This window comes from Triticum aestivum, chromosome 6B (genome assembly GCF_018294505.1).
Source record: "Triticum aestivum cultivar Chinese Spring chromosome 6B, IWGSC CS RefSeq v2.1, whole genome shotgun sequence".
Taxonomy (NCBI): domain Eukaryota; kingdom Viridiplantae; phylum Streptophyta; class Magnoliopsida; order Poales; family Poaceae; genus Triticum; species Triticum aestivum.
The window spans coordinates 665505949-665577537 of NC_057810.1; the positions used below are offsets into that span (position 1 = coordinate 665505949).

Consider the following 71589-nt stretch of genomic DNA (forward strand, 5'->3'; position numbering starts at 1 on the left):
AGCAGGAGGCACTACAGAAACCCTCGGCGCAGAGGATCCCGCACCTGGATCAGGCTGATCCTCTGCCGATCCCGAGGAGGATCCGAATGCAGCTCTAGACCGGTGTTGTCGGTAGCAGCAGCCGGGTCTGGATCTTCTGTGGTCGCCAGCTATGATGCACGCGGCGAATCAGCCACAGAAAATCTAGGCCGAGCAGCGTCATCATCTCCTCGTGATTGCCTGGGCCCCGCTTCGACAGGATCTGTCCCCGCGCTCATCAGGCGAGTCGCAGCCTGCCGCTTGTAAACAAGTTGTTGGGCCCGAGGCCGTGTGCTACGTCTTGAGCTTGCTTTGGTTTTCCTTGAAGAGGAAAGGGTGATGCAGCACAGTAGCATACGTATTTCCCTCAGTTTTTGAGAACCAAGGTATCAATCCAGTAGGAGGCTCCTCACAAGTCCCACGAACCTACACAAACAAACAAAGAACTCGTAACCAACGCGATAAAGGGGTTGTCAATCCCTTCACGGCCACTTGCGAAAGTGAGATCTGATAGAGATAATATGATAAGATAAATATATTTTTGGTATTTTGTGATATAGATGTAGAAAGTAAAGATGCAAATAAAAGTAGATTGAAAGCTTATATGATAAAGAATAGACCCAGGGGCCATAGATTTCACTAGAGGCTTCTCTCAAGATAGCATAAGTATTACGGTGGGTGAACAAATTACTGTCGAGCAATTGATAGAAAAGCGAATAATTATCATGTTATCTAGGCATGATCATGCATATAGGCATCACGTCCATGACAAGTAGACCGACTCCTCCCTGCATCTACTACTATTACTCCATACATCGACCGCTATCCAGCATGCATCTAGAGTATTAAGTTCATAAGAACAGAGTAACACATTAAGAAAGATGACATGATGTAGAGGGATAAACTCAAGCAATATGATATAATCCCCATCTTTTTATCCTCGATGGCAACAATACAATACGTGTATTGCAACCCTTTCTGTCACTGGGTAAGAACACCGCAAGATTGAACACAAAGCTAAGCACTTCCCCCATGGCAAGAAAGATCAATCTAGTAGGCCAAACCAAACCGATAATTCGAAGAGACTTGCAAAGATAACTCAATCATACATAAAAGAATTCAGAGAAGATTCAATTATTATTCATAGATAAACTTGATCATAAACCCACAATTCATTGGATCTCGACAAACACACCGCAAAAAGAGATTACATCGAATAGATCTCCACAAGAGAGGGGGAGAACATTGTATTGTTGGAAATATGCCCTAGAGGCAATAATAAAAGGATTATTATTACATTTCCTTGTTCATGATAATTGTCTTTTATTCATGCTATAATTGTATTATCCGGAAATCGTAATACACGTGTGAATACATAGACCACAATACGTCCCTAGTAAGCCTCTAGTTGACTAGCTCGTTGGTCAACAGATAGTCATGGTTTCCTGACTATGGACATTAGATGTCGTTGACAACGGGATCACATCATTAGGAGAATGATGTGATGGACAAGACCCATTCCTAAGCATAGCACAAGATCGTGTAGTTCGTTTTGCTAGAGCTTTTCCAATGTCAAGTATCTCTTCCTTAGACCATGAGATCATGTAACTCCCGGATACCGTAGGAGTGCTTTGGGTGTACCAAACGTCACAACGTAACTGGGTGACTATAAAGGTGCACTACAGGTATCTCCGAAAGTGTCTGTTGGGTTGACACGGATCGAGACTGGGATTTGTCACTCCGTGTTATGGAGAGGTATCACTGGGCCCACTCAGTAGTGCATCATCATAATGAGCTCAAAGTGACCAAGTGTCTGGTCACATGATCATGCATTACGGTACAAGTAAAGTGACTTGCCGGTAACGAGACTGAACGAGGTATTGGGATACCGACGATCGAGTCTCGGGCAAGTAACATACCGTCTGACAAAGGGAATAGTATACGGGGTTGCTTGAACCCTCGACGTCGTGGTTCATCCGATGAGATCATCGAGGAGTATGTGGGAGCCAACATGGGTATCCAGATCCCGCTGTTGGTTATTGGCCGGAGAGCTGTCTCGGTCATGTCTGCATGTCTTCCGAACCCGTAGGGTCTACACACTTAAGGTTCGGTGACGCTAGGGTTGTATGAATATGAGTATGCAGCAAACGGAATGTTGTTCGGAGTCCCGAATGAGATCCCGGACGTCACGAGGAGTTCCGGAATGGTTCGTAGGTAAATAAAACTATATAGGAAGTGTTGTTTTGGCTATCAGGAAAGTTTCGGGGGCACCCGGTATTGTACCGGGACCACCGGAAAGGTCCCGGGGGTCCACCAGGTGGGGCCACCTATCCTGGAGGGCCCCGTGGGCTGAAGTGGGAGGGGAACCAGCCCCTAGTGGGCTGGTGCGCCCCCCTTGGCCCCCCCTACGCCTAGGGTTGGAAACCCTAGGTGGGGGGCGCACCACTTGCCTTGGGGGCACTCCACCCCCCTGGCCGCCGCCCCCTTGGGAGATTGCATCTCCCAGGGCCGGTGCCTCCCCTTGGGGGACTATATAAAGGAGGGCAGGGGGAGGACAGCCGCACCCAAGTCTTGGCCCCTCCCTCCCCCTGCTACACCTCGTCCTCCTCCCGCAGCAGCTTGGCGAAGCCCTGCCGGAGTTCTGCTGCATCCACCACCACACTGTCGTGCTGCTGGATCATCATCAACCTCTCCTTCCCCCTTGCTGGATCAAGACGGAGGAGACGTCACGCTGACCGTACGTGTGTTGAATGTGGAGGTGCCGTCTGTTCGGCGCTAGGATCTCCGGTGATAGGATCACGACGAGAATGACTACTTCAACCCCGTTCTTTTGAACGCTTCCACTCGCGATCTACAAAGTGGTATGTAGATGCATCTCCCCTTTCACTCGTTGCTTAGATGAACTCATAGATGGATCTTGGTGAAACCGTAGGAAAAAATTTATTTTCTGCAACGTTCCCCGACAGTGGCATCATGAGCTAGGTCTATGTGTAGTTCTCTATTGCACGAGTAGAACACAATTTTGTTGTGGGCGTAGATCTTGTCAACTTTCTTGCCGCTACTAGTCTTTTCTTGCTTCAGCGGTATTGTGGGATGAAGCGGCCCGGACCGACCTTACACGTACGCTTACGTGAGACAGGTTCCACCGACTGACATGCACTAGTTGCATAAGGTGGCTAGCGGGTGTCTGTCTCTCCTACTTTAGTTGGAGCGAATTCGATGAAAAGGGTCCTTATGAAGGGTAAATAGAAGTTGACAAAATCACGTTGTGGTTATTCGTAGGTAAGAAAATGTTCTTGCTAGAACCCAATTGCAGCCACGTAAAAGATGCAACAACAATTAGAGGACGTCTAACTTGTTTTCGCAGCAATTGTCATGTGATGTGATACGGCCAGAAGTTGTGATGAATGATGAATGATATATTGTGATGTATGAGATCATGTTCTTGTAATAGGAATCACGACTTGCATGTCGATGAGTATGACAACCGGCAGAAGCCATAGGAGTTGTCTTTATTTTTGTATGACCTGCGTGTCATTGAAGAACGCCATGTAAATTACTTTACTTTATTGCTAAACGTGTTAGCCATAGAAGTAGAAGTAGTCGTTGGCGTGACAACTTCATGAAGACACAATGATGGAGATCATGATGATGGAGATCATGGTGTCATGCCGGTGACGAAGATGATCATGGAGCCCCGAAGATGGAGATCGAAGGAGCTATATGATATTGGCCATATCATGTCACTACTATATAATTGCATGTGATGTTTATTATGTTTTATGCATCTTGTTTACTTAGAACGGCGGTAGTAAATAAGATGATCCCTTATAATAATTTCAAGAAAGTGTTCCCCCTAACTGTGCACCGTTGCTAAAGTTCGTCGTTTCGAAGCACCACGTGATGATCGGGTGTGATAGATCCTTACGTTCACATACAACGGGTGTAAGACAGATTTACACATGCAGAACACTTAGGGTTAACTTGACAAGCCTAGCATGTACAGACATGGCCTCGGAACACAGAGACCGAAAGGTCAAACACGAGTCGTATGGAAGATACGATCAACATGGAGATGTTCACCGATGATGACTAGTCCGTCTCACGTGATGATCGGACACGGCCTAGTTGACTCGGATCGTGTAACACTTAGATGACTAGAGGAATGTCTAATCTGAGTGGGAGTTCATTAAATAATTTGATTAGATGAACTTAATTATCATGAACTTAGTCTAAAACTTTTGCAAAATATGTCTTGTAGATCAAATGGCCAACGCTCATGTCAACATGAACTTCAACGCGTTCCTAGAGAAAACTAAGCTGAAAGATGATGGCAGCAACTATTCGGACTGGGTCCGGAACCTGAGGATCATCCTCATAGCAGCCAAGAAAGATTATGTCCTAGATGCACCGCTAGGTGAAGCACCCATCCCAGAGAACCAAGACGTTATGAACACTTGGCAATCACGTGCTAATGATTACTCCCTCGTTCAGTGCGGCATGCTTTACAGCTTAGAACTGGGGCTCCAAAAGCGTTTTGAGAAACACGGAGCATATGAGATGTTCGAGGAGCTAAAAATGGTTTTTCAAGCTCATGCCGGGTCGAGAGATATGAAGTCTCCGACAAGTTCTATAGTTGTAAGATGGAAGAAAACAGTTCTGTCAGTGAGCACATACTCAAAATGTCTGGGTTGCACAACCGCCTGTCCCAGCTGGAGATCAACCTCCCGGACGAGGCGGTCATTGACAGAATCCTTCAGTCGCTCCCACCAAGCTACAAGAGCTTTATGTTGAACTACAATATGCAGGGGATGGTGAAGACCATTCCTGAGGTATTTTCAATGCTGAAGTCAGCAGAGGTTGAAATCAAGAAAGAACATCAAGTGTTGATGGTCAATAAGACCACTAAGTTCAAGAAGGGCAAGGGTAAGAAGAACTTCAAGAAGGACGGCAAAGATGTTGCCGCGCCCGGTAAGCCAGTTGCCGGGAAGAAGTCAAAGAATGGACCCAAGCCTGAGACTGAGTGATTTTATTGCAAGGGGAAGGGTCACTGGAAGCGGAACTGCCCCAAATACTTAGCGGACAAGAAGGTTGGAAACACTAAAGGTATATTTGATATGCATGTAATTTATGTGTAGCTTACCAGTACTCGTAGTAACTCCTGGGTATTTGATACCGGTGCCGTTGCTCACATTTGTAACTCACAACAGGAGCTGCGGAATAAGCGGAGACTGGCGAAGGACGAGGTGACGATGCGCGTCGGGAATGGTTCCAAGCTCGATGTGATCGCCGTCGGCACGCTACCTCTACATTTACCTACAGGATTAGTTTTAAACCTCAATAATTGTTATTTAGTGCCAAGTTTGAGCATGAACATTTTATCTGGATCTCGTTTGATACGAGATGGCTACTCATTTAAATCTGAGAATAATGGTTGTTCTATTTATATGAGAGATATGTTTTATGGTCATGCCCCGATGGTCAATGGTTTATTCTTAATGAATCTCGAACGTAATGTTACACATATTCATAGTGTGAATACCAAAAGATGTAAAGTTGATAACGATAGTCCCACATACTTGTGGCACTGCCGCCTTGGTCACATTGGTGTCAAGCGCATGAAGAAGCTCCATGTTGATGGACTTTTAGAGTCTCTAGATTATGAATCATTTGACACGTGCGAACCATGCCTCGTGGGCAAAATGACCAAGACCCCGTTCTCCGGAACAATGGAGCGAGCAACCAACTTATTGGAAATCATACATACTGATGTGTGTGGTCCAATGAGCGTTGAGGCTCGCGGAGGATATCGTTATGTTCTCACTCTCACTGATGACTTGAGTAGATATGGGTATGTCTACTTGATGAAACACAAGTCTGAGACCTTTGAAAAGTTCAAGGAATTTCAAAATGAAGTAGAGAATCAACATGACCGAAAGATAAAATTCTTACGATCAGATCGTGGAGGAGAATATTTAAGTCATGAATTTGGTACACACTTAAGAAAATGTGGAATCGTTTCACAACTCATGCCGCCTGGAACACCTCAGCGTAACGGTGTGTCCGAACGTCGTAATCGCACTCTATTGGATATGGTGCGATCTATGATGTCTCTTACCGATTTACCGCTATCATTTTGGGGATACGCTCTAGAGACAGCTACATTCACTTTAAATAGGGCACCGTCTAAATCCGTTGAGACGACACTGTATGAATTATGGTTTGGGAAGAAACCTAAGCTGTCGTTTCTAAAAGTTTGGGGATGCAATGCTTATGTCAAGAAACTTCAACCTGAAAAGCTCAAACCCAAGTCGGAAAAATGCATCTTCATAGGATACCCTAAGGAAACCATTGGGTATACCTTCTACTTAAGATCCGAGGGCAAGATCTTTGTTGCCAAGAACGGATCCTTTCTGGAAAAAGAGTTTCTCTCGAAAGGAGTAAGTGGGAGGAAAGTAGAACTCGATGAAGTACTACCTCTTGAACCGGAAAGTAGTGCAGCTCAGGAAAACGTTCCTGTGGTGCCTACACCGACTGGAGAGGAAATTAATGATGATGATCAAGGTACTTCTGATCAAGTTGCTACTGAACTTCGTAGGTCAACAAGGACACGTTCCACACCAGAGTGGTATGCCAACCCTGTCCTGGAAATCATGTTGTTAGACAACAGTGAACCTTCGAACTATGAAGGAGCAATGGCGGGCCCAGATTCCAACAAATGGCTAGAAGCCATGCAATCCGAGATAGAATCCATGTATGAAAACAAAGTATGGACTTTGACTGACTTGCCCGATGATCGGCGAGCGATAGAAAACAAATGGATCTTTAAGAAGAAGACGGACGCGGATGGTCATGTCACCATCAATAAAGCTCGACTTGTCGCTAAGGGTTATCGGCAAGTTCAAGGGATTGACTATGATGAGACTTTCTCTCCCGTAGCGAAGCTTAAGTCCGTCCAAATCATGTTAGCAATTGCTGCATACTATGATTATGAGATATGGCAGATGGACGTCAAAACGACATTCCTTAACGGTTATCTTAAGGAAGAGCTGTATATGATGCAGCCGGAAGGTTTTGTCGATCCTAAGAATGCTAACAAAGTGTGCAAGCTCCAGCGATCCATTTATGGGCTGGTGCAAGCATCTCAGAGTTGAAACATTCGCTTTGATGAGATGATCAAAGCGTTTGGGTTTATGCAGACTTATGGAGAAGCCTGCGTTTACAAGAAAGTGAGTGGGAGCTCTATAGCATTTCTCATGTTATATGTAGATGACATACTTTTGATGGGAGATGATATAGAATTCTTGGACAGCATTAAGGCCTACTTGAATAAGTGTTTTTCAATGAAGGACCTTGGAGAAGCTACTTGCATATTAGGCATCAAGATCTATAGGGATAGATCGAGACGCCTCATAGGTCTTTCACAAAGCACATACCTTGATAAGATTTTGAAGAAGTTCAAAATGGATCAGTCCAAGAAAGGGTTCTTGCCTGTACTGCAAGGTGTGAGATTGAGCTCGGCTCAATGCCCGACCACGGCAAAAGATAAAGAAGAGATGAGCGTCATCCCCTATGCCTCAGCCATAGGATCTATTATGTATGCCATCTTGTGTACCAGACCTGATGTAAACCTTGCCGTAAGTTTGGTAGGAAGGTACCAAAGTAATCCCGGCAAGGAACACTGGACAGCGGTCAAGAATATCCTGAAGTACCTGAAAAGGACAAAGGACATGTTTCTCGTTTATGGAGGTGACGAAGAGCTCGTCGTAAAGGGTTACGTCAACGCTAGCTTCGACACAGATCTGGATGACTCTAAGTCACAAACCGGCTATGTGTATATGTTGAATGGTGGAGCAGTAAGCTGGTGCAGCTGCAAGCAGAGCGCCGTGGCGGGATCTACATGTGAAGCGGAGTACATGGCAGCCTCGGAGGCAGCGCATGAAGCAATTTGGGTGAAGGAGTTCATCACCGACCTAGGATTCATACCCAATGCGTCGGGGCCGATCAAACTCTTCTGTGACAACACTGGAGCTATTGCCCTTGCCAAGGAGCCCAGGTTTCACAAGAAGACCAGGCACATCAAGCGTCGCTTCAACTCCATCCGTGAAAATGTTCAAGATGGAGACATAGATATTTGCAAAGTACATACGGATATGAATGTCTCAGATCCGTTGACTAAGCCTCTCTCACGAGCAAAACATGATCAACACCAGAACTATATGGGTGTTCGATTCATCACAATGTAACTAGATTATTGACTCTAGTGCAAGTGGGAGACTATTGGAAATATGCCCTAGAGGCAATAATAAAAGGATTATTATTACATTTCCTTGTTCATGATAATTGTCTTTTATTCATGCTATAATTGTATTATCCGGAAATTGTAATACACGTGTGAATACATAGACCACAATACGTCCCTAGTAAGCCTCTAGTTGACTAGCTCGTTGGTCAACAGATAGTCATGGTTTCCTGACTATGGACATTAGATGTCGTTGACAATGGGATCACATCATTAGGAGAATGATGTGATGGACAAGACCCATTCCTAAGCATAGCACAAGATCGTGTAGTTGGTTTTGCTAGAGCTTTTCCAATGTCAAGTATCTCTTCCTTAGACCATGAGATCGTGTAACTCCCGGATACCGTAGGAGTGCTTTGGGTGTACCAAACGTCACAATGTAACTGGGTGACTATAAAGGTGCACTACAGGTATCTTCGAAAGTGTCTGTTGGGTTGACACGGATCGAGACTGGGATTTGTCACTCCGTGTTACGGAGAGGTATCACTGGGCCCACTCGGTAGTGCATCATCATAATGAGCTCAATGTGACCAAGTGTCTGGTCACAGGATCATGCATTACGGTACGAGTAAAGTGACTTGCCGGTAACGAGACTGAACGAGGTATTGGGATACCGACGATCGAGTCTCGGGCAAGTAACATACCGTCTGACAAAGGGAATAGTATACGGGGTTGCTTGAACCCTCGACATTGTGGTTCATCCGATGAGATCATCGAGGAGTATGTGGGAGCCAACATGGGTATCCAGATCCCGCTGTTGGTTATTGACCGGAGAGTTGTCTCGGTCATGTCTGCATGTATCCCGAACCCGTAGGGTCTACACACTTAAGGTTCGGTGACGCTAGGGTTGTATGAATATGAGTATGCAGCAAACCGAATGTTGTTCGGAGTCCCGGATGAGATCCCGGACGTCACGAGGAGTTCCGTAATGGTCCGGAGGTAAAGAAAACTATATAGGAAGTGATGTTTCGGCCATCGGGAAAGTTTCGGGGTCACCCGGTATTGTACCGGGACCACCGGAAGGGTCCCGGGGGTCCACCGGGTGGGGCCACCTATCCCGAAGGGCCCCGTGGGATGAAGTGGGAGGGGGTCCACCGGGTGCGCCCCCCTTGGGCCCCCCCTACGCCTAGGGTTGGAAACCCTAGGTGGGGGGGCGCACCACTTGCCTTGGGGGGCACTCCACCCCCCCTGGCCGCCGCCCCATTGGGAGATTGCATCTCTGAGGGATGGCGCCCCCCCTTGGGGGCCTATATAAAGGAGGGCAGGGGGAGGGCAGCCGCACCCAAGTCTTGGCGCCTCCCTCCCCTGCTACACCTCGTCCTCCTCCCGCAGCAGCTTGGTGAAGCCCTGCCGGAGTTCTGCTGCATCCACCACCACGCCGTCGTGCTGCTGGATCATCATCAACCTCTCCTTCCCCCTTGCTGGATCAAGACGGAGGAGACGTCACGCTGACCGTACGTGTGTTGAACACGGAGGTGCCGTCCGTTCGGCGCTAGGATCTCCGGTGATAGGATCACGACGAGAACGACTACTTCAACCCCGTTCTTTTGAACGCTTGTGCTCGCGATCTACAAAGTGGTATGTAGATGCATCTCCCCTTTCACCCGTTGCTTAGATGAACTCATAGATGGATCTTGGTGAAACCATAGGAAAAATTTTATTTTCTGCAACGTTCCCCGACATGTATTGAGATCCAAAAAGAGAGAAGAAGCCATCTAGCTAATAACTATGGACCCGAAGGTCTGTGGTAAACTGCTCACAACTCATTGGAGGGGCTATGGTGTTGATGTAGAAGCCCTCAGTGGTGGATTCCCCCTTCGGCAGAACGCCAGCGACGGCTCCAAGATGGGATCTCGCAGATACAGAAGGTTACGGTGGCGGAAATATTTGTTCGGTGGCTCCCTGGATGTTTTCGGGGTATGTATGCTTATATAGGAGGAAGAAGTACGTCGGTGGCCGCCCGAGGGGTCCACGAGACAGGGGGCGCGCCCAGGAGGGGTGGGCGCGCCCTCCTATCTCGTGGCCGCCTCGACTGCTTCTTGGCTTGCACTCCAAGTTCTTCGGATCACGTTCGTTCCAAAAATCATGCTCCCGAAGGTTTCATTCCGTTTGGACTCCGTTTGATATTCCTTTTCTTCGAAATACTGAAATAGGCAAAAGAACAGCAATACGGGTTGGGCCTCCGGTTAGTAGGTTAGTCCCAAAAATGATATAAATATGTAAAATAAAGCCGACAGACATCCAAAACAGGTAATATAATAGCATGGAACAATCAAAAATAATAGATACGTTGGAGACGTATCAAGCATCCCCAAGCTTAATTCATGCTCGTCCTTGAGTAGGTAAATGATAAAAAACAGAATTTTTGATGTGGAATGCTACCTAGCATAATTCTCAATGTAATTTTCTTTATTGTGGCATGAATGTTCAGATCCAAATGATTCAATATAAAAGCTTATAAAACATAAAAATAATAATACTTTGAAGCATACTGACAAATAATCATGTCCTATCGAAATAGCATAGCCAAAGAAAGCTTATCCCTACAAAATCATATAGTTAGGCCATGCTTCATTTTCATTACACAAAATACTCCCATCATGTACAACCCCGATGACGAGGCCGAGCAATTGGTTCATACTTTTTAACGCGCTTCAGCTTTTCTTCAACTCTTACTCAATACATGAGCGCAAGCCATGGACATAGCACTATGGTGGTATATGGTGGTGGTTGTAAGGACAAAAAGGGAGAAGATAGTCTCACATCAACTAGGCGTATCAACGGGCTATGGAGATGCCCATTAATAGATATCAATGTGAGTGAGTAGGGATTGCCATGCAACGGATGCACTAGAGCTATAAATGTATGAAAGCTCAACAAAAGAAACTAAGTGGGTGTGCATCCAACTTGCTTGCTCACGAAGACCTAGGGCATTTTGAGGAAGCCCATCATTGGAATATACAAGCCAAGTTCTATAATGAAAAATTCCCACTAGTATATGAAAGTGACAACATAGGAGACTCTCTATCATGAAGATCATGGTGCTATTTTGAAGCACAAGTGTGGAAAAGAGATAGTAGCAATTGTCCCTTCTCTCTTTTTCTCTCATTTTTTTCTTTTCCTTTTTTTCCTTTTCTTTTTCTTTCTTTCTTTCTTTTTTCTTTTTAGTGGGATTCTTTGGCCTCTTTTATTTTTATAAAGTCTGAAGTCTCATCCCGACTTGTGTGGGAATCATAGTCTTCGTCATCCTTTCCTCACTGGAACAATGCTCTAATAATGAAGATCGTCACACTTTTATTGATTTACAACTCAAGAATTACAACTCAAAGCTAGAACAAGATATGACTCTATATGAATGCCTCCGGCGATGTACCGGGATATGCAATGAATCAAGAGTGACATGTATGAAAATTATGATGGTGGCTTTGCCACAAATACGATGTCAACTACATGATCATGCAAAGAGCAATATGACAATGATGGAACGTGTCATAATAAATGGAATGGTGGAAAGTTGCATGGCAATATATCTCGGAATGGCTATGGAAATGCCATAATAGGTAGGTATGGTGGCTGTTTTGAGGAAGGTAAATAATGGGTTCATGATACCGGCGAAAATTGCGCGGTAAAATAGAGGCTAGCATAGTGGAAGGATGAGTGTGCGTATATCCATGGACTCACATTAGTCATAAAGAACTCATATACTTATTACAAAAGTCTACTTACCCTCGAAGCAAAGTACTACTACGCATGCCCCTAGAGGGATAGATTGGTAGGAAAAGACCATCGCTCGTCCCCGACTGCCACTCATAAGGAAGACAATCCAACGAGCACCTCATGCAACAAATTTGTCACACAACTTTTACCATACGTGCATGCTACGGGACTTGCCAACTTCAACACAAGTATTTCTCAATTTCATAATTATCCACTAGCATGACTCTAGCATTACTACCTTTATATCTCAAAACAATTATCAAGCATAAAATTGATCCTAGTGTTTAATGCACCTTTTATGATAGTTTTTATTATACCCAATTTGGATGCTCATCATTCTAGGACCAAATTCATAACTATAGCAAATACCATGCTGTTCTAAAAGACTCTCAAAATAATATAACTGAAGCATGAGAGATCAACAATTTCTTCAAAATTAATCCACCGTCGTGCTCTAAAAGATATAAGTGAAGTACTAGAGCAAAAACTATCTAGCTCAAAAGATATAAGTGAAGCACATAGCATATTCTAATAAAATTTCAATCAAGTAGGCTTCTCCCAAAAGGCGTGTACAGCAAGGATGATTGTGGTAAACTAACAAGAAAATACTAATATAATACACGACGCTCCAAGCAAAACACATATCATGTGGCGAATAAAAATATAGCTCCAAGTAAAGTTACCAATGAACAAAGACGAAAGAGGGGATGCCTTCCCGGGGCATCCCCAAGCTTAGGCTTTTGGCTATTCTTGAATATCTTGGGGTGCCTTGGGCATCCCCAAGCTTAGGCTTTTGCCACCCTTTATTCCATAGTCCATCAAATCTTTACCCAAAACTTGAAAACTTCACAACACAAAACTCAACAAGAAATCTCATAAGCTCCGTTAGTGAAAGAAAACAAAACCACCACATAAGGTACTGTAATGAACTCATTCTTTATTTATATTGGTGTTAAACCTACTATATTCCAAGTTCTCTATGGTTCATACCCTTACATACTAGCCATAGATGCATCAAAGTAAGAAAACAACACATGAAAGGCAGAATCTGTCAAAAACAGAACAGTCTGTAGCAATCTGTAACTAACGAAAACTTCTGGAACCTCAAAAATCCTACCAAAATAGGACGTCCTAATTTTTTTTATTGATCAGCAGCAAAAAGAATCAATGAAAAAGCACGTTCCTGTGATTTATTGAATTTTTTCTCGTGAGCGCAAAGTTTCTGTTTTTCAGCAGAATCAAATCAACTCATACCATAGGTTATCCTATAGGTTCTACTTGGCACAAACACTAAATAAAACATGAAAACACATCTAAACAGAAAGTAGATGCAAAATTTATTACTAAACAGGAACAAAAACAAGAAACACAAAGAAAATTGGGTTGCCTCCCAACTAGCGCTATCGTTTAACGCCCCTAGCTAGGCATAAAAGCGAAGATAGATCTAAGTAGTGTCATCTTTGGCACTTGATTCATAGGTAGCCCGCATAATGGATTCATAGGGTAATTTGACTTTCTTTCTTGGAAAGTGCTCCATGCCTTTCTTTAATGGAAATTGGAATCTAATATTCCCTTCCTTCATATCAATAATCGCACCAATCGTTCTAAGAAAAGGTCTACCAAGAATAATAGGGCAAGAAAGATTGCAATCTATATCAAGAACGATAAAATCAACGGGCACCAAATTTCTATTTGCAACAATTAGAACATCATTGATTCTTCCCATTGGCTTTTTAATGATGGAATCCGCAAGGTGCAAATTTAAAGAGCAATCATCAAGATCATGGAAACCTAGAATATCACATAAAGTTTTCGGAATCGTGGAAACACTAGCACCCAAATCACACAAAGCAAAACACTCATAATCTTTAATTTTAATATTTATAGTAGGTTCCCACTCATCATTGAGTTTTCTAGGTATAGAAACTTCCAAATTAAGGTTTTCGTCAAAAGATTGCATCAAGGCATCAACAATATGTTTGGTAAAGGCTTTATTTTGACTATAAGCATGAGGAGAATTAACAACGGATTGCAACAAGGAAATACAACTTTCTGAAGAACAATTATCATAATCAAATTCCTTGAAATCCGAGATAGTGGGTTCAATACTATTTAAAGTTTTGACCTCTCCAATTGCACTTTTACCAAATTTAGCATCAAGATCTAAAAACTCCAAATTATTGGAACGTTTTTTAACAAAAGTTGATTCACTTTCAGTCCCATTATTATCAAGATTCATATTGCAAAACAAGGATCTAATAGGGGACACATCAATGACTTTAAGATCTTCATCATTATTTTCATGGAACTTTTCTGGTTTGGCAGCCATCTTATTGACTAAGGTAGCTTGCTTATCAGAAATTTGGGCTATAGCCCTTTCAAGCCGGGTAATTTGAGAGTTCACACCATAAAATTCTTTATTCATATCATCAAGCTCCTTATTCATAAGACCCAAAAAATCTTTTTGTTCTTTAAACTCTTTTCTAAAGAAATTATTATGCTCAAATTGCAAATTCATAAAGCTTCTAATATTTGATTCAATCTCTTCGAACCTTCTAAGAAGGAGGTCGGTACTCTTAGCAAAGCCATAAGGACAACAGGCACACAAGAAAACGAAAAAAGGCAAGTGAAAGAGAGAGATTGAGAGAGAGAGGGCAAATAAAACGGCAAGGGTGAAGTGGGGGAGAGGAAAACGAGAGGCAAATGGCAAATAACGTAAATGCGAGGGAGATGAATTTGTGATGGGTACTTGGTATGTCTTGACTTGAGCGAAGACCTCCCCGGCAACGGTGCCAGAAATCCTTCTTGCTACGTCTTGAGCTTTGCGTTGGTTTTCCTTGAAGAGGAAAGGGTGATGCAGCACAGTAGCGTAAGTATTTCCCTCAGTTTTTGGGAACCAAGGTATCAATCCAGTAGGAGGCTCCTCACAAGTCCCACGAACCTACACAAACAAACAAAGAACTCGCAACCAATGCGATAAAGGGGTTGTCAATCCCTTCACGGCCACTTGCGAAGGTGAGATCTGATAGAGATAATATGATAAGATAAATATATTTTTGGTATTTTGTGATATAGATACAGAAAGTAAAGATGCAAATAAAAGTAGATTGAAAGCTTATATGATAAAGAATAGACCCGGGGGCCATAGGTTTCACTAGAGGCTTCTCTCAAGATAGCATAAGTATTACGGTGGGTGAACAAATTACTGTCGAGCAATTGATAGAAAAGCGAATAATTATCATGTTATCTAGGCATGATCATGTATATAGGCATCACATCCATGACAAGTAGACCGACTCCTGGCTGCATCAACTATTATTACTCCACACATCGACCGCTATCCAGCATGCATCTAGAGTATTAAGTTCATAAGAACAGAGTAATGCATTAAAAAAGATGACATGATGTAGAGGGATAAACTCAAGCAATATGATATAAACCCCATCTTTTTATCCTAGATGGCAACAATACAATATGTGTCTTGCAACCCTTTCTATCACTGGGTAAGAACACCGCAAGATTGAACCCAAAACTAAGCACTTCTCCCATGGCAAGAAAGATCAATCTAGTAGGCCAAACAAAACCGATAATTCGAAGAGACTTGCAAAGATAACTCAACCATACATAAAAGAATTCAGAGAAGATTCAATTATTATTCATAGATAAACTTGATCATAAACCCACAATTCATCGGATCTTGACAAACACACCGCAAAAAGAGATTACATCAAATAGATCTCCACAAGAGAGGGGGAGAACATTATATTGAGATCCAAAAAGAGAGAAGAAGTCATCTAGCTAATAACTATGGACCCGAAGGTCTGTGGTAAACTACTCACAACTCATTGGAGGGGCTATGGTGTTGATGTAGAAGCCCTCCATGGTGGATTCCCCCTCCGGCAGAACACCGGCGACAGCTCCAAGATGGGATCTCACGGATACAGAAGGTTACGGTGGCGGAAATATTTCTTAGGTGGTTCCCTGGATGTTTTTGTGGTATGTAGGCTTATATAGGAGGAAGAAATACGTCGGTGGCCGCCCGAGGGGTCCACGAGATAGGGGGGCGCGCCTACGAGGGGTGGGCGCGCCCTCCTATCTCGTGGCCGCCTCGGCTGCTTCTTGGCTTGCACTCCAAGTTCTCCGGATCATGTTCGTTCCAAAAATCACGCTCCCGAAGGTTTCATTCCGTTTGGACTCCGTTTGATATTCTTTTTCTTCGAAATACTGAAATAGGCAAAAAACAGCAACACGGGCTGGGCCTCCGGTTAGTAGGTTAGTCCCAAAAATGATATAAATGTGTAAAATAAAGCCCATAGACATCCAAAAGAGGTAATATAATAGCATCGAACAATCAAAAATTATAGATAAGTTGGAGACGTATCACCGTGCGCCGTCCAGACCAGCACCGACCCTCCATCTGTCCGGCGGCGATTGGCGTGCGTGAGGAGAGTCCCCGTGGCCTTCCAGGACCCGCCGCGTGGCTGGCGCGGGTGGCTCGGTGCGCCGACCTGCGGCTGTCGTGGCTGCACGCGCGCCTGCGCTTGCACCTATCGGTTCTGGTGCAGCAGATCCGCGGCAGAACTCCGATCCCGAGGCAGATTCGTTGCACGGCGACAGCACCTACCCAGATCCCGAGGGAGATTTATTGCTCAGGCTAGGGCACATGAAATATGGAGCTGCTGCAGTTTTTCTTCACCATTTGCTGTGATTTTTTCACTACTGTTTTCTGCATCGTCACAAGGCTCATAAGGGCTATCAGTAGGGTTAGTCAACATATGATCATCACAATTAGTAACACCCCCTTGATCATAGCTAGAGAGATGGGATGGTAAAAGTAAGATTTCCTTGTGTAGGAGAGCACCGGCATTAGGATGTAGGTCGGCAAAGGGAAACTTAGTCTCATCAAACACGACATCCCGTGAGATGTAGACCCGTCCGGTGGAGATGTCAAGACACTTGACACCTTTGTGCTGAGCACTATAGCCAAGAAAAGCACATTGCTTGGATCTAAACATGAGTTTGCGATTATTGTACGAACGAAGATTTGGCCAACAAGCACAGCCAAAGACACGGAGAGATGTGTAGTCCGGTTTGACATGGAGAAGGCGTTCCATAGGTGTTTCATGATTGATGACACGACTAGGTAGCATGTTGATGGTGTGGACAGCTGTAAGAAACGCCTAGTCCCAGAATTTGAGGGGCATAGAAGCTCCTGATAGAAGGGCCAAACCAACCTCAACTATGTGCCTATGCTTGCGTTCGGCTGACCCGTTTTGTTGGTGAGCGTGGGGGCATGATACATGGTGTGATATGCCAATGTTTTGGAAGAAGGAATTGAGTTTCTCGTATTCCCTCCCTAATCGGATTGGACAACTATAATTTTGCTGTCAAACTTCCTTTCAACGAGTGCTTGGAAGTTCTTAAAGACTTGAAACACGTTGGACCTTTTCTTAAGAAGATAGATCCAGGAGAACTTGCTATAGTCATCGGTAAAACTTACATAGTAAGTGTGTCTGCCAATAGAGGAGGGACCAGGCCCCACACATCAGAAAAGATCAATTGCAAAGGTTTAGTGGAGACACTAGTAGATATAGGATATGGTAGCTGATGACTTTTAGCACACTGGCATGAATCACAAATAGTTTCAATATTTTGCTCACCAACAAACGAGAGCTTATTTTTCCTAAGTAGCTTTTCAATTAAAGAAAAAGAGGCATGTCCTAAACAATCGTGCCATCGTGTGGACGAAAGCTTGATAGCACCACAAGCTTGTTTATTGAATCTTCTAAAGTCCGGAATCAACGGGTAGAGTCCTCGAACACATCTACCTCGATAGAGCACTTTCTTCGTTGCCTGATCCTTAATAAAAAAGAAATAAGGATGAAACTCGAGAAAAACATGATTGTCAATAGCAATTCTATGAACAGATATAAGATTTTTGTGGGCACTAGGAACATGCAAGATTCTTTTGAGATGTATTTTTCGGTTGGGGGTATTAAAAATTGAATGACCAATGTGACGTATGTCCATACCTTCACCACTGGCCGTGTGGATTTGGTCTTTTCCACGATACTTATCCTTCATGGTGACCTTCACAAGCTTGTTGGTGATGTGGTTGGTGGCTCCGCTATCGACATACCAATTTGTGTCGACCCCGTAGGAACCATCGGCAGCGGCAACAACTTTTTCTTCGTCTTGCAAGGAATCACCATCATCATCTTCGTATCGGTACCAACAGTCCCTCGCCGTGTGGCCGGGCTTGCCACAAATTTGGCAGCGAGGGAAGTCCGGACGCGATCTGTTGGAGCCGCCACTGTGGTGCCCTTTTGAGCTGCCAGAGCGTCCGCCGCCGCGAGTGTTGTTGGAGTAGCCGCCGCCACCGGACCTTCCCTTGCCACGAGGGGAGGAACGAGAGCGAGAGCCGCCACCGCGGCCTCTGGAGACAGAGTTGGCCGAGGACTTGAAGCTGCCACCGGAGCCGTGAAACTGCGCCATACGCTGATTAAAATTGCTAAGCATAGTGAAGAGCTCATCAAGGGTTACCGGAGTGACGCGAGCGTCCAAGGCGGAGACGAGGGGCTGATAGTCTTGGTCCAGCCCGTGGAGGATGTAGGATATGAGCTCGTCGTCTTGGATTGGTTTTCCCGCCGCGGCGAGTTCATCAGTGAGCCCCCTCATGGCGGCGAAGAAGGAGGACACCGATTGGTTGCCCTTCTCCGCGTTGATCAGCGACGTGCGAATGTTGTTGACGTGGCTGAGTGACTGTGACGAGAACATGCTCGCCAGCGCCACCCAGAGTTCGCGCGTCGTGGTGATCGCGGTCACCGTGACGAGCACCTCCTTGGATAGGTGTTGGAGTAGATATCCAAGGACCTGATGATCCTCCTTCACCCAGAGCGGATGGAGAGGATTCGGCCCCTTGGTTTCTTTCCCAGCGGCATCTTTGGTGACGTGGGTTTTGGCCGGCTCGGTCGACGTGCCATCGACATAGTGGTAAACGCCGGCGCCCCGCAGCTGTGGCGTGATCTGAGTCCGCCACAGGATGTAGTTGGTGCGGGAGAGTTTCTCCGTGACTCCTCCGCTGAGGGTTGGCTGGAAGGAGGAGGTGGAGGAAGACATGCTGCGCACTTTGGTGGAGATGGGTTAGCTAGGGTTTTGGGAAGAAGATTGCTCTGTATACCATGTGCGATTGCGGTAAACGTCTTGCCGATCCAGGCTGACGTGCTACGTGTTAAATAGAGGGGGTGCGAGCCCTACTATGCGTACAGGTTGTTGGAGAGATTACATCTTGAAAGAGAAGAATACAAGAGATAAAACAAGATAAAGAGTACATGAATATCCTATATAACTACTCCTTCTTCGGTGGTGATCCTCCTTGCTGTACACGCCATCATATCACGCATATTGTGCTTAACACCTACAAGTCAGCACAAAGATTTGACCATGGATGAACTTCATATGAAAACGCACTTGTTTGTGGACAACAAGATTGCATTCTCTCATACATAACTACTCCCTCCGTCCCATAATGTAAGACGTTTTTGACACTTGTCAAAACATCTTACATTATGGGACGGAGGGAGTACTACTACTACATAATCTGAAAAACATCAAAATTAACCAGAGAGGAGAGAACTGAATATATCTTCTAAGACTGCGCACATCTCCCTCTGTCAGTTTGGATCATTATCAGCACACACCCTTACCTTGTTCTTCCCTTCTTGGGTTCTCGGGGCTCTTGCAGACCTCATCGATATCGCCAATCCCTTGGTGCAATTGCTCCTTGTGCCACACCTGGCGCTTGCAGTCGATGGGCATCACAAGCACGTCGTCTTCCGGCCCCAACACACTCCGGTGGTGCTCCCCCGCACGGCCATGCAGATGAGTTTGGTCCTTTCACTGCCTTCGTTTCCGCAGCTGCTATGACTGCAGAGTTGCTGCAGTGGGTCAGAAGAACCCGTGATGCGGGGCAGTGGGTGGCCACGAGCTTGTGTTTTTAGAAGTCTCCACATGCAATTTAATTAGAACTCTCCCGTCCTCCTCCCATGTATATATTCCTAGACTAAAAAAAAATATTCCTTAATTAATTCTAAAAAAGTATATAATCCTTAATTAAAGCTACTCGGTTGTTCTGAAAGAAGTACTCACTCATTTCGAAAATATAAGGCACGGTTGACTTCTTTTGTTTTGCTCTTTGACATAATTTTTTTTGCGGGGACTGTTTGACATAATTTTAACTATGATTTTCACTTGTAGCATGTCTACATAATTAGTATAAAGATATATAAAATAAAACTATTTTGCACGACAAATATGTGATACTATTTATACATGCTAGATTCATATAATTTTGTATATATATTAGTAATCAAAGTTATGCATTAAAGATCGTGGAAAGTCAAGCGTTTTATATTTTGGGAAGTAAGGAGTATTCGCTAGTATGCATCCACAGTAATTTTTTAACTGCACGTGTACCCTTGAAAAAAAATCTTTCAGCTGCATGTGATTATCATTGGCTCCAACTCGTTAATTATGGGATCATCATCTCGTACTCTCTTCTCCGCAAAAAAAAATCATCTCGTACTCTTCTTTCCATATTTTTTTGCGGGAACTCTTTATATTTATTATTTGCAACATCCTCCACCTGAGCCCACGAGGCCTGACCACCGTGGATGCATGCATCTACCCAGCCCAGACAATCCATTTGAAATCAACCTTCTATTGTCCCAAAGATCGTTTTCTAATGAATTGGGCGTGAGGGCACCTCCAGCCGTTCGGCCCCCAGGGCGCCTAAATAGAGTGGTCTGGGGGCGTGCCGGCGCTAGTTCGGCCCCTGGGGGCGACCTAGCTCCCAGTCACGCCCCCACGCGCCGGCCCCAGGATGCGGGAAATTCAAACTTGGTCGTTCCCGCTCTCAAAAGACGCCGCAAATCCGGCGATCGGACGTAGTCTGGCGTTACAAAAAACAAAGCGCCGCCGTGCGCAACGATTCACTCGGCAGGGTCGGCTCCAGGCGTTGGCGGAGTCGGCGTGCGCGGGCTCGTCGGTGTCGGAGCTGCTTCGGTGCAGGGCTGCGTCGGCGCGGCTTCGGCACTGCTGGGCGGTGATGTAAAGGCGTCGTTCGGGCTTGGCGTCCGTGTGGTCGTGGGCGTCGTCGGCGTTGCCGTGGCAGCTCGTTCAGGATGAGGCCGCGCTGCACTAGGTACCACGCCTTGAGCTTCTCGTTGTTGCTCTGGAGCATGTCCGCCCCGCTCATCAGAAAAGCCATGTCGGTGTTCCTCTTCTTCGCGGCGACGTTCGTCCGGAGCAGGTCGAGCTTGACGGCGTTGTTCTTCATTAGCGACGACCACCGCGCCTCGGTCTTCTCTTCGCGTAGGACAGCCCGGGCCTGGGCGTCGGCGAGGCAATGCTTGATGGACTCCTGCACTCGCGCGGTTGCCGCGTCGGCGCTTTTCCCCTTCTTTGCCAATTTGTGGCCATCCGGCCGTCCCTCTGACGCGCCCGGAGTCGTCGCGTTTGGCTTGTATGTCTCCTTGGCCTTGTCGAGGGCACGTCGGACTTCCGCCCACTTCTCGCACTTGTCAATGCGCTTGTAGACGTGGAGGTGCTTGAAGTCGGCGTCTTGGTTGTCGCCCCGATACATGGCGAACATACGCAGCAGCTGCGCGGAGGGACAAACAGTTGGCGGGCGGCGGGCGTAGGGGACGAAGATATGCGGGCGAACGGCGTGCGTACCTGATCCTCAACGCTGGCGCCGCTCTCCGGGCGAGCCGTGACCTCCTCGACGATTCCATGCCATTTGTTGCACGCCAACTGGATACGCCCCCAATGGTTCACCATCGCCTTGGAGCCGCGCTACATGTAGACGCCTTTGAAGTAGGGGTCGACGAGCTTCCGCTCGTCGAACTCGGCCTTGATGCGGTCCCAGTACGTGTCCAAGCTCTGGTTCGCGCCGGTGGTCGGGTCGAGGCAGACGACTTTCCATGCTTCGGCGAGGCATTTCTCCTCCTTGGACGTCCACTTGATGCGCGGTTCGCCTGACCTAGCCACCCGCTTCTTCTTCTTCTGGCGCCCCTTCGTCGGAACAGGAGCCGGCTCCTCCTCCTCCTCCTCCTCCTCGTCCTCCTCCTCCTCGGGTTCTTGCACGTCGTCGCCGTAGACGTAGCCGAGCTCGGCCTCCATGTCGCCGCTGAGGTCCACTACCTCGTCCTGGGTGGCGAACCCGGGAGATGCGGCGGCCGCGATCGATCCTGTCGCGATGATGTCGTCCATGTCGGCTCCCGTGTCGTCGGCGTCGCCGAGGTGCGAGAAGGGTAGCGGTCCGCGGTAGAGATGGGGCGTCGGTGTGGACGCATAGGCGGCGGGCGGCGAGTAGTTGTATGGAGGGTACTGCACGCCGGCGAAGGCGGGCGAGGGCGTGCGCGTAGCGGGGTGACCATGAGGGAAGGTCACGTTTGGGTTGAACCCACCGTGCGCGTCGCCGTCGGCGTAGCCGGGCGACGATGAACCCCATGGAGATCCGGCGCCTTGCTGTCCCCAGGGCGCGTACTGGGCGTGGCTGACGACGGGTGGATTCATCCCCGCCTGGTCGACCGATGAGGAAGACGCCGCCGCGCGCGCCGCGTTGTCGCGGGCCTTCTTGGCTATGGCCCTGTTCCGCCTGTCGGCGGTGACTGCTTCGCGCCGCTGAACTTCCACCCTCCACTCGGCGTTCGACAGGCCCGGTGGCTTCGATGGCGGCGCCCTCGGCTTCCTCTGCTTCGGCTGGGCCACGGCGCCAGTCGCGGTTGCCGCGCGCACGCGGCATGGCGTACTTCTTCGGCGGCATGGCGTGCTTCTTCGCGGCGAGCGGGAGGGGGTTTGGCGGGAGAAAGGGAGAGAATGGCGGGAGGAAGGCGAGCGAGCGGGAGAGATGCGAGGGAAAAGCGTCAAGAAACGGCGGGAAAAGGCCCTCGGGTCGCTTCCAGGGCGGGCCCACGCGCATTTTTCGCTTGTGCCGGCTCCCCAAGCGCCCCCCAGGGCGCCGGGTTCGGCCTGGGTCCGCCGGCACCAGTTTTGGCCCGAGCCGGCGAAAAACGGGCTTCTGGGGGCGCGACTGGGGCCTTTTTTTGGCGCCGGCGCAGCAAAATCGCCTGGGGAGGGCCTGTTGGGGGCACGGCTAGAGATGCCCTGAGCATCGAAGGTTCACCAGAATCAGGCCCATGAACTTGCACCGGTTGCACCTCAAAAAATAAAAATAAACCTTTGTACTCTTGTTTGTTTAGTACCACCTCGCCAACGGGAGGAGGCAGGGGTGGGGGAGGATGCTATATAATGATCCCTCGGTGCACCCTTGCAACATACTTACCTGGACGGGGTCGACGACTGATTAAGGAGAGTCGTGGCCTAGGTTAGTGGTCCACATTGCACTTGATGGATGCGTTGGCTTACCATCTCCCCAAGTGGGAGAGTGGACGTCATAATTTGTGATAGAGGGGGTACGCGTCCGCGCGGCCCTTGCCAATTCTTTAAATTAAATGTGGTCTTTTATAGTTGTGAGGATTTTTGTGTTTGTTTGACCCCTGCCATTTCTCTAAATTAAACATTGGACCTTTATTATTGAAATAGTACTAGCGTTGCAGCTGCTGAAGACATAAGTTGTACTAGCCGATGTCTGATTTGGCGTAATATCACAGTCGAGGTACCTAATATTACATCGGATATTGCTTTCTGAGCCCGTGCTCAGATGAACCTGAAATCAGGGTTGTCCAATAGGATGGGGATCTGTGCCGCCCATGGTATTTTCTCTCCCTATATCATAGCTATCGTAGTAAAAAAGACCAGGTTGCAGGCGCATTAAATATGACAGCAGCTCGTCCTGTACAGGCGGAACAGCTAATCCGCCCACAGCTCAGCCAATATCCTGATCCAGATTGAGCCGTCTCCGTCAGTCGCATGCACGCGCAAACAAACCACTGACTGTCAGGCAGAGATAGAGCGTTCGTCCTCCAAACAGATTCTATGTTACGGAGTGTTGTGTTATTCTAATCCAGGATGGCAAAGCAGAAAAACTTTTTATGCTTATATATACAAGAAACTCGGGTTGACAATCGGAAAGCATCACATACACATTGGCATCACACTTTTTAATGCACTCCCGAATTCTTCCTTGCGTCAGGACGGACACCACACAAAGAACTGAAAGAAGAGTGCTCTGCCTGCGTACACCATTGCTTTGCTCCTCCCCAGCGGATTCAACTCCCCAGTTTCATTCTTGCAACTCATTTTCCAGCAGGCTTCTAAAAAAATCGCTACATTATTAGATCCCTTAATAGAAAGAAGGATGAAAACTTGAGCAACACTTTTGACTTGAAATTTGGTGAATTTCAACATATGAAATGTTGAAAGGCTGCATATAAAAGCATCCAGATACCATACATGACTAGCTAACAAGTAAAGTAGCAGGTTGTGTACAGCCCCTTCACAGGCAGTCTTTGCAACACCTCCAGTAGCTTTGACAATTTCACAAGTTAGAAAGAATATGAGATATAGTCTTGGAAGATACAGTACTGGGCAAAAAGTATAAGCGACAAGAATGTTATACTTGATATTGTGGCCACATATGATTTATGCGGGACAAGTGGGCTTAGCGGGATGTCCACATATTATCGTTATATACTTGGTCCTGCAAGATTTAAACACTTAGCGTCATACAATGATGAACGTAGGTTTCAGAGTACCCGTTCCTGTCTTCAGAGTTCACGTGGATATCCTTTCTGCCTTCAGAGCAAACGAAATTTTAGAACACCGTGCATGACTCTGTGAATTGTTAACATCCATGCCCCAAGAGTGTACGAATTAAGTAAAAGCATCAGATGCTAGTTTATTCAATGTGTGGTCACCTTATTACAATCTCTAGGATACTAGGACAATAGATAACCTGCAAAATTCAGAGAAAGGAAAACTGGAGCTTCTCAGAATAAAACTCCTCCCGGCGTGAGCCTACCTGTAACTGAAGCTTCAGGTTCAGCCGTTCAGGGTGCAGGGTATCATCAATTAGACTAGCATAGCAAAATTAACATAGAACCCCAACGTATATACTCAAAGGAACTATTATCTGGTCAGTCCAACAGCTGACCAGTGTAACCTTCCTTCCAGCTTACCAAAGCTTTTCACATCCAAAGTGAGCTATACTAGCTTAGGCACATACACATATACGCTACCTGTTATGCAAGTCTGAAGCACCCACCCATTGTTTTCACAAACACATTAGCGCAACTCATCTTGCAGCGGTGTTCCTACAAGTTAGTACAAACAGTTGACAATGGATGAACGCAATGCACAACAAGATTACATTCTCTCGTACTCCCTCCGTAAACTAATATAAGAGTGTTTAGATCACTATTTTAGTAATCTTAACGCTCTTATATTAGTTTACAGAGGGAGTACTACATAAACATAACCTGAAAAACATCAAAATTAACCAGAGAGGAGGTAACTGAATATATCTTCTAAGACTGCGCACATCTCCCTCTGTCAGTTGGCCATGGCCGGGGCGGGGGCTCTCCGTTTTCCTTTTTTTTTCCTTTTTTTTGAGGGGAGGGGGCTCTCCGGGTGCTCCTATCAGCCATGGCAGGACAGTCCACATCGTTTCAGCACCTTTTTTTTTTAGAAACACGAAGATGATTTATGTGGGCTTGGATGTGAGAGATCGTTTTTCTAGTGCCAGAGAGATCGGTTTTGTAGTGAACTGGGCCTGAGCACCAAAAGTCCCATCAGAATCAGGTCCACGACCTTGCACCAGCCGCACCACGGTGCTGCGCTCTTAGCCAGTTTGTTTAGTACCACCTCGCCAGCAAGAGGAGGCAGGGGAGGGAGAGACTGCTACATAATGATCCCTGGGTGCACCCTTGCAACATACTTACCTGGACGGGGTCGACGGCTGATCAAGAAGAGTCGTGGCCTAGGCTAGTGGTCCACATTGCACTTGGTGGATGCGTTGGCTTACCATCTCCCCAAGAGGGAGAGTGGACGTCATAATTTATGGTAGAGGGGGTACGCGTTCGCGCGGCCCCTGCCAATTTTTTAAATTAAATCTTGGTCTTTTATAGTTGTGAGGCTTTATGTGTTTGTTTGGCCCGTGCCAATTTTCTAAGTTAAACATTGGACCTTTAATATTGAATAGTAGCATTGCAGCTGCTGAAGACCTAAGATGTACTAGCCGATGTAAGATGTACTAGCCGATGTCTGATTTGGCGTAAACCACAGTCCAGGTACCTAACATTACACACGGTTTCATTCTTGCAACTCATTTTCCAGCAGGCTGTTTGGCCATCAACAGATAGCAAATAGTACCATAATGCACCTAGAACATGAATGAAGAAGAGCAGGGGATTCTAAAAAAATTGCTACATAATTTTTAAAAAAGGGATGAAAACTTGAGCAACACATTTGAGTTGAAATTTAGTGAATTTCAACATATGAAATGTTGAAAGGTTAGATATAAAAGCATCCAGATACTGTACATGACTAGCTAACAAGTAAAGTAGCAGGTTGTATACAGCCCCTTCACAGGCAGTATTTGCAACAACTCCAGTAGCTTTGACAATTTCATAAGTGAGAGGGAATATGAGATATAGTCTTGGAAGATACTAAGCAAGAAGTATAAGCAACAGAATGTTATTGTTGTGCTCAGCAGTGTAGTACTACTTGATAGCTGGTCTGTGGCAGTCTATGATCTGCACATTAAGTAAAGATACATAAGCATAATAAATACATGAGAAATTGAGATGAAGTGCGAGAGTGGCAAATTATGATTTCTGCGGGACAAGTGGGTTTAGGGGGGTGTCCACATATTTTGGTTATATTTGGTCCTGCAAGATTTAAAACACTTAGCGTCACAGAGCGATGAACGTAGGATTCAGAGTACCCGTTTCTGTCTTCAGAGTTCACGTGGATATCCTTTCTGCCTTCAGAGCAAACGAAATTTTAGAACACCAACTGTATACGTGCATGACTCTGTCAATTGCTAACATCCATGCTCCAAGAGTGCACGAACTCATTAAAAGCATCAGATGAGTAGTTTATTCAATGTGTGCTGACAATAATTCAGAATAAGGAAAATTGGTGCTCTCAGAATAAAAACTCCTCCCAGCGTGAGGTTCTACTTGTAACTGAAGCTTCAGGTAAGACTGAATATATCTTCTAAGACTGTGCACATCTCCCTCTGTCAGTTTGGATCATAATCAGTCCATGGCTTCAGATAACTCATGTCGGTAATCATGTCAAAAAAATAATAATGTCGCAGACCTCGTCGACATCGCCAACCCCTGGGTGCAATTGCTCCTTGTGCCACACCTTTTTTTTTTGAGTAATCATTGTGCCACACCTTTTTTTTTACGGGAAAAAAAAGGTGCCACACCTGGTGCTTGCAGTCGATGGTCATCAGAATCACCTGGTCTTCCGGCCCAACACCCTCTTAGGTCTTCTCGTGGAGACAGCCCATTTGATTTTTTTTAAGGGATGGAGACAGCCCATTTGATTTGATGAAATAGACGTTTTGTGCCAGAGAAATCGTTTTCCTAATGAACTGGGCCTGAGCACCGAAAGCCCCATCAGAATCAGGCCCACAACCTTGCTGCAGATGCACCACAGCGTTCTTAGTTAGTAGTATTGTTTAGAACCACCTCGCCAGCGAGAGGAGGCAGGGGAGGGATAAGTTGCTATATAAGGAGCCTCTGGTGCACCCTTGCAACATACTTACCTGGACGGGGTCAACGGCTGATCAAGAAGAGTCGTGGTCTGGGCTAGTGGTCCACATTGCACTTGGTGGATGCGCTGGCCTACCATCTCCCCAAGTGGGAGAGTGGACGTCGTAATTTGTGGTAGAGGGGGTACGCGTTCGCGCGGCCCCTGCCAATTCTCTAAAATAAATTTTGGTCCTTCAATGCTCAAAATAATTGGTAGCTATTTGCTAAATGCATGTTCAGTTTCAGCTACATCAACCTGGCCTTGCAGAATCAGCATGTTTCAAATTGCTAATTGCCAAAAGATAATTTGATGGCAGGTCACTCCATTTCAAATTGCTAGCCGCCAAAAAAATAATTTGATGGCAGGTCACTCCATCTAGTGTGTGACAGTTTACTCCAGCCCAAACAAATGGAAATAGACAGTGTGAAGGGGGATATGCAACAATTACATGATACTAGTAGGCGGAGGCGTGGTGCCACGCCGCACCTGTGTTTAAGTCCGTCGTCAATTATTTTGTGTCTTAATCCATTGTTACTCAATATTGAGATGATAGGGTACATAAATGTTGCAACAACATATTTGGTAAGTTTCATTGAGTAGATCAATGGATATGGTGGCATACATGGTCGATGGGCATCTTTTATCCGTATTATTCTTTTGGGTAATGATCCTCAAATATTTTCTACTTATGACAATAACCTTTTTTATGTCTAGCTTGAACACATTCTTGGTTACAAAGGAAGCAAAACAACATACCTACATACCAAGTCCATGACATAGAAAGTCGGTTAAACTGAGCATCAAAATATTCTTCTCCGTATACCAAAGAGGACCCCGCAAAAAAATATACCAAAGAGGAGTAAGTGGCCATACATAATTGCCATATCTGCTTCATTCAAACAGGATTATTTACATGATAGCAATATGTGTCATGTCCTATACATAAACTCATTGAAGCTGGGCCAACTAAAAGAAGCCAAAAAGGAAACGACCATGGCGAGACCACTGGATACTCTTCTCTGACCATTTCATCAGCACATCTAGTAGTTTTCCCCTAGCATCAAGAACATGAATAGCGTCACAATGATTCAGACACTATTCATGAAGATAGTTTGAAAATATGTACGAGGTCGATGTCGGAAAAATTCAGGTGTTGTGACATCTTTATCCAAGAAAGTAGCAAATATGAATTAGTGTTCTGTGCCTCCTTTGTCTTTGAGCTGGTTGTTGTTCGTACCGAACATGAACGACTGATAGGGGGATCACTTGGTGGTGGCGTAGAAGAAAAGGATTGCTGTGTTGGTCAGTGGCAGCGGGGCTAGCAATGCCCAGTTTTGCACATACTCTGTTGCTTGCACCTGGAAATAACATAAACTGGCATCGAGCGATCTGCTGTTTGGAGTGACCACGGCGACAAATTTCTTGACAGGGAGTCCAATATCTCCAGCGGCACATACCCAATTCGTCCTTCTGCATTGGCAACCATCATAGTCTGTGTTCTGTCCGGTGACAATGTCACCCTGATTTTTTAGGAAAGCAAACTCCGCAAACACGAACTAATTAGAAGCATCAGATGCTAGTTTATTAAATGTGTTGTCACCTTATTACAATCTCTAGGACAGTAGATAACTTGCAAAATTCAGAATAAGGAAAATTTGTGCATCTCAGAATAAAACTCCTCCCAGCGTTAGGTCCAGTCTTGTAAGTTGTAACTGAAGCTTCAGGTTCAGGGGTGCATGGTTCAGGGTATCATCAATTAGACTAGCATAGCAAAATTAACATAGAACCCCAACGCATATACTCGAAGGAACTCTTATCTGATCAGTCCAACAGCTGAGTAGTGTAACCTTCCTTCCAGCTGGCCAAGCTTTCAGTTCCAAAGTGAGCTACTGGCTTAGACACGTACACATATACGGTACCATGCTGTACAAATCTGAAGCACCCACCCATTGCTTTGACAGACACATTGGCACAGCTCATCTTGCGGCGGTGTTCCTACAAGTCAGCACAAAGATTTGACCATGGATGAACTTCAGATGAGAGACGCACTAGTTTGTGCACAACAAGATTACACCCTCTCGTACATAACTACTAGTACTACTACATAATCTGAAAAACATCAAAAATTAACCAGAGAGGAGAGAACTGAATATATCTTCAAAGACTCTGCACATCTCCCTCTGTCAGTTTGGATCATAATCAGTCAATGGCTTCAGGTAACTCATATCAGCAAGAAAACACATACTCTTGTTCTTCCCTTATTGGGTCCTCGGGGCTCTTGCAGACATCGTCGATGTCGCCAATCCCTGGGTGCAATTGCTCCTTGTGTCACACCTGGTGCTTGCCGTCGATGGGCATCAGAAGCATGCACCTGATCTTCCTTCCTCAACACCCTCCGGTGGTGCTCCCCCGCGCGGCCATGCCGGCCTTTGACTGCCTTCGTTTGCGCCGCTGCTATGGCTGCAGAAGTTGCAGCCCGATCCATCTAAGGGCATCTCCAGCCGGCCCCCCAGAAAGCCTCCCCAAGGCACTTTTTGGACGCCGGCGGGCAAAAAACGTTCCACTTGGACCCCAGAGACACGTTTTTCGCCGGATTTCGCGTTATTTACGGCCGGCGCTGCCACCCCAAACCCAGCCCCCTGGGCAGCTGGGGACGCCGGCAGATGACTTTTGCATGCACAGGGCCACTCGTCAGCCCCTCACTCCCCTCTCTCTCCTCTCTCCTCCCCTTTCTTTATTTTCTTTCTCCTCTCCTCTCCCTTTCCTTCCACACAGCGCGCATGGCCGGGGCAGGGCTCGCGGACCATCTCCTTCCTCCTCGCTTGGGCGCCATGGCCACCATCCTCGCAAGATCCAGCCCATCTCCTCCGCGTCCGCCGAGTGGGCGTTCCGGCGGACCCGGTCGGCGCCGTCGCTCGCCGCCGAGTTCGCGGGCGGCCCGCTCAAGCGCTGGTGGGACTGGGGCCTCGGATGGCTGAGGCTTCGCCGGCGACCTGGAGATGAAACAGGAGGAGGCCCCGAGCGCGCCGGCCACGGGCGGCCCCGGCCACGACGAGCCACGCACGGGCGGCACCAGCCCCTCGCACGGGCACGACTGGCAGCGGCCAGGGCGGGAGGCCGGGCGCCAGCCGGGGTGTGGCCGGGGCGGCCCGCGGCCGCGCCCACCTCTGCGTGGCCGGGGCGGAGCTCGCCCGCGCCCGCCGGGGCGTGGCTGGGGCGGCCCGCGCCCACCTCTGCGTGGCCAGGGCGGAGCTCGCCCGCGCCCGCCCGGGGGTGGCCGGGGCGGAGCTCGCCCGCGCACGCGCCCGCCTCTGCGTGGCCAGGGCGGAGCTCGCCCGCGCCCGCCGGGGCGTGGCCGGGCATGCACAAGGGGCATGCACAGGGGCAGGGAGGGCATGCACAAGTCTTCTCGGCGGCGTCGAACGCGACGGCGGGGCAGGGAGGGCGCGAGCCACGCAGAACGGGAGCACGGGGGCGCTGTCGATGCCGCACACGAGGAGCACGGGCGCGCCGAGCTCGAGCAGCGCGTCTCCGGCGGCGGCGAAGACGACCGGCGCCCACGACGCGCGCCTCGACCTGCTCGCGGCCAAGGGGCTCAAGGTCAATGTCAAGGCCAACACGGGCGCGACCTGCTCTAGCTGCGACGAGGAGGTAGTCGGACGCCGCCGCGGGCAAGATGCTCGACGAAATGCCGCTCTGTTCGTGGGAGTCCAACACTGCTCGTGGGGATGCAACGAGTGGAACATTTTCGCCCCCCAGGTTAATTTTTTCGCCGGCAGCCCCTCAAGGTGCGAAAAAAATGCCTCCTGAGGGGCCAAACGACTGGAGATGTCCTAAGCCGCAGTGGATCAGGAGAACCCGTGATGCGTGGGCAGCGGGTGGCCACGAGCGGGGATCTTGTAGTGGCCATGGCCGGGGGCGGGGGCTCTCCGGGTGCTCCTCTCGGCCATGGCAGGACAGTCCACGTCGTTTCAGCACTTTTTACGCGTGTGACGTCCACGAAGATGATTTATGTTTTGTTTTTTCAGATAACGAAGATGATTTATGTGGGCTTGGATGTGGGCGGCGCGGACAGCCCACGTTCTACCTGCAGCTTTCGTGGAGACAGCCCATTTGATGAAATAGACATTCTGTTCCAGAGAGATCGTTTTCCTAATGAACTGGGCCTGAGCACCGAAAGCCCCATCAGAATCAGGCCCACGACGTTGCACCAGCTGCACCACCAGGGCGCTCTGAGTTAGTTGATTCTCAAAAAAAAAAAGTTAGTTTGTTTAGTACCACCTCGCCAGCAAGAGGAGACAGGAGAGGGAGAGGTTGCTATATAAGGAGCCCCAGGTGCACCCTTGCAACATACTTACCTGGACGGGGTCGACGACTGATCAAGAAGAGTCGTGGCCTAGGGCTAGTGGTTCACATTGCACTTGGTGGATGTGCTGGCCTACCATCTCCTGAAGTGGGAGAGTGGATATCGTAATTTGTGGTAGAGGGGGTACGTGTCCGCGCGGCCCCTACCAATTCTCTAAAATAAAATTTTGGTCTTTCAAAGCTAAATAATCGGTGGCTTTGTTCTAAATTCATGTTCAGTTTCAGCTATATCAACCTGCCCTTGCAGAATTAGTATGTGTCAAATTGCTGGCTGTTGTCTAAAAGGACCACCTGTCGAGTTGAATTGTCAAAAAAGACCGCATCTGAAACAGATTGACAAAAAGGATCAGCAGCGTGGCGGCAGGTGCGGCAGCCGACACATGGCACCTGCCGCCACAGACGCCGGCGGCAGCCTCTGCCGCCACGGGCACAGGCGGCAGCTCAGGCTTAACAGGTTTTCTCGTCCGCGCGTCAGCTGCAACGGGATGGACCGAAGTGATGAGCCATGCCGCCACGCAGCAAGGCGGCAACTACTGAGGCTGCGCGCGCTGCGACGGGCCAGGTGGCCATGCTGCTTTGTTTAATCGGGCTGGGCTATTGTTTAGTGTAGCCGCGTAAGTACGGCGGACTGACTCGAGTCGTATGAACTGCCGGCCGGAAAAAAACGACTCTATCCATTAACCCACGTTAAACCAAGTACTAGTTTTTCCAAGTTGATATGCATTTGAATGGGTCCGAGCTGCAGCTACCGCGTGGCAAGCTACTTTACGCACTGGGTGCCGCCTCTGGCCGTGGCGGCATGGCCCACCTGGCCTGTCGCGGTGCACGCGCAGCAGCAGTAGCTGCAGCCTCGTTGCGTGGCGGTCCGTCCCGTTGCAGGTGACGCGAGAAAACCTGTTAAGCCCGGGCTGCTGCCTGCGCCCGTGGCGGCAGCTGCCGCACCTGCCGCCACATTGTTGCTGGTCTTTTTTGTCAATCTATTTCAGGGATAGTCTTTTTTGGCCATTCAACTTGGCAGGTGGTCCTTTTACACAAAAATTCAAAAATAATTTGCTGGCGGGAAACTCCAGCCAAACAAATGGAAATAGACAGTGATGGGGAATATGCAGCATTTACAGTCTACTTTTAACAAAATATGTAGCAAACCTCGTACTAAAAAGACTGCAAAAAGGTACTCCATACTATGGCTTCAATGTCAGGATTTCTTTGAAGCTCAGACAGTCAGTGTAGCAGCGCCCTGTGCTGAGGCACCAAGAATTTTACAAACACAGATAAACATCTGAATGTACAACGTAATTATGACTAGAATATCTATGTGTAGTATAATCTGTTTAGCATCTCTTCGTAAGGTCTCCCACCGCGCATTTGGGATTCAGTGTTAATTAGAATTCTCGCATCAACGACCGGTTCTGCGAATCCAAATTCCAACCGGATTACAGTCTCCTCAATGCAGCAAAGACAGACTAACTTGGTAGCAGAGCTAGAGGATCAGTGACCGTTCTGGGTAGAACATTATACCTTACTCGTAGGGTTCGACCGAGAAATCTGGCTCGTCCGGCTTCTTCAGTGTCGGCAACTCTTTTATGGCCTGAAGCCCTTTCCTGTTCCCAGCCATGACTTTCCCGGCCATCATTCTTAGAGAGATATTCTTCTTGGGTGGAGGGTCATCTTCACCATCCGAGTCTTCTGATCTCACGGAATTGAATGACTCCCTCATACTCAGGTCTTTCGCCATCTTCCTCCTCCTGTACCGCCGCCAGGCAGCTTGGATGAAGCACGCGCCCCAGGTTCTCCAATGGTGTGAGTAGTATCGGAAAGTGTGCTGCAACTTCTTGCTGTGCAACCGCCTAAATTGGCTGGCCACAAACTTGAGATCCTCAGCCTGGAGTGAAAAGGCCTCCACTTCTATTTGTGCCTTCACTGTGCGAGTGGATGATGGCAAACTAGCGGTCGGCTTCGGGACAAGAGCCCACCCAAGAAGTTCCTCACCGCAGAAATCACCAGCTTTCAGTGTAGTTGAATTGAAAAAGCCTGTGCGGCCACCATTTGTTGTGGAGCTCTCTAGTTTCCCACGGATGATGAAAAGCATCTCAGTCACCGGATCACCCTCACGGACAATGTATGTCCCCTTTGTGCACAGTGATGATACAAGACGCACACAGATGGCATCTAGAAGTTGGTCATCCATCTGGGAGAAAAACGGCACCTGAAACCTCGCAGTAGAAAGAGAGATTAGCATATGATAGTGATAACAAAAAGTCTAGTCCAAAAGGTGAACCTAGAAGTTCCAAACGTGCAGTCGTTATGTATTTGTACAAAAGCATGTAAAAGTATTTACCCGGCGAACAAGATCCAAGCAAAGGTGGCGTTTAATGTCACGTCGTAGATCTGCTGGTAAAACCTGTAATATAGACTCTTCATTCACACCTCGAGTTGCAAGCCACTTGTACTGGATAAATCGTCTAACTCTTTCCCGCAGTTCATCAGGAAGTTGGCGATGTCTCATCCACTCCTCCGTATCTCTTTGCTTTAATCTCCACTCCTCAACCCTCACAGTGATAGATTGCAAGTAGGTCTGGAATAATAAGAAAAATAATGTAAGACAATATATTCTAAAAAACAGTTTACATTAATACATTATGATTAAAATGATGAATTTCATGCTCATGAATAACGAACTTCTACAATGTAGAGAGCATAATTAAGTATGTATATAATGTACCTGCACATTTCCAATCAAATGCGCAAACAAGACAAGACCAAGTACTGCCAAGAATATACAGTACAGTGTCTCACCAATGTAGGTGCTCACAGAAAGTGTCTGGCCGTAGCAACTGTCCAGAAAAAGGAAGAAATATATGCCATGTTAGAGAACCACTTATCGATCCTGACAACTGATAATGACAAGATTAAAGGAACTTGTAAGTTAATTTTGCAATGTACATTCAACCGAAACTGAAAGAGTAAGATCCGAACACATTTTGTTTAACACATAATGCTCTGAGGTTCTCATCAGACCTTTCAACTTACACAAGTATATAACATTACCAAAGAGCTGCCTGTTTGTAAAGGGAATTGCAACCTAAGTTCCTCAGATAGCAGTTAGTACCCTACTTCGATATCAAGATGTCCACGACAGAAATACCTAAGATTCTGTAAACCCCACCAAAGGGAATAGAAGAACTTTCTCAAGAAACCCTGAGCAGGCGCTTGATTTGACAGTGCAGGCTGAAACATGCCATAGTCGAAGGTGATGTTGTCATCACTAGCATTGCAGCTGCTGAAGAGATTAGTCGTACTAGCCCATGTCTGATTTGGTGTATCACAGTCTAGGTACCTAATATTACAATCACTTTCATTCCTGCAATTCATTTTCCAGCAGGCTGTTTGGCGATCAACAGATAGCAAGTACCATAGTGCACCTAGAACCTGAATGAAAAGAACAGGGGTTCTAAGAAATTTGCTACATAAGAAAAAAAAAGGATGAAAACTTGAGCAATACATTTGACTTTAAATCAAACTTCAAGATACGAAACGATGAAAGGTTGCATACAGATACCGTACATGACTAGCTATCAAGTAAAGTAGCAGGTTGTACACAGCCCCTTCCCAGGCAGTCTTTGCGACAACTCCAGTAGCTTTGACAATTTCATAAGTTAAAGGGAATATGAGATATAGTCTTGGAAGATACTGAGCAAGAACTATAAGCACCAGAATGTTATTGTTATGCTCAGCACCAGAATACTTGATAGCTGGTATCACATACCAGACTATGATCTGCAGATAAGTAGAATAAATGCATGAGAAATTGAGATGCAGTGCTTCTAGGCGACTAGGCTGTACGGAACAATACATTTTCCCTTACAGAACATACACAATACACAACAATTGTATAAAAAAAACTCAATGATTATTCGTAAGCTCCACAATTTCTGCATTAGAATCTCGAATATCTTTTCCAAAAGAAATTCGGCCAGGTTGAACTACAGAGTCACATACTTAATACGAGCAGGTGCATGAACACACCATCATGTTGAGGCACCTCAAAGTTTTGAAAAATTAAGAAAAAAACTCTGTACTACAATCCACTCCACTGAAACTACAAAAGTTAATGTCTTTACAAGAAAGAATGTCTCTTTTACAGACAACCCCAAGGGCTGGTTTAGAGAGAACGGTTTGATGTCCATCATATTCTTAATTGAGACCAGTCCAATGTTGCACTCACACAGAACTATGTCTACTATTATTTTCAGAAAATGCCTGGACTGCAACTGCATCGAAGAAAATTATTTGAGTTCAATCTCATCTTACAATTTCATGCTTAATATAGCATATCTGCGTTAAATACGATCATATATTGCAAATACTTACAATCGTGACAAACATCCTAAAACCAGGGATCATTACTTCATTAGTACTGTTAATATTCCACTTATTAGAATAAAAAGGAAGACTAGCAAGTTACCTGCGGCAAAGGCAATGCAGCCACCACATCAATTGCAAAGTCAGATCTCAAATATTTCCATGCAATCTCTTTAGGGTCTGTGACAAGATCTCCTCTCCCGAAAACCCGCAAGGTTGAGCTAGTTTTAACAAATGCAGTTCTGAACTTCATTATGATGTGAATCACATACAAGAGATCGGCAATTGATCGGAAGAATGTAATGATGATGGTCAAATGCCTGTCTGTCCCAACACAGGAATAGGTGTCGCCATAGACGATTTTTGGCACGTAGAAGTACAGGGGATCTATAAATAGAGCAAGGAAGGACGAAAAAAGGAAAATGCGGTTCCACATCAAGATGAAGTCGCTAGATGGATCGAAAATCTTGTACTGCTGCGCATCCCCTCCCACGAAAATCTTGTTCTTCCCTGAGCTCGCAACGCCAAGTTTACTAGCAGCGAACGCTGCCTGTTTCTGTTGAATCGGTATCGCTGGCTTTCTCCCCTCGTCATAGAACCTGTGAATGGTACCAGCAAAAAAAGGTTGGACTCTAGTATCTGACTTGAAACATAAAATCATTCAGAACACGCGATAAATGCAATAGACTACTGTAATTCTTATTCCTCATTAACAATATGCATAATAGTTTTTTTATTATTCAGAAGAAATATTCTTCATTCTATATTAAGTAAGCAGAGGACCACTGTACTTCAAAACAGATTTAGTTCTCAATCAACAGCATTTGTTTATGTGATGCTGCCTTTTACTTTATCCATAAATGCAAATTCCCCACCGACCAGATCAACCAAAAAGGGGAAAAGCTCCATGCTAGTACAGCTTAACAACTCAAAAAAAAAAATTAAGACACTACAACTGCATGCTCCAACAGACTAACCGCCGAAGCAGAGTCCTAATTGCTGGATCCCTGTATTTCAAAACGAATTGGGTTCTCAATCAACAGTTTTACTTTATGTGATGCTGCCTTTTACTTTAACACCGACCAGATCAACCAAAAAGGGGAAAAGCTCCCATGCTACGGTATGGCTTAACAGCTCAAAATTTAAGACACTGCAACTGCCTGCTCCAACAGGCTAACGATACGAATCAAACCGATGCTGCCGAGCCCCCAACCCCGAAGCTCGCGCCGAAGCACGGCCCCAAATGCTGGATCCCTGACCAAAAGCAGCAGATCGGGTAGAGAAGCTAGGCCGCCGCGGCTCACCTGACGGTCCTCTGCCTGCCGAGCGCCATCTCGTCCTCCACCTTCCTCGGCGCGAACATGGCGCCGGCCAGCCCAGCCTGCTACGCCGACCAGGGACCCCGCGACCGGCCCGCCATCCAATCCAAGCACCCAAAGGAAGCGGCCCTCGATCAGCGGCCGAATCCGGCCGCGACACAGCTGGTGGCTGGTCTCCTCCGCGTCGGCCGTGGGAGGGGGATTAAGGCGGGGTGGCGGGATTTGGGAGCCGGCGAGGGCGAGGAGTTCGAGGGGTGGAGGGAGGGAGGCGACGAGGTGGAAGGAGGACCCGGGGAAGACGACGAAGCGGAAACTGCCTGACCGTCTGGGGGTTGGTTAATCGCTTGGTTAGCGGCCGGTAATGCCACGGGGTTTGGGTTAAAGCTTGGGGTTAGTTAGTTAGTGGTGCACTTGCTACTTACCGCGGTGGAAATGGGGTAGGCTGAAGTGGTGGTGGCAAAGCGGGCGCGGAAGTGAAACTCCCCAAAATTTACCGTTTCCGAGATGAAGGAGGAAGATTTGAGGAGCTATTTCAATTTGAATCCGAATTCTAGAGAAAATGTTGGATTTGCCTTTTCTTTTTGCGAGAAGGGAATGTGGGCGAACATATACTGTACTATATGCCTATCAATTTATGCTCTTTTTAATGCTTTGTTCGTAGAGTAGTACTACTACTTAAAAGCGTCTTTTCAATTCTAGGGACACATGTAGCGTGCAGCCTTGCTAGAATCGGTAATGATTCTCAAATGGCAGCGACCACAATACATGCATTTTGGAGCCAACATAATGGAAGTCGCCACCGTTGTGCTTGCACGCAGGAAGGAAGATGTGGTTACCTGTTCATAATGAGAGAGAAGCATTTTTCTATTTTAAAGTGCATTGAAAAGATAGAAGTATACTCTTTTGTGGATAAATTTTAAGTATCAAACATACACTTATTCGTGGACGGAGGGATCAATGAGCTAGATTTGAGTCAAGGACCACATGAATACATGATAACAACGGCCTGTGCCCATGACATGGTTGACCTATCACGTACGTAGTATGGAGTAGTAAAATAACCGTGCGTGCGTTCCCCCAAGTGAAAAAAGTGAAATACGTGCGGGACGAAAACTGCAAAGGAAGGAAGAAACATTTTCCTCTGCAGGCTTGCAACTTGGCCGAGCAATGGCACGCAACCTGCGAGGCTGCAAGAACGAGGGATGCGTGACGGAGCCGATGTGGCGTCGTGATATTCGCTGCACTGAAATGTGTATCAGCAGTTATTTGTCTCCCTCTCAGGCCAAGATTTCTGGTGTTTTTCTTTCTTTTGCAAGAGGTCCTGTGCTAGGTTGCCCTACCCTCCCTGCCATGGCTCGACTCGCCACGTCAGAGAAAGATATACAGTACAAATTCCGCGTCCTAGAAGGTACTCCTATTGGCATTGGGCATGACACATACCACTTTGAAAACTGAGAGCGTGTCGCCGACCGGCCGACCTGTTTGAGAGCAAGCGGTCACAGATGCATCGTTCAAGAGGTGTATGTTTTTGACCTTACCAAAAGAGATTGTGCTCTAAAGAAACACATGATCCGAGGAGCATAAGTCTTCAAATTGAATGGTGCCACGATGAGCACGACCATCTGATACGCAATGGTAGATTTTCTTTGTATGAAACATATGATCCAAGGAGCATAAGTCTTCAAATCGAATGATGCTTTTGGAGATGCAGCCAGTGTCCTTAGGAAGCAATCGTGGGTGTCAAAAGGAATGGAATGGGATATGTTGAACACCATGTTCTTCGTTCGACCATGTCAAGTTGAGAATTGTGGCCTTTGGTGGAACAAAAAGTCTTCGTCATGATGTGATATATGGTTTGAGACACATATTACAAGTTCTTCATCGAAACTTGGTTGGAATTTCTTCGCCTTCTGCCAAAGTTGAATTCCTTACACACACACACACACACACACACACACACACACACACACACACACACACACACACACACACACACACACACCACACACACACACACACACCCCAGATCATCATAAGGAGAAAGAGAAGAAGTTGCGGTAGAGAAGGACGTGTCTACATGGCATTGGCAATTGTGACAATGATGGTCAAGACGTCCACAATGATCTGCCGGAAGCGGGAGTCCTTGTCCCACACATAGGCATCATCCTCACAGCCTTCGAAATGCCATCACTCCCACGAGATGGCGACAAGTGTCGGTGTCAAAACCGGCGGATCTCGGGTAGGGGGTCCCGAACTGTGCGTCTAAGGCTAATGGTAACAGGAGGCGGGGGACACAATGTTTACCCTACTTCCTACTTGATTGATCTTGACGATATGAGTATTACAAGAGTTGACCTACCACGAGATCGTAGAGGCTAAACCCTAGAAGCTAGCCTATGATTATGATTGTTCTTGTCCTACGGACTAAACCCTCCGATTTATATAGACACTGGAGGGGGCTAGGGTTACACAGAGTCAGTTACAGATAAGGAGATCTACATATCCGATCGCCAAGCTTGCCTTCCACGCCGAGGAGAGTCCCATCCGGACACGGGACGAAGTCTTCAATCTTGTATCTTCATAGTCCAACAGTCCGGCCAAAGTATATAGTCCGGCTGTCCGAGGACCCCCTAATCCAGGACTCCCTCAGTAGCCCCTGAACCAGGCTTCAATGATGATGAGTCCGGCGTGCAAATTGTCTTTGGCATTGCAAGGCGGGTTCTCCTCCGAATCCAGAGTACCTATTGTAGCGAGTAGTGTCCGGCTTCCCATTAATGTTGTACTCCTCAGCTTATGTGCTTCAATAATGGTTATCTCCATGTGTCGAGTGAATACGAGAAGTCGGGGCATTTTTACATTTGCCACCCTGACCATGTAAGCAAACCGTCTATTTGAAGAGATGGGGATCCTCAGATCCAAATCACACCATCTTCCCCCAGCAAGCATTCATCGGAGCGTGCCCGGAAGAAACCATACCATCATGGCCGGTCGTCGCAGCTCCTCCTCTCGCACCCGTAGCACTAAGCCAGGCGATTGGGAAAAGTGTTCTGTCCCCCATAGCCGATTAGTAGAGTTGCAGACCCAGGGGTTTCTTCCACCTGCATATATGGTCCCTGTCCGAGCCGGACTAGCCACCTACAATGGCGGGGAGCAAGCGGAGAGTTTTCCTAACTCGTCCATGGGGGAGCGAGTATGCCTTGTCCCCTATTTGCTGAGGGGACTTGGGTTTCCAATCCACCCATTCCTCCGTGGGCTCCTGGAGTTCTATGGCCTCCAGCTGCATAACTTCACCCCTGCCTCACTACTGCACATCGCAGGTTATGTCGCTCTTTGCGAGCTATTTCTGGGCTGCGAGGCTCATTTCGAGCTATGGAAGAGGCTATTCTGCCTCGTCCCTTGTAATTAGGAGGGATCAATATATCGAGTGGGCGGAGCCGAAATATGGCGCGTCGCTGAGACCGGATACTTGTCCGGCACTCCAAAGAAGACATCCGAAGACTGGCCTTTAGAGTGGTTTTATGTAGAGGACGTTCCTCTTCTGGACCCAATTCGGACGGGCCTTCCTAAGTTCAATAATGCCCCGCTGAAGAAACGCCACAGTTGGCGCCCCCGGAGTCCCCAGGAGGAAGATAACAGAGAAGTCCTTTACCTGATGAGCAGGATAAAAATGCTAGCCCAATCAGGACTGACAATAATCGAAGTTATGTCAATATGCATAATGCGGGGAGTGCAGCCACTTCAATATCGGGGGAAACACATGTGGCACTTCAATGGAGAAGACGATGCCACCCGCTGCGGTCGTAAAGGTTCGGACTCCGCCACCACTCTGGCGAAAATACTGTCCGATTTGTACAAAGGAGGAGAAGAGGAGTTCATCCGTATTAAGCCACGGGATGGATTTTCCATGTACAACCCCCAAGCTAGGTGAGCTGCTATCTTTTACTCGACTCCATTCATTCCCGCATTCCTTATCACAAATATTCACTTTGCTATTTCATAGCAGGAACTGAAAAAGGCCGTGAGAGAGGTTAATAGCCCGTCTCCTCAGCCAGAGGACCCTGACCGGGCCCTCGACCCCGGACTTGAAGAAGATCCGGACATATCTGTGGAGCTTGTCGACGGGACCTTTTACCAGGCAAGCTGTGATGGCACCTTGGTGGCCATCATCGCCGACTACCCCGGACTGCTCCCTGCATCGAATGTAAGTAAAACCGGAGTCCTAACTTCCGAGAAGGATCCCTTCATTATGCCTTACCCCATGCACATATATTGTACTTTATAGAAATGTCTACCGGGACGCCGTGCCGAGCCCACATGGGCTCATCAGCAAGGGGCGCCCAAGCTGGGCAGGCTTAAGAGGAAGGCGGTTAGGATTGAGACGCCATCACAGATGTATAATTTAAAACCTGCTCCATGATTATCGTCTTTGAAATGTAACAACATCCATTGTGTCCTGGCAGAAAGAGTAGTCGGCAGACTACGTCTGGAGACCCTGCCAACCACGCCTCCGCTAGCCGGATACTAGAACCGGCCTCAAGGGTGGAAGCTAATGTGGGGACAACGCCGAATTATCCCCCTACAGGGGATGCAGATAGAATGTCCGCTACGAATTCTGAAGTGGAGAGCGCCATGAATCACCGGCGCCGACGGGCCGTACTCCGTGATGCTAATTTCTCTGAAGAGGCGTTTAATGCCTTCAACTCAAGGGACGCGTACATCCGAGCTGCTCAAGATGGACTCGCCAGAGCCACAGACCAGCATGTAAAGGATATACGAGTAAGAAAATTTGATAAGTATGTATATCAGTAGCCCCTGAGAGTTGAAACAGTTGGCACAACTGATTTAAGGATCATTGAATGCATAGGTTCTTGCAGAGAAGAATACCCGTTTATCTCAAGAGCTACAGGAATGCAAGGCCCAGCTGAGGGCCGCCGTTGCCAAAATAGAGAAATCCAAGAAGGCCTCATCTGGTAATACTTGTCTCGATCAAAGAGAATGTAAGTACATAGGCCAGTTAATATTCTGCATGTGTGACAAATCTAACAATAGATTCTGTAGACAATCCCGGAGAGAATCCGGAGATCATACGAGAGGATGAGCCACAAGCTCGACGACAGCTAGAGGCTGGCGAGCGTGTGCTTACATGGGTTAGGCAAGAGAAAAACAATCTCCAAGATGCCAATACCCGGCTGGGCGTCAAATTAAAAGATGTTCGGGCCTAACTTGCTGACTCCGTGAAGGAGAATAAGAGGCTTCGACGCGGCATTTATAGTAAATGCTTAAGCGAACCTTTGTACAGTTCGGCGAATAAATGAGTTAACAGAGTAGTCTGTAGGTATGCTAACAGGCCGTCCTAAAGAGGAGATGCCGGGATCCGCAGGCGATCTTCTACAAGAACTTTCACAACTGCACGAACGAGTTCGGCAGGTGATGCAGGGTATTGCCCAGGCCTTGTGGTCGTCCGCCTCCCAGCCAAGAAGCATGGGAGAGCTTGCAGAGCTGCTCAAGGGAGCGCAACGGCACTTCCGACTATGGAAGATATTGGCCTGCCGACAAGGTGCGAGGGAAGCCTAGGCCATGGTAAAGACGCGGTACATCGTGGAAACCAGGCATAGGGGTCATAAGTGCTTGAACAGACAAGTACCCAACTAGTTATGTTATATTACATGGATAGTAAGAAACATCTTCCAGAGAGAATAGTTCCGTTAAGGGTTCCTTTCCCTAGGTACGCATGCATTAATGTGCATGTCCGAACTGCGAACGGAGACGCATGATACAAAACATCTGGGGATTTATATTGTAATAGGTAAAAAACATCTTCTGTTCACCAACCGAATATTCCCTTAAGAACGCTAGCTTTCGGCTTCACCCAGTTTGAGGTACACATCCGGCTAACCCGACAGTAACAATCGCAGAGGTGCTCCCTTTATGCCCTAGCCGAATTAACAGGTACGTAGGGCATAAACACAAGAGCCAGGCAACCTAGCTTGGCCAAAACTTAAGTCATATCGATGTATATAATGGCGAAAAAAGGCACATATGGAAAAGTGATGCATATGTGGTGGGCATAAAGGCCGGAAGATAATTATATTAGGCTTCTTTATAAGAAGCCCCCAGGTATACTGAGCACGCATAGTGCGGCCAGAGTGATTGAAGCACACGTAAAGCTTTTAAGGCTATATGTATAAAAAGGAACGAAGAAAAGAAAGAAAAAGGAGGACATAATTAAAAAAAGGCGGAGGTAGGAAGACGAACACAGAGTTCGGCACTAGGCGTAGAATCTTCGGAGTCTGGTCGCGTTCCATGGGTTGGGCTCGAGTCGGTTATCTGATGCATCACGCAGATGGTACGCTCCTCCGGTGAGAACTTTATCAATGATGAAGGGACCCTCCCACTTGGGCTTGATCTTGTCCTTTCTCTTCTCTGGTAGGCGTAGAACAAGTTCGCCAACGTTATAAGTTTTGGCCTGTACTTCTCTGCTTTGATACCTTCGAGCCTGTTGCTGATAGAATGCGGAACGGACTTTTGCGACGTCACGCTCCTCCTCCAGGGCATCTAAGCTGTCCTGCCGATCTAGCTCGGCTTCTCTCTCTTCATACATGCACACTCGAGGTGAGTCATAAATTATATCGCAAGATAGTATTGCCTCTGCGCCGTACACCATAGAAAATGGAGTTTATTCGGTGGTGTGATTTGGCGTGGTCCGTAGCCCCCAAAGTACGGATTCAAGCTCCTCTACCCAGTGCATATCTGATTCCTTCAAGGATCACACTAGTCTGGGTTTGATGCCGCTCATAATAAGACCATTGGCTCATTCGACTTGACCGTTTGTTTAGGGGTGATAGACAGAGGCGTAATCGAGCTTAATGCTCATGTCGCCGCACCAAGTTTTCACCTCATCTGCTGTGAAGTTTGAGCCATTGTCGGTGATGATGCTATGGGGGACACCGTAACGGTGCACGACCCCCGATATGAAGTCTATCACTAGTCCGGATTCGGCCGATTTAACTGGTTTGGCATCTATTCATTTGGTGAACTTGTCCACCATGACCAATAAGTATTTTTTCTTATGGCTTCCTCCTTTAAGGGGTCCGACCATATCAAGCCTCCAGACCGTGAAGGGCCAAGTTATGGGGATTGTTTGGAGAGTGGTAGGGGGCATATGGCTCTGATTGGCGAAAATTTGGCAACCGACGCAATGTTGGACAAGGTCCTGTGCGTCTGCTCGGGTTGTCGGCTAGTAAAAACCTGTACGGAAGGCCTTGCTTACAAGTGCCCGAGCTGCGGCGTGGTGGCCGCCGAGTCCGGCATGGATTTCGACCAAGAGCTGCCTTCCTTCCTCTTCGGAGATGCATCTTTGGAGCACTCTGGTGGCGCTTTTCTTATAAAGCTCTCCCTCGTGGACTTTGTAGGCTTTGGAGCACCGCACAATGCAACGTGCCTCATTTTGGTCCTCGGGGAGCTCTTGCCTATTTAGGTAGGCTAAGAAGGGCTCGGTCCACGAGGCGATGACAGCCATGATTACGTGGGCTGAAGGTGTTATTTCGGTGGCGGAGCCTCCGATTATGTCAGTGTGCTCGGTATCTGGGGTTGTGGTCGGATCCGGACTAGTATTGCCGGTTTCCCCTTGCCACACCACAGATGGCTTGAACAACCTTTCCAAGAAGATATTAGGTGGGACGGGGTCGCGCTTGGCGCTGATGCGGGCGAGGATATCTACCGCTTGATTGTTTTCTCGGACCACATGATGGAATTCAAGCCCCTCGAACCAAGCTGACATCTTGAGGACGGCATTACGGTAGGCCGCCATTTTCGGATCCTTGGCATCAAAGTCTCCATTTATCTGAGATATTGCGAGGTTCGAATCCCCGCGCACTTCTAGGCGTTGGATGCCCATAGAGACTGCCATCCAAAGACCATGCAACAGAGCCTCGTATTCGGCTGCATTGTTGGAGTCTGTGTATAGTATTTGGAGTACATACTGGACCATGTCTCTGGTGGGGGATGTCAGGACAACACCCGCTCCCAATCCGGCTAGCATTTTGGAGCCGTCGAAGTGCATGATCCAATTGGAGTATGCGCCATACTCTTTAGGGAGTTCGGATTCTGTCCATTCGGTGATGAAGTCAGCCAGTACTTGCGACTTAATGGCTCGTCGCGGTTTATATGTTATGTCGAACGGGAGGAGCTCGATAGCCCATTTAGCAATCCGGCCCATGGCATCGCGGTTATTTATTATATCGTTGAGTGGTACTTCGGAGGCCACCGTGATTGAGCACTCTTGAAAGTAGTGTCGTAGTTTCTGGGATGCCATGAAAACTGTGTATGCTATCTTTTGATAATGTGGGTACCGGGACTTGTATGGAGTGAGGACAGTGGATACGTAGTATACCGGCTTTTGAAGCGAGAACTTATGTCTGTCCGTTTCTCGTTCGACGACGAGCACTGCGCTTACAACCTAGTGTGTTGCGGCTATATATAATAGCATGGGTTCGCTAGTATTTGGCGAGGCCAAGATTGGATTGTTGGCCAAGCGGGCATTTATTTCTTCCAGTCCGGTCGTGGCCGCATCCGTCCACTCGAAGTGTTCGGTGCATTGAAGAAGGCGATAAAGAGGTAGTGCCTTTTCTCCCAATCGGGATATAAAGCGGCTTAGGGCAGCCACGCATCCAGTTAATTTCTAGATTTGCTTGAGGTCTGTTGGGGTAGCCAACTGTGACAGAGCTCGAATTTTTGCCAGATTTGCTTCAATTCCTCTATTGGAAACGATGAAGCCTAGCAGCTTTCCGGCAGGTACACCGAAAACACATTTTTCCGGGTTGAGCTTGATGTCGTATGTTCAGAGATTATCAAACGTAACCCTCAAGTCATCTATTAAAGATTCGACGTGTCTGGTTTTGATGACCACGTCGTCTACGCATGCCTCCACTATTTTGCCGGTCTGCTTCTCCAGGCATGTCTGAATCATGCGTTGATAGGTTGCGCCAGCATTTTTGAGCCTGAAAGGCATGGTATTGAAACAGAAGGGGCCGTATGGTGTGATGAATGCCATTGCGGCTTGGTCGGACTCTGCCATCTTGATTTGATGGTATCCGGAGTATGCATCGAGGAAACACAATGAGTCATGTCCTGCGGTAGCGTCGATGATTTGATCAATGCGGGGGAGGGGAAGGGATCCTTAGGGCAAGCTTTATTGAGGTCCTTGAAATCGACACATAGGCGCCAGGATTTGTCCTTCTTTGGTACCATCACCAGGTTTGCTAGCCAATCCGGATGTTTTATTTCTTTGATGAATCCGGCCTCGAGTAGCTTGGCTAGCTCTTCTCCCATGACTTGTCGCTTAGGTTCTGAGAAGCGCCGAAGAGTCTGCTTGACCGGCTTGTATCCGTTCAGTATATTTAGGCTGTGTTCGGCCAACCTGCGTGGGATGCCTGACATGTCAGAAGGATGCCAGGCAAAGATGTCCCAATTCTCGCGCAAGAACTCTCGTAGTGCAGCGTCTATTGTGGGGTCCAGTTGTGCCCAATGGATGTTGTTTTTGTGGGGTCCGTTGGGTGGACCTAGAATTTGGCTATTTCGTCCGCTAGTTTGAAAGAGGTGGACTTGGGTCGTTTGTTGAGTATCACATCATCCCTGTCCACTGTGGAGCGCAGCGTGGTTAGTTCTTCGGCCGTGAGGGCTTCGGATAATGCCTCCAGGGCCAGTGCGGCGGTTTTATTTTTGGCGAGGAGTGCTATGTCCGGATCACTAGCTAGAGTGATGATTCCGTTGGCCCGGGCATTTTGAGCTTCATGTACCCGTAATGGGGTATAGCTTGAAAGCTCGTGAATGCATCCTGCCCTAAAAGGGCGTGGTATCCGCTACTGAACGGGGCCACTTGAAATGTGATTTTTTCGGACCTATAATTCTCCGGCGTGCCGAATACCACATCTAGTGTGATTTTTCCCGCACATCGTGCCTCCCGACTAGGGATGATTCCCCTGAAGGTCATGCTGCTCTGCTCAATGCGACTCTTTTCTATTTCCATCTTGTTGAGGGTCTCCTCGTAGATGAGGTTTAATCCGCTGCCGCCGTCCATGAGCACTTTAGTAAGCCGGAAGCCGTCCATGATCGGACTAAGGACCAAAGCGACTGGTGCCCGAACTGTTCAGAATTGAGGTTCCTCACTGGCATTGAAAGTTATAGCCTTGTCGTTCCATGGATTTATTGCTGCAACGTGGCAGACTTCGGCGAGGCTGCGGAGTGCTCGCTTGCGCCTATTATTTGAGGCGAAAGTCTCAAAGACTGTCAGTACCGTATTGTTTATTTCGGCGGGATGTTGCTCTGTGGTATGGTTGATGAGGAGATCATCGCCGCTCTTGGCTACCTGCCGGAGTATCCAACATGCTCTAAGGCTGTGTGTTGGTATGGTATCCGGTGTGCTATGAATTTTGCATGGCCCATTGAGCCATTCCTCCAATACGGTTCCATGCCCTGCAACGGGCCTTGGTTTCTTGGTAATTGAATCGGGTGACTTGCGAGAGTTTACCCTTTTAGTTTGGATGAAGGGTTTAGTGAGAGCCAGAGGATCCCAGAATTTTTTTTTGAGTTTTCCAGGCGCTTTCCATCACACAGTACTTATGTACTATGGCCGCCAAGTCAGCAAAGTTTACTATGTCACGGCGACTTATGGCTTTGAGGATTCCCTTGTCTGTGCAACTTTTGCAAAAGAATGAGATTGCGTCTTCCTCGCGACAGTCCTTAACCTTGTTCATTACAAGGAGGAATCTGGCCTAGAAGTGATGTACTGTTTCTTGGGGCTCTTGTCTGATGTGGGAAAGATTGCTTGTATCTGGGTGGGTGGGTAGATTTAAGTCCAAACCCTGACCCGGCTAAGACCTAGGGGCAGAGAAGCTTCCGAGCTTGGCAGCTCGGGCTCCGGGATGTTGCCCAATTTTCCTGGCCCGCTGTCCGATTCTAAGTTCGGAGCCTGGGACATGTCCTCCCATAGACGAGTATCCGGCTCGGAGAGCTCGGGAATCCGGACATATTTTGTCCTCAAAATAGAGGGAGAATCAATGCGTTGCTCTTCCACTACCGCTATCTGATGGGTGGCCGGCGGAGAGTTAATCTTCCCTTGGTCGGGTTTAAGCCCAATCCGATCATAGTCCATAGCGACACCCAGAGCGGTGATGCGATCCAAGAGCTCATTCAGGGAAGAGAGCTCGGATCCATCTGTTCGACAAGTTACGAGTTGACGTGGAGGCTATTTTTGATGACCTGAGAAGTCATCGTCGGCGCGACGGCCGATCGGGCGGTCATGACGAAGCCGCCTAGTCGGAGAGTTTGGCCTAGGGCCAGGGCTCCCCCAGAGGTGATATTGTCCTTGACAACGAGGCGAGCCATCAAACCTTACCGTGACGACACAGTGGAACTCTCAATGAAAGCACCAATGTCGGTGTCAAAACCGGCAGATCTCGGGTAGGGGGTCCCAAACTGTGCGTCTAAGGCTATTGGTAACAGGAGGCGGGGGACACGATGTTTACCCAGGTTCGGGCCCTCTCGATGGAGGTAATACTCTACTTCCTGCTTGATTGATCTTGATGATATGAGTATTACAAGAGTTGATTTACCACGAGATCGTAGAGGCTAAACCCTAGAAGCTAGCCTATGATTGTGATTGTTGTTGTCCTACGGACTAAACCCTTCGGTTTATATAGATACGGAGGGGGCTAGGGTTACATAGAGTCGGTTACAAAGAAGGAGACCTACATATCCGAATTACCAAGCTTGCCTTACACGCCAAGGAGAGTCCCATCCGGACACGGGATGAAGTCTTCAGTCTTGTATCTTCATAGTCCAACAGTCCGGCCAAAGTATATAGTCCGGCTGTCTGAGGACCCCCTAATCCAGGACTCCCTCAGCAAGCCCGTACGAAGCGACGCCGTGATTCTCATGTGGTCAGTTGCATTTGACTCACCGCTACATTGTGGGTGGGCTTCGTGCTGACAACGTCAGGGCGACGGCCCTGGGCAGAATGGTGGCAGCTGACACGTATGATGTTGCCGCAGTGGCCCTGGGTCATGATGAATGTTGCAGTCTGGTTCACTCGAGGGTGGAGTGGCTACTTCCATGCCAGCGTCATGCCATGGATGACCCCTTGACAGCTAGGGCAGTGGTCTATGGTGGGAAGATGCCCCATCCGTCCGCTAGTGTCATTTTAGTTTCGCATGGAGTACCATGTTGGGGAGATACCGAAAGATTTGTCTTCAAGATGGTGATTGGATCAATGATTCATGTCCAGAGTGAAAACTTGTTTTGTCACCTTGATTGGTTGGTCTCAACAGCGACAAACTTGCGTTGATACCTTGTTGAAAGAGTTGTTGATACGTCTCCAACTTATCTATAATTTTTTATTGTTCCATTCTATTATATTATCTATTTTCGATGTTTAATAGGCATTTATATGCTATTTTATGTTATTTTTGGGACTAACCTATTAACCGAGGGCCCAGTGCCAGTTTCTATTTTTTTTTCCTATTTTAGAGTTTCGAAGAAAAGGAATACCAAATGGAGTCCAAACGGAATGAAACTTTCGCGATGATCTTTCTTGGACTAGATGGAAACCAGAAGACTTGGAGATGAAGTTGGAAACGCAACGAGGAGGTATGAGGAAGGAGGGCGCGCCCCCCTACCTCGCGGGTCCCTCGTGGATCTCCTGACCTAGCTCCTTCGCCCATATATACTCTTATACCCTGAAAACATCCAGGGGAGCCACGAAACCACTTTTCCATCGCCGCAACCTTCTGTACCCATGAGATCCCATCTAGGGGGCTTTTCCGGCATTCTGCCGGAGGGGGATTTGATCACGGAGGGCTTCTAATCAACACCATTACCTCTCCGATGAAGCGTGAGTAGTTTACCACTGACCCAGGGATCCATAGCTAGTAGCTAGATGGCTTCTTCTCTCTCTTTGATTCTCAATACCACGTTCTCCTCGATGTTCTTGGAGATATTCAATGTAATATTCTTTTACGGTGTGTTTGCCGAGATCCGATAAATTATGGATTTTGATCAGATTATCTATGAATATTATTTAGTTCTTCTCTGGATTCTTATATGCATGATTTGATATCTTTGCAAGTCTTTTCGAATTATCGATTTAGTTTGGCCTACTAGATTGATCTTACTTGCAATGGGAGAAGTGTCTAGCTTTGGGTTCAATCTTGCGGTGTCCTTTCGCAGTGACAGTAGGGGCAGCAAGGCACGTATTGTATTGTTGCCATCGAGGATAAAAAGATGGGGTTTTCATCATATTGCTTGAGTTAATTCCTCTACATCATGTCATCTTACTTAATGTATTACTCCGTTCTTTATGAACTTAATACTCTAGATGCATGCATGAGTCGGTCGATGTGTGGAATAGTAGTAGATGCAAAATCGTTTCGGTCTACTTGACACGGACGTGATGCCTTTATTCATGATCATTGCCTTAGATATCATCATAACTTTGCGCTTTTCTATCAATTGCTCGGCAGTAATTTGTTCACCCACCATAATATTTGCTATCTTGAGAGAAGCCACTAGTGAAACCTATGGCCCCCGGGTCTATTATACATCATATTAGTTTTCCATCAACTTGCCAATTTCTGTCCCCGTTCCTTATTTTGCAATCTTTACTTTCCAATCTATAAACCAAAAATACAAAAAAATATTTATTTTACCGTTTATCTATCTCTATCCGATCTCACTTTTGCAAGTAACCGTGAAGGGATTGACAACCCCTTTATCGCGTTGGGTGTAAGTTGTTGATTGTTTGCGCAGGTATTCGGTGACTTGTGCATTGTCTCCTACTGGATTGATACCTTGCTTCTCAAACTGAGAAAAATACTTGCGCTACTTTGCTGCATCACCCTTTCCTTGAAGGAAAAAACCAACGCAAACTCAAGAGGTAGCAGTTGTATTCTTGCTAATGCTTGCCTTCGGTAGTTGGTCTCGTCGTTACCTTGTTGAACGTGTTTCTCCTTATTGATGTGGTAGTCTTCGATGGTTGGTCTTGACAACCAAGATGAAAATCCTTATCTTGGAAGACATTATCTCCTTGCTGATATGTTGGCGAACTTGCGCCTTTAACTTTGTAGTTGGTTTCATCGTTACCTTTGTTAAATGTGTTGTCTCCTTATTGATGTGGTAGCCTTCGATGGTTGGTCTTAGCAACTGAGATGAAAATCATTGCCTTGGAAGGCATCGTCTTCTTGCTGATATTGTTGGCCTTCAGTACTTGGTCTCGGTAACCAAAATGAAAATTCTTGTCGTGATCGTCTTTGTTTGGACGTGGCAACGAAGGCGTGAGGGTGCTTACTCGTTTTAGAGGCGTTGTTGCGAAATAAGTCAACTTAATCATAGATATTTATTTCAGTGCCGTAAAACATCTTGCATTTGTTTATAGGAGTATATTTAATAAGTACATAATTGATAAAAATAATTGTATGCATCAAAGGCCAGGGTTTCATCTCCTTTTTGAAAATAATAATCAGAAGGTGTTTCTTAACGAGGATTGAATCATGGAATCCCGCAGAGCGCACAAAGCTTAGACACGCACTATGCACATCTGAAACAGTGTGCCAAGGCAAACTCTGACGCACTGCCATACGGAACAACTAAATATACAAAAATACATGCACCTCAAGAGAAGGCCAAATTTCCAGTCGCCAACAAGGCCAAAATACATGTTGGGTGATTAACCACATGAAACTAATCAAGTACTCCCTCCGTTCACTTCTATAAGTCATTTCAGACAACTGAAATTGAGTTGCAAATCCTCCGTTCACTTTTATAAGTCATTTCAGACAACTGAAATTGAGTTGTTTTACACGTCTACAATGCCTTGTAAAAGTGAACAGAGGGAGTAGTAAAACCATACATATATTTATCTAGTTAGACAGGTGCATCCACCTGCTGTCAGAGCCTAGCTACCTATTTTTCTTTGGTGAATTGAATGAATACAGACATCATACGACATGTAAAGCTACAGGATATGCACGTCCTGATGGCCATTTTTTAGTGCAGTCACCCCAGCAGAGCCAGCAGCAGGTTGGTGGTCCTCTGAGATATCATCTGGGCTCTTTATGTTGTTTAGCGACTTCTTGGCGTAAACTGTGAAGGCGACCGTGAGGGCAGCGGCAGCGACGAACGAGATTACGCTGTAGATTATCTCCACTGTAGTCAACTTATGCTTGCCATACTTCACATCGGCCAACGTACGTATCAACCGCCCGCTGCATAGGCATTAAGCAAGATCAGTAAGTCATCACTACTTTGAGAGATGTCTCTGTTTGGGTTACTACAGTCTAGCTTAAATCAGCAGCAAGAAAACTCCTGCTTATCAAGAGCAGAAATGTATAGATTATATGACGCTTGTCTACCAAATACTGCACGCTCTACTGGAAAAGAATTGGTTAACGATCGGCAATCCATGTACTATTTTGTTATATAAGGGCATTAATCAGATGACAGATGCACAATAAACCTAGATGCATGGCCTCAATAGTCATGACAAAATGATGCAGCGGAATTTAGTAAATCCATAATCTGTAATGCGGATATCCCGTATATACCTATAGATATAGATGAATGCCTCAGGCGTCATTCCGGCAACTGAACCACATACATAAGGGCTGAACTTGATTTCTGTCACGGCCACGGCATAGTTAAAAATCGAGTATGGAAACGGTGAGACTCTGAATAGCGCAACCACTCGAAACTGGTGGAACCAACTCCCTTCGCCAGCAAGCTTTATCAGAGCTATCTGCTGAGGCCATCTCTTTAACCATGCCTGCATTGAAAAAAAGGAATAGAAAACAGAGAAGAAGATATTAAGACACAGCTCCTCAGGTAGAGAAAAGATGCAAGTCTGAAAAATCTTACATGTAGTCGCTCGCGGAACAATGAGCCGATCCAATATGCTCCAACCATGCCAAGAGTAGTCCCAACAATAATAATCACGAAACCCCAGCCATAACCGAAGATCATCCCTGCTAACCACATAGAAGGTCCAGAGGGGACTAAAATGAGTGGGAAGAGAGCCAAAGATGCGACGAGGACAAGAGCCAATACTGGACGACCAAAGGCAGTTGCTTCCCATTTCATGATTGGAAAAAGAACCTGCAAGTAACAAACACAAGAAAATACATACATACATATTAGCGTAGACGTTCTGTTTCAACAACCCAACTCAAAATCTTCTTCATAAAAAAGAGAGAGAATAAGATCAAAGAGAACACATGCACAACATTGCTCAAAAACATGACACAATTGGTATTTACATATATACAACTAAAATTTCTCTCAAAGTTCAGTATGCCACATATGCATTCACTAAACAAATAGCATTCTAATTATATGAACCAACCAGAATATTCATGTCAATGGCGTAACAGTAATTCCTAACAATTACAAGCTGAACACTGAACATATGCTTGAGACCTAAGCAGATGTGACAAAAGGAAACATATAACAGACATGTTCGACAAAAACCAAAAGTATTAAGTTGAATGCCTCACTGGTGCTAGTTCAAGTATATTGAAGGACAACCAAACAAAAAAAATGAGCAGTGTGATAACGACTTCAAGCATTATGATTGTCCCATGGAATTTTATAGATGCATGCCACCTCAAAGTTCCTGATTATTATATTAAAAAAACCTATGGACCAATACAGACCAAGCAAAAGATCACAGCCCAAAATGGCCAACTACCGAAGAGTCAACCAACAAGCCAACATCAGTTGGTTCTGAAATGCATTTTGTGAAATTCAGTGAAAGGTAACCAGAAGAATGGAAGTCTACTGACATTCCAGTGGGCTGCCTAAAATTACCCTGTAAGGAAGAGATTTTATTTTGCACCCACCTTCTCAAAGGCAAAGGGGGCTCCAAATTTCACAAAGATATAAGTTGCCATTGTAAGAAGGAAGCAGACAAGCAGAGCTGTCATCCACCAACTGAAGTGACTTGACTTGGGTTGCTGAGGTAAAATTTCTGTGTTGTTGTCAGCCGTTGCATGTTGAGCTGGCGTCATCAGCATCGCGTATTCGTCGTCCTTTATGTTTTGCTCAGAATGCTCAATTCTATTGCATGACACCACAGCTGAAGAGCTTGGCGTGCTAGCAACCGTCTCACCAGCTCTGTTTACAAGCCAGGAAATATTATCAAATAAACGTACTGATGCTGCCCACGAATGTAGAGATGTTATTAATTCGTGTCATAGATGTAAGGTTAAGGTTGACATGTGACAGATCCTTATCTAAATTAGAGTCGCACAGGCCCAACTCCCTGTTATTTCCTTAAACCAACAATCGGGGTTACAGCTTATTCACCCACATATTACTGAACTCAAAATGCACTGGTTTGGTTAGCATGGTGCAGTGTGAGTCATGATAGTTAAAAGCAGCATGGATGGATGTAACATGCTAGTGCAAGTAAGATTCCCAAATTGGATACAGCATTAAACTATTATCACAGAAAAACGTTGAGTAATGCGACACATGTTATCCTAGTGAAATTAGGATTGGAGATATGTGCTCCAAAATGAATCCTAGGCTCTTGTTATACCTTTGAAACCATGATATGATATTTGGCCACAGGGAAGCAACAGTCGAAAGGAAAATAAAATTAGATAATCTGAGACTCATAAGTTGCCTCAATAATAATGATTCTTAAATCTCAGCCACCTTTCGAAACCCTTGGATCAACATCCATCCCAAATCCCTCCCAACCTCACCCCACACATCAAACTAAAAAGTGCAGATAGATATACGTTTGCTAAAATTGCATACTTGCAATACTAGAATGTCTGTCCATGAGATATACAAACAAGCAATTTTGAAGGAGACCGTGATTTACTGAAACTTTAGACAAGCGAGAACGAAGAGGAAAAGGATAACATTAACCAGGCTGGCCATCTAGCCGGCGTCGCCGTCCAGGACGAGCACGGCGATGAGGTCGGGGACAAGGGATCCGCGGGGGCGGAAGGGGGGACGGCCTAGAGGCCCCGGCGCCACCGGCGAGGAGAGGAGCGGCGGCTTTATTGTGGCGGCCTCGAGGGCTAGGTTTTCGCCTCGACGATTGGCATACATCGCCGAGCACCGAATTTCCAAAAATAGCTCCGCTCCACAGATAAAAACAACAAACATGGCGAAATCCGAGCAGGAAAAGTAATACTAATACTGTAAAAGAAACAGAAACTGCATGCGGTGGCTCGGGAGGACGAGGCGCTGCTACCTGGGCGCCTCCCCGGGCTCGATGTCCAGAGGGAGGACACGTGCCATGTCCGAGGCTTTGCTTCTTCCTTCCCCTCTCCGTTGGGTCTCCTCCGGGAGCTCGCGGCGGAGGAGCGGAGGAGGGAGAGAACCAGAACAAGTGGGCCGGCCCGTCCGGCGCTGCGGGTAGCTCACCGGCGGCGGAAGGTCTGATATGATGGATAGATTCGGGGGCGTTGGTTGGTTGGTGGCCGGCCGGTTTGCTTCAAACCAAAGCCAAGCATATCCGCGGTCGACTCTTTCTATTGTGCTTTTCTATCCACGGTGCTCGTGGCAACACCGCACCGGTGAACGAGTTCCGGTCGTGTCTTGGGTGTGACTTTCTTTCGTCTCTAGAAGTTTTCTTTTCTACACAATTCTAGGGTGTCTTGGGCTGCGGAATTTTTTCATGGTCATAAAGATCACAAAGCTCAAAATATATTTTTGCGTGTAGCTCAAAATACAAGTTATGTAAGGACCGACATCACGTGCTGTTGATCATGCGAGGAGGCGGTATTGGAATTCTTATTTCTTATGCCAGATCAAGATTTAGCGATAGTGGGTTATCAAAATGCATGTGAATTGATCGCTATTATAGCTTCGTGTTTATGGTAGGACAGGCGTAAACTGATTCATGAAGGAAAGTTTCAAGATGCACACCAAACTTCTATGGGAGCCCGAGCTATAACAACAAATTATGTTAATGCATATTCCGCTAAGGCTACTAGTAAAACACGTGGATGGAGTAGAACTCCTATGAGTTTTGTTAAGCTGAATGTAGATGCCTCTTTCAATCATGATTTGCTTACGGGCACAGTTAGGGCTATTCTCAGAGATGATAAAGAAAGATTCATTGTTGGTGGAAATTGAAGGATTGATTGGTGTGCTGATATTTTAATAACATAAGCTTTGGCTCCAAGATTCAGCCTATCCCTTGCACAAAAGGCGGGATGCAATCGTCTTGTCGTTAACTCTGACAATATGAAGGTGATTGACACAATGAAGAATGAAGGACATTCGGCGGGAGCGGCGGCAACAGTGTTCGATGATTTCTATTTCATAGCTTGTGATATTTGTTGGAAATATGTGCAATTTACCAAATGATTTTATTAACAGAAATACTAGGTAAAGCATGTCTAATATAGTAGAGATAAAACAAGTCATGCGATCTGACAGAGAGAAGGTAAATAGTTTCTGCATATATGAATCGTAGCCTAGCATATCTATAGCAGACAGTAGAGCTAGTTGCATATTGAAAGTAGAACCTAGCATATATAGGGCAAGTACTAGTACGAGAAACTGTGGCAGGACATCCAATAGAAAGAAGAACACATACGGGACAGCAGCAACAGTAGCACTGGACTTGGGGTCGGTGTCCTCGCCAGCCATGTCGTCGAGGAGGTTGTCAACGTCGGGGAAGAAGTCGTCGTCGGGGAAGTAGTCGTCGGAGTCCGGGGCGTCCTTGACGAAGGATTCAATCAGTAGTCGCGCAGAACGCTCCCCAAAAACCTTATCACCCTTCTCCCATACAGGACTCAAAGAGGTGCGGTTTCGGAGGCCTACTGTCCTGACCTGTGGTGCACGCCGCAAGCCGGGATGGGAAAGATTGTAGCAGCAGCACGGTGCTCAGGAACTCTGTGGCGAGAGGAAGAGGATCTTCAGGTGTGTCTCTCTGGAGAGGAGCGACCTCTCTTATATAGGCACAGGAGAAGGACGCGAACAGGCTGCAACGGAAGGTGAAGCAACGGAGGAAGATGAAGCGAACAGGCAGCACGCGAAGAGGTGCGCCGTTCGTATCCAGTCTCCACTACAGCAAAACATTTCAGCTCCCGTGTAACCGTTCGTATACCCGTCGTGCGTGGCAAAAATTTAGACATCGGCTCGGCTCATTCCCGCAACCCGCGGCGCGGCGCGTCACGTCGCGTCGCGTCATGGCGAGGCAGGCGACGGAGGAGGAGCGTGCGTGGATGTCCCTCTTGTTTTTATGCTCATACATGTGGAGAAAGAGCCTCCCTTATAAAGAGGTCTAACTCCCTCTAAACTAGCAATGTGGGACTAAACTTTAGTTCCACCTCTTGCCTTGCACGAATGGGCTGCGTGGGCCTCTAGGATTTATTAGGAATTTCTGAAACTGCTATTGGGCTGGCCCAAAATAGACAAAATTCCAGCAATCCCCCACCAGATCCCAGAGGCACACAAAATTTGTCTTTGGTTCCAAAACACTATTTTATAGACCGGTACTGCAGTGGAGACTGTTAAGTTGAACTTCCACTAGTAAGCAACTTGAATAGTGGACTGGGCCTTGAACTGCAAGTTTTCTGCGAATCTAGCTTGACACAAAGCCTTGACCGATACATGGCTGTCGTGGGTCTTCCCCGCGGGCGGAGCTTATGCGTCATACTTCGAGACCTTTCATGAGTTTACTAGAGAGAACCCTACTCTCATAGATTGCGATATTTAACAATCAGACTCATATAGGTGCGTTCTTCAAAAGATGTTCTACAGGACAACATCTCTGCTTCAATGAGCCACTTAGAACACATTAAGATATACATCAACCTGCCATGCAGATTAGGAGAGTATTGCATCTTCATGGAGTGGTTTTTTTAACAGTAAGGGTACTCTCCTCCCAGTTGACCAACAGCTTGTCTTCCACATCTAATTCACGGGATCTCCGATCACAAAGAATAGGTTACTACTGTGAACAACTCATATCGTGGGTCTCATACCCATCTCCCTCGATGCATTATCTATCACATTACGTGATAGACCCTTAGTAAAAGGATCTGCCAGATTTTTAGATGTTTGGATATAATCCAATGCAATAACTCCGGAGTTTTTCATTTTTCTGACAGATTTTAACCTTCTCTGAACGTGTCTCGATGACTTCATGTTATCCTTTGAGCTGCTCACTTTCGTGATCATAGTTTGATTGTCATAGTTCATAAGGATACCCGGTACAGGTTTCTCAACAACCAGCAAGTCATTCAAGAGCCGGCGAAGCCAATCTGCTTCGACCGTAGTTGTATCTAGTGCTGTGAGTTCTGCTTCCATTGTTGACCTCGTTAAGATGGTCTGCTTGCAAGACTTCCAAGAAACAGCGCCACCTCCATGAGTGAATACATATCCGCTCGTGGCCTTTATCTCATCAACATCTGAGATCCAGTTTGAGTCACTATACCCTTCAAGCACCTTTGGATGCCCAGTGTAGTGAATTCCATAATTCGCAGTGCCTTTCAAATAACGCAAAACTCTCTCTAGAGCTTTCCAATGCACATCTTCTGGTTTTGAGACAAACCGGCTCAGCTTGCTAACAACAAAAGAGATGTCAGGTCTTGTAGCACTGGCTAAGTACATAAGCGAGCCAATAATCTAAGAATATTTCAATTGGTCTCTAGCAATTCTTTGATTCTTTCGAAGCAACACACTAGCATCATATGGTGTTGGAGAGGGCTTGCAGTCACTGTAGCCAAAGCGACTCAAGATCTTTTCCACATAGTGAGATTGAAGCAATGTAATCCCACCATCATCGTCTCTCAACAACTTGATGTTCAGAATGACATCAGCCACTCCTAAATCCTTCATCTCAAAACAGTGAGATAGGAAATCCTTGACTTCCTTAATAACATTCAGATTCGTTCCGAAAATCAGTATGTCATCAACATACAAGCAAAGCATAACTCCCTCGCCCCCACCATGGAGATAGTACACACATTTGTCAGCTTCGTTCACAACAAAGCCTGCGGCTGTTAAGGTTCTTTCAAACTTCTCATGCCACTGTTTGGGTGCTTGCTTGAGTCCATAAAAAGACTTCAGCAACTTGCACACTTTTCCTTCCTAACCATCTATTACAAACCCATCTGGTTGATTCATATAAATTTCCTCGTCCAATTTTCCATTTAGAAAAGCAGTCTTAACATCCATTTGATGAACGAGAAGACCATGTGAGGCAACTAGTGAAAGTAGAACTCGAATAGTGGTCAATCGAGCCACAGGTGAGTAAGTTTCAAAGAAGTCTTCACCTTCCTTTTGGGTATAACCCTTAGCCACGAGCCGAGCCTTGTACTTTTCAATAGTACCATCAGGCCTAAGCTTCTTCTTGAATACCCATTTGCACCCTATAGGTTTGCACCCATAAGGATGATCAGTTATCTCCCAACTTTCATTCGCCAAGATGGAATCCATCTTGATACAAACTGCTTCCTTCCAGTAGTCAGCATCTTCAGATGCATAGGCCTCTGAAATAGAACTGGGAGTGTCATCTATGAGATACACAAGAAAATCATCACCAAATGACTTTGCAATCCTCTGTCTCTTACTCCTAGTAGCAACTTCATTGTTCTCGTCCACAGGACTTTCAAAGTGTTCCATCGAAATGGCAGGTTCAGTAATTGTAACTGGTTCCTGATTCGATGAACTAGGCATCTTGTCGGTGTCAAAACCGGCGGATCTCGGGTAGGGGGTCCCGAACTGTGCGTCTAGGCGGATGGTAACAGGAGACAAGGGACACGATGTGATAGAGGCGGAGGTGTCCCAATCTTTCGATGAGATGATAACTATAGATTTGGTGGAGACGACTTTCACGATCCGACTACAAACGTGCACGACATTGCGCCTTAGCAATCGCTAAACCAATCTCCTGAGGTTATTGACCACGCCGGAGCACGATCAACCTGACCACGAAGGTCTATTCCTGCAAGCAATCGAAGAACAAGCAAGAATATGATAAAAGCAATCTGAATATAGCGAATATGTATGTATGAAGTATTTATAAAGGTGGGGATCCATAAGCGGTCTTGGTCTGGTCGTTGGACACAAACGAAGTACACGAAGTTGCAATGGCTAACTTTTAACTAAACAAATCCCAAGGGAAAAGCTACTAGATGGATCTACTTATATAGGAGCAAGGGGTGACGGCCTAGGAGGTGGGAGGACGTCCCAAGGCAGCCTAAAACTAACCCTAGGTCGTACAAGGCCAATGGGCCCAAGTGGAGGTGATGCAACACCTTTGGACTTGTTGTTTGACTCGGATTCTGCTGCAGCGTCTGATTGTTTCGTCGATATCTCAACGCTCCGGACGAATTTGAAGGTGAATCTAATTGGGCTGGAAAGAGCACAAAATCTAGAATCTAACAAAAAAAGAATCACCCAATTCGGAATCCGTATGAAAAAGTTGTTGGCGTTTTGAGTCAGGTATGTCTGTGCAGTCCGAATCTGAATCCAGAACATGAGAGACTTGTACTCTATCTTCTCTTGGCCCAAAAGTGACGTGAGAGAACTTTTTGAACAGCACTTAAACATCTCTTTCTCCCTTATCTTCATATGTGAACTGTACAAATATTCCATACACCTGCAATTAGACAAAACACAAAAGTGTGTGAAGTATTTTTGTTCTGGATAACATAAATAGATTATTGAATAGTTTGCACTAGAAATCACCTGACAAATATGCATGTATGCAATATTTTTGGTTGTATCCAAGGTAGTCATGTCCTCATCATCCTCCCCTTTTTGAAAACAAAGCCGTCCTCGGCGTTGCTTAATCTGAAATGTGGCTAACAAAAGAGACAAGGTATACATGTTGTATATGTATATGTCATCCATTTTTTACTTTCCTTGATTTTTGCACATATGACACATGTATACATGAGTAACTTTCATAGATCATAAAATCTAAAGCCAAAATATTATCATAAGTAGAAGGCATGAAAATATTGCAACTCAGTTTGCACATATAAGTGAAGCTCTTATTCCTATCAAAAGATTGACAATATTCATCATTAAACCATCCCAACATTGGTGAATAAACCTTACTTGCATCAAATTTACATGCTACAACATGCTTAAATAAGCAAACATGCAGTAAGTCATTGGACACAGAATCATCACCAAGATTAGAGGTCATATCAAAATGATTAAACATTGGTTCTTTTGCATCAATAGTTAATTCAATGGGTGCACTCAAAATTGTTGGTATTTCAGGTGTTTGATCACATGATGGATTCATGATAGTAACATGATTCTCTAAAATAGGTGTCGTGCTCAAATCAACAGGTAACTCAACACATGATGTATTTAAATTAATTAGGGATGCATCATTCTCATGTGAAGTTATATCATCAATACCTTTACTGTTACCTTGTCGCAAAGACGTAGCTGATGTCGGTATGGACAATGACAATGTACCATACACTTGAGATGATGTCCCACTCACAATCTGAGGTGTGGCTGCTCTAGTAGGTGCAACAGTGGAGGAATCAACCGATGGTAGTGAGCATGAATTGGAATAGTAGTTGTTGTAGTCACCCAATGCATCCTCCTGTAACTGTCTCTCAAAGGTACAAGCACGAACATACATGCCAGTAATGCAACGAGGAATATACCTAAATCTTGCCTGAATATCATGGTTCAAACCACCAAAAAATCTATTTATTGTATCATCCTCAGATTCTTCTATGTCACAATGATGCATATAAGATTTGAACTCTTGGTAGTAAGCATGAACAGTGTTATTGCCTTGTTTAAATTGTTCAAATTTGCGAAGCAATTCACGACGATAGTAAGGAGGGAAAAATTATTGTCTCATTACATTTTCAAATCTTTCCAAGTTGTGGGTTGGTTATCAATGTTTTTCTTACAATGCACACTCCACCAAACAGAAGCAAAGCCAGTAAATGCTCTAGTGGCAGCTCGTACTCGCTCAAGTTCAGAAAAGTCATGGTTACTAAAAACTTGTTCTACTTCAAACTCCCAAGCTAGATAAATAGCAGGATTAAATCTACCCTCAAATTACGGTAAAGAGATAACCTGACCATGTGCTTGTGTGTGTTGTCCCAACTCTCGTGATGGTGAAGATGTGTCCGTCGTCCAAGAACTTCTATCTCCGGAACCTGTCATGATTAGTAGAAACAAGAAACAAAATTCAAGAATAATGTTCCTATGAACTACTAGGATGTGGTTGTAAAGTGCTCACAGTAAAGCAAATATCAATATCTTACAAGTTCTTACCATGTGGTAGGTGGTGACAGGCAACTAGCAATGTCAAATAACTCCGAAGATTGTGTAAAGCGATTGCCAGGGGAACGTATGTATACACGGTGTAGAAATATGTGGAGCTGGGTTGGCTATATATGGTAGCAAAAGATTAGCAATAATCAATTCAAAGATGCAATGTTGAATAAACGCTCAACGACGGTACTGTGCTGGTCCTAGGCTAGACCGAACTAGAGATGCGAACCTAGAACACTAATGAGGTCACGACATAGCACAACTAGCATCAATGAAGGATAAGTAGCTCTGGACAGCAAGATATAAGTGAAGATCACAACAGCAGTAAAGATAATGATGAATAACAACTGCCAAGCAGGATATATAACAACTCTCTCTCCAACTTTCCTCTTGAAAAGTTTGCTACTAACTCAAGCTTTCCAATGCAAAAAGAATCACTCAATTCTGAATTGATATGAGGAGTCAAAGAATTCTAGAACTGACGTGAAAAACTGGAACAAACTGTATGCGCGAACTTCGGAGGGCAAAAAGACCTATTTAGAAGCTGATTTTGAGACGCCAAATATTGAACAAGCTTTTGCAACTATTCAGATGAGTCTAGTCGCTAGCTTTAATTTGAGTACTTGTGGAGCCAAAACGGAGTTCGTACGAGGAAGTTATGCCCTTTTTACTGAACAGTGCACAAAACATATTCTAATCCGAATTCAACTACGAGATTGAGTCTAGATAGATCCGATTTTTTTTCTTCTCTTTTTTTTCTCACACTTTTTTTTCTTTCTCTTTTTTTTCTCTGACTTTTTTTCTTTCCTTTTTTTTTCTTTTTTTTCTCTTTTTTTTCTCCTTCTTTCCAAGACAAAGTAGATAAGATGCAGATTGTATCAGGCGAAGATGTGAATGACCTCAACTATGATTATGACAATGAACAGTGCGTAGCACGTGGTGGATATTGATGGATGAGATGGTGGAGAGCGAAAGGGATAAGATGCAATGGTGACGTGACTAATGTGAACAGAACTCGAAACTCTAAAGGAACTAGACACTAAGACCAGCAACTCGACACAACGATGTAACCGATAATTCAATAATGCAAACAATGAAACGAAAATTGCAAAGGCTCAGACTGGCTAGGACAAATGATGAATAGATCTAACTTTTTTGTGTGGTTTTTTCTTGGACAATAGGTAAGAAAATAAATCTAATCTAGGGATGACTGGAAATTCTCATCGAGCAACCTGAAAACTGATACCACTTGATAGAGGCGGAGGTGTCCCGATCTTTCGATGAGATGATAACTATCGATTTGGTGGAGACGACTTTCACGATCCGACTACAAACGTGCACGACATTGCGCCTTAGCAATCGCTAAACCAATCTCCTGAGGTTATTGACCACGCCGGAGCACGATCAACCTGACCACGAAGGTCTATTCCTGCAAGCAATCGAAGAAAAAGCAAGAATATGATAAAAGTAATCTGAATATGGCGAATATGTATGAAGTATTGATAAAGGTGGGGATCCGTAAGCGGTCTTGGTCTGGTCGTTGGACATGAACGAAGTACACGAAGTTGCAATGGCTAACTTTTAACTAAACAAATCCCAAGGGAAAAGCTACTAGATGGATCTACTTATATAGGAGCAAGGGGTGGCGGCCTAGGAGGTGGGAGGACGTTCCAAGGCAGCCTAAAACTAACCCTAGGTCGTACAAGGCCAATGGGCCCAATTGGAGGTGATGCAACACCTTTGGACTTGTTGTTTGACTCGGATTCTGCTGCAGCGTCTGATTGTTTCGTCGATATCTCAACGCTCCGGACGAATTTGAGGGTGAATCCAATTGGGCTGGAAAGAGCACAAAATCTAGAATCCAACGAAAAAAGAATCACCCAATCCGTAGTCCGTATGAAAAAGTTGTTGGCGTTTTGAGTCAGGTATGTCTGTGCAGTCCGAATCTGAATCCAGAACGTGAGAGACTTGGACTCTATCTTCTCTTGGACCAAAAGTGACGTGGGAGAACTTTTTGAACAACACTTAAACATCTCTTTCTCCCTTATCTTCATATGTGAACTGTACAAATATTCCATATACCTGCAATTAGACAAAACACAAAAGTGTGTGAAGTATTTTTATTCTGGATAACATAAATAGATTATTGAATAGTTTGCACTAGAAATCACCTGACAAATATGCATGTATGCAATATTTTTGGTCGTATCCAAGGTAGTCATGTCGTCATCATGATGTTTTTATCCAGGTTCGGGCCCTCTCGATGGAGGTAAAACCCTGCTCCTGCTTGATTAATATTGATGATATGGGTATTACAAGAGTAGATCTACCACGAGAACAGAGTGGCTAAACCCTAGAAGCTAGCCTATGGTATGATTGTTGTTCGTCCTATGGACTAAAACTCTCCGGTTTATATAGACACCGGAGAGGGCTAGGGTTACACAGAGTCGGTTATAATGGGAGGAGATCTTCATATCGTATCGCCAAGCTTGCCTTCCACGCCAAGGAAAGTCCCATCCGGACACGGGACAGAGTCTTCAATCTTGTATCTTCATAGTCCGGAAGTCCGGCCAACGGTCTTAGTCCGGCCATCCGGACACCCCCTAATCCAGGACTCCCTTAGTAGCCCCTGAACTAGGCTTCAATGACGACGAGTTCGGCGCGCAAGTTGTCTTCGGCATTGCAAGGCGGGTTCCTCCTCCGAATATTCCATAGAAGATGTTGAACACCAGGGTAGTGTCCGGCTCTGCAAAATAAGTTCCACATTCCATCGTAGAGAGAATAATATTTGTATCAATCGGATCTGCTGACGTATTCCGCGGCGTGACATCATGCCACGGCCAGGCTTTTATTCATTTTACTGTTCCACCTCAGCGCGTTTAGCGAGGCGGTTTCCTTGGCACGTCTTGTTAAAGCAGAGATTGTGTCCCCTTATTCCGGGATTCTCATCAATACAGGCGTGGGTAACCCAACCGCGCCATTAACCACGATGCTTGGGAGATAAGCGAGTTTTATTAGGCCGGTGGGGGCTCGTAGTTTTGGCCGCCCACATAAGGGGATAAGAATCCGCCCTTTCCATCACGCCTTCTTCCTCTTGTGCTTATCCGTCCCTGCACGCTCGAGCTCCAGCGCCCAAGCCCGCACTTCCCACCTCAACCTTCTCCAACCATGTCCGGAGCGGGAGGTAGATGGATGGCCTCCTCCGTCACGGAGGGGCAAATCAAAAAGCTGAGGAAGGCCGGATACTTGTCCGACAACATCGCGCACCGGCTTCCAGATGTGGGGCAACTCATCCCCACCCCCAGGCCCCGTGAGAGGGTTGTTTTTCTTCCCCATTTCCTTCGCGGACTGGGTTTTCCTCTTCACCCGTTCGTCCGGGGGCTCATGTTCTACTACGGCCTGGACTTCCACGATCTGGCCCCGAACTTCATCCTCAATATCTCAGTGTTTATCGTCGTGTGCGAGTCCTTCTTCCGCATCGAGCCTCACTTTGGCTTATGGCTGAAGATCTTCAGCGTCAAGCTGAAGGTTGTGAAAGGCCGTCAAGCAGAGTGCAGAGGTGCTATGGTGGGCAAGATGGCCAACGTCACTTGGCTCGAGGGTTCGTGGAAACCATCAAAGGGTGGCAATTAGGGTGGTTCTATATCACCGAGCCGCGTGACCCTAAGTGGGCAGCGGCCCCCGAATTTCGATCTGGCATCCCCACCCGGCTCACATCTTGGAAGGAGACAGACCTATCGTGGGGCAATCTGGAAGAGGTGACCGGACTCCAAACCCACGTCCGAGACCTGGTGACCAAGAAGGTCAAGCTTGTCAACGTAGTCCAGGTCATGCTCTTCCGCCGGATCCTCCCATGTCAACGACGGGACTTCAATTTGTGGGAGTTCGACCCGGCCCAGCACCAGACTCTATCCCGGCACTTTGAAACGAAGCACGAGGACGCCTGGAAGGTGCTTTTCAAGAGTTCCGAGGTCTCCCCTCCCGTCACCGAGGATCGCGGATTCTGCACCAAACGTCAAGCCTCCGAAGTAAGCTTACATTTAGTCCCTTACGGGACACCCGAATTTCATAGTGTGACTTTATGTGGGATCTAAACTCCCGTTCCTTTGACAGGACTGGAAGAGGACATCCAGACAATTTGACTGTCCGGCCCCTTTGCCCGAAGGCCCAGCAGATGCACGCTTGGCAAAGCTACTGGTTCCGGCACCTCACGTGGTGCTGGAGAAGAAGGCCAAGGAGAAGGCCACGGGGACCCGAAAGAGTTCCCGGCGCCCGGTGGTGTCGGATTCATCACTCGACAACCCCGACACGCCCTCCGCTTCGGAAGACGAGGAGGAAGAAGAAGAAGAAGCCTCTCCCCCTCCAACGGGGGGAGGAAAGAAAAGAAAGGCCGCCCTAACTGGGGAAGCCGGAGGGTCCAAGAAGGGGAAGACCCATCTGCCGGAGTACGCCTCCGATGCCGAAGACGGCGGGGAGGAATGGCCATCTAGGGTCAAGCCCTTGGCAAAGTCGTAAGTGTCCGGTTACCTGAATGACTCATGGCGCTCCTCTATTATTTGGTAGTGTCTAACGCCGAATTTTAATCATGTAGTCTGCCCAGAGCTCAGCTCGGTGATTCGTCGAGCGGCTCCCTGAATTCGTCGGATGTGAACAGCGCTTCGCTTCTGACGGCCTCCTCCCCGCTCCCTGCGGACGACGCCGAGGTGGGGTCCCGAAAGGGACTAAACCAGGAGGAGGTGGTCCTGGAGGCGCCGCAAGGCGATCTCCCGGACTCCAGGCCTGAAGGGGGTAAAGCCCAGGAGGGATCTAAGTCCGGCCCCGGGCCGGACACTGCTCCGGAACCATCAACGGTTCCAGAGTCCAACAGGCGGCACCTTCATAAGAAGGGCAAGCCTACGACGCTGGCGACCCCCGTCCATCCGGAGGCGCCGGACAATTTGTTGGAGGTGCTTAACGGCACCTCCATCAACGAGGAACACCACACTGTTATGAGTGCGGTGATCCAGAAGGTTCAGTCCGCCAAGAGCGGTCTGACGGAAGCTTGTACAAGCCTGTTATCAGGCTTTGAGGTATGTGTTAAAAACATATAAAAAATATTACTGCATAGACAGTAGCCCCTGATGCTCAGTTCGGTGTTCGGAAAGAAAAGCGAGCTGAGGATCTAAAAAGATATACGCAGGAGTCTAATAAAAAGATGTCAATATGGGAATGCAGGCTGCGCTGCTGACCTCTGCCGCACTGACTGCGGAGGTCAGTGCATTGAAGGAAAGCCTCGAGCGGTCCGAGAGCGAGCTCGGCCGTGCCAAAAAGCAGCTCGAGGATAAAGAGGGTACATAGTACCTCCTGTAAATGTATATAGAAATACTTGGTTGCAAAATAATAACAAGACCAACGTAAATGTTGCAGGAGCCACGACCGAGGTGGCGACCCTGAAGGAGGTGGTCTCCAAGGCCGAAAAGAGTGCGGCCTTGGAGCGCACCGAGTGAGAGAAGCAGGAGGCGCGGGTGGCGGAGGTGCGGCAAGAGCTCCAGGCTCTCATGGAAAAACACGAGAGTTTGGAGCGTGACTCGAAGACTCGAGAGTCCGAGCTTGCCTTGGCTCTTGAGAGTGCCAAGACCGCTAAGGCCGAAGCCCAAAAGGCCCTTCAGGAGATCGAGGCGATGAAGAAGATAGCGGCGGATAAGGCATTCTTTATGCAAAGCAAAAATATAAAAGTTAATTATCTGCTACTTACCCGAATTCGGAGCTCTCCAGGAGCGTTCGCCGATCTGCCCCGTAGTGTGTCTGATGCCGCCGCCTACTACCGAGCCGAAGAGGGGAGCTCGACGGAAAAAGTGTTCTGGTCTCAGTATGCTGAGGCCGAACATCCGGTGCCCCTGAGCGACCAGCTGAAGCAGCTGGTCGAGCTCCACAAGGTGGCCGAACAGGCCATGAAGGGCCTCATAGCTCGGCTGTGGCCTGGAGAAGTTATGCCTAGGAGCTACTTCGGTCTGGTGCGGCGGCTAGTGGACGCGTGTCCGTGGATTGAGGTTGTTAAGCGCTCCGTTTGTATTGAAGGTGCCCGTCGGGCCCTTGCCCGTGCTAAGGTGCACTGGGGCAAGCTAGACGCGGAGAAGCTTTTGACGGACGCGCCACCACCGGGCAAGGAGTATCATACGTCCGAGATGTATTATAATGGCATTCTGAAGGGTGCCCGCCATATAGCGGATGAGTGCTCCAAAGATGTAATTTTTGAGTAGACTCGCATTTGTTATCCTGTACGCTAAAACTTTGTTCATATGCGTTAAGCAACGCTTGTTAATTTAAAATATTACCTTCTGTGCGCCCGTTTATCAAATCTGAGAGATGCAAGTCATCGGCTTCGACCCCCACGCCACGAGTGCTGGGGTGTTCGGGATAAACCTGAGCGCTCTTGTTCCCATTCTTGGGTCCATCTAGGGAGGCGTTCAGCACAACGAACCAGACCGTCGGACTTATAATGCTTTATCACTCTCACTTAGCCATAGAATTCTATAATTTTAAATTTCGGCGAAGCCCCTAGTATTCGGAAGACCGAGTTCGGGGCGCTATCCACGCCTAGGCCGGACAAGTCCGGTTCCTCGCTCGAAGCGGCATAAGTCTTTAAGGACTCGAAAAAACCTCGCGAATAGTGACCGGTCTCTCGCACTATCATGACAGTCAGTTTTAGCTTTCTCTACTGAGGTGTTAACCCAGCTCAACTGGGGCACAATCGCAGTAGTTCTCCCAGCGCTACCTTAGCCAACAATGCGGAACATAAGGTACCAAAACATGGGAGCCGGGCAAACCCAACTATTTACCAAAGACATGATTCGGAGCCGATGCATATAGTGCTATAAGTTCGGGGTGCCGCACTCATGAGAGTGTTCGGTCTTCTCACACCATGTTATGGGGTGTTGTGAGCCCCTGGTGTATTGTCCGTACCAAAGTGTACGGTTGCAGAATGTCATGACTGAACATATTTGTATATAAAAAATAGATAAGTACAATAATAGATAAGAGCTATATATTGTTTATTAAAAAATGGCTGCTGCAAAAGCAGAACGATACAAGAAGTGCGGTAAGCAAGAGATGGGAGTATTTGACATGTTCCCCTCCAGGGGCAAGCTTCGGGACTGTAAGTAAAACAGGTATTAAACTCGTTATAGAGACCACCTGGACTTTTGACGTGGCTTGCTGAAGGAAATATGCCCTAGAGGCAATAATAAAGTTATTATTTATTTCCTCATATCATGATAAATGTTTATTATTCATGCTAGAATTGTATTAACCGGAAACATGATACATGTGTGAATACATAGACAAACATATAGTCACTAGTATGCCTCTACTTGACTAGCTCATTAATCAAAGATGGTTATGTTTCCTAACCATAGACATGTGTTGTCATTTGATTAATGGGATCACATCATTAGAAGAATGATGTGATTGACATGACCCATTCCGTTAGCCTAGCACTTGATCGTTTAGTATACTGCTATTGCTTTCTTCATGACTTATACATGTTCCTGTAACTATGAGAATTATGCAACTCCCGTTTATCGGAGGAACACTTTGGGTACTACTAAACGTCACAACGTAACTGGGTGATTATAAAGGAGTACTACAGGTGTCTCCGAAGGTACATGTTGAGTTGGCGTATTTCGAGATTAGGTTTTGTCACTCCGATTGTCGGAGAGGTATCTCTGGGCCCTCTCGGTAATGCACATCACTATAAGCCTTGCAAGTAATATAACCAATGAGTTGGTTATGGGATGATGCATTACGTAATGAGTAAAGAGACTTGCCGGTAACGAGATTGAACTAGGTATTGGATACCGACGATCAAATCTCGGGCAAGTAACATACCGATGACAAAGGGAACAACGTATGTTGTTATGCGGTTTGACCGATAAAGATCTTCGTAGAATATGTAGGAACCAATATGGGCATCCAGGTTCCGCTATTGGTTATTGACCGAGAATAGTTCTAGGTCATGTCTACATAGTTCTCGAACCCGTAGGGTCCGCACGCTTAACGTTTCGATGACAGTTTTATTATGAGTTTAAAAGTTTTGATGTACCGAAGTTTGTTCAGAGTCCCGGATGTGATCACGGACATGACGAGGAGTCTCGAAATGGTCGAGACATAAATATTGATATATTGGACGACTATATTCGGACACCGGAAGTGTTCCGGGTGATTTCGGAGAAAACCGGAGTGCCGGAGGGGTTACCGGAACCCCCCGGGGAAGTATTGGGCCTTAGTGGGCCTGAGGGGAGAGAGAGGGCTGCAGCCCAGGAGGTGGCGCGCCCCCTCCCATGTGGAGTCCGAATTGGACTAGGGGAGGGGGGCGCGGCCCCTCTTTCCCTCTCCTTCTCCCTCTCTTTCCTTCCCCCTTCCTCCTTCCTAGTTGGACTAGGAAAGGGGAGTCCTACTCCCACTAGGAGGAGGACTTCCCCCTCCTTGGTGCACCCCAAGGGCCGGCTGGCCTCCCCC

The 71589-nt window shown here is 46.7% G+C and overlaps 2 protein-coding genes and 4 non-coding genes across 8 annotated transcripts; 4 read left to right on the top strand and 2 right to left on the bottom strand.

The window, feature by feature from the left end:
- Positions 1-23376: 23376 nt before the first annotated feature.
- On the top strand, positions 23377-23536 carry LOC123140202 (U1 spliceosomal RNA). Its single transcript, XR_006469854.1, has one exon. It is a non-coding gene; the product is annotated as a U1 spliceosomal RNA (small nuclear RNA).
- A 2397-nt stretch (positions 23537-25933) lies between these two features.
- Positions 25934-26094, top strand: LOC123140179 (U1 spliceosomal RNA). The gene has a single exon (XR_006469833.1). It is a non-coding gene; the product is annotated as a U1 spliceosomal RNA (small nuclear RNA).
- A 1677-nt stretch (positions 26095-27771) lies between these two features.
- On the top strand, positions 27772-27932 carry LOC123140178 (U1 spliceosomal RNA). The gene has a single exon (XR_006469832.1). It is a non-coding gene; the product is annotated as a U1 spliceosomal RNA (small nuclear RNA).
- A 4184-nt stretch (positions 27933-32116) lies between these two features.
- LOC123140199 (U1 spliceosomal RNA) lies at positions 32117-32278 on the top strand. The gene has a single exon (XR_006469852.1). It is a non-coding gene; the product is annotated as a U1 spliceosomal RNA (small nuclear RNA).
- Positions 32279-33315: 1037 nt separating this feature from the next.
- Positions 33316-38181, bottom strand: LOC123138908 (cyclic nucleotide-gated ion channel 17). Of its 2 annotated transcripts, XM_044558756.1 has the most exons (8): positions 37798-38181; positions 36597-37092; positions 35696-35908; positions 35277-35560; positions 34854-34965; positions 34470-34706; positions 33650-34337; positions 33316-33540 (listed from the first exon to the last, which is right to left on the bottom strand). In XM_044558756.1, the coding sequence occupies exons 1-7, from the start codon at positions 37854-37856 to the stop codon at positions 33651-33653; spliced, it is 2088 nt and encodes a 695-aa protein (XP_044414691.1). In that variant the 5' UTR covers positions 37857-38181; the 3' UTR covers positions 33316-33540; position 33650. The 2 variants fall into 2 exon arrangements, with proteins under 2 accessions (XP_044414691.1, XP_044414690.1); XM_044558755.1 differs by having other exon boundaries at positions 33316-34337.
- A 14417-nt stretch (positions 38182-52598) lies between these two features.
- On the bottom strand, positions 52599-56362 carry LOC123138909 (TVP38/TMEM64 family membrane protein slr0305). 2 transcript variants are annotated; one of them, XM_044558757.1, is made up of 5 exons: positions 56069-56362; positions 54699-54972; positions 53719-53955; positions 53409-53626; positions 52599-53069 (listed from the first exon to the last, which is right to left on the bottom strand). In XM_044558757.1, the coding sequence occupies exons 1-5, from the start codon at positions 56113-56115 to the stop codon at positions 52820-52822; spliced, it is 1026 nt and encodes a 341-aa protein (XP_044414692.1). In that variant the 5' UTR covers positions 56116-56362; the 3' UTR covers positions 52599-52819. The 2 variants fall into 2 exon arrangements, with proteins under 2 accessions (XP_044414692.1, XP_044414694.1); XM_044558759.1 differs by lacking the exon at positions 56069-56362 and adding an exon at positions 55738-56002.
- Positions 56363-71589: the final 15227 nt, after the last annotated feature.

Bases quoted from the DNA above. Each gene is read 5' to 3' on its own strand.
- LOC123138908 (XM_044558756.1), bottom strand. From the start codon at position 37,856: ATGTTCGCGCCGAGGAAGGTGGAGGACGAGATGGCGCTCGGCAGGCAG. The intron at 35,561-35,695 runs GTACGGTATCTG...CTTTTCATTCAG, and splicing joins TTTACTTGATAGCTAGTCAT to GTTCTAGGTGCACTATGGTA. The intron at 34,966-35,276 runs GTATTTCTGTCG...TTTTCTGGACAG, and splicing joins TGGGGTTTACAGAATCTTAG to TTGCTACGGCCAGACACTTT.
- LOC123138909 (XM_044558757.1), bottom strand. From the start codon at position 56,115: ATGGCACGTGTCCTCCCTCTGGACATCGAGCCCGGGGAGGCGCCCAG. The intron at 53,627-53,718 runs GTAAGATTTTTC...TTTTCAATGCAG, and splicing joins TGTTCCGCGAGCGACTACAT to GCATGGTTAAAGAGATGGCC. The intron at 53,070-53,408 runs GTATATACGGGA...ATGCCTATGCAG, and splicing joins GCATTCATCTATATCTATAG to CGGGCGGTTGATACGTACGT.